At 41.0% G+C, this 70,314-nt stretch overlaps 5 protein-coding genes across 9 annotated transcripts; 3 read left to right on the plus strand and 2 right to left on the minus strand.

Moving 5' to 3' along the window:
- Nucleotides 1–15,314: 15,314 nt before the first annotated feature.
- LOC121996920 (tubby-like F-box protein 1) lies at nt 15,315–18,594 on the minus strand. The gene is made up of 5 exons (XM_042551080.1): nt 18,141–18,594; nt 17,791–17,878; nt 16,845–16,974; nt 15,747–16,285; nt 15,315–15,615 (listed from the first exon to the last, which is right to left on the minus strand). Exons 1-5 carry the CDS (start codon nt 18,480–18,482, stop codon nt 15,599–15,601), a joined length of 1,116 nt encoding a protein of 371 aa, XP_042407014.1. The 5' UTR covers nt 18,483–18,594; the 3' UTR covers nt 15,315–15,598.
- Nucleotides 18,595–42,965: 24,371 nt separating this feature from the next.
- Nucleotides 42,966–45,895, minus strand: LOC121996921 (alcohol acyltransferase 9-like). Of its 4 annotated transcripts, XM_042551085.1 has the most exons (5): nt 45,733–45,895; nt 45,455–45,506; nt 44,805–45,381; nt 44,101–44,721; nt 42,966–44,007 (listed from the first exon to the last, which is right to left on the minus strand). In XM_042551085.1, exons 4-5 carry the CDS (start codon nt 44,569–44,571, stop codon nt 43,093–43,095), a joined length of 1,386 nt encoding a protein of 461 aa, XP_042407019.1. In that variant the 5' UTR covers nt 44,572–44,721; nt 44,805–45,381; nt 45,455–45,506; nt 45,733–45,895; the 3' UTR covers nt 42,966–43,092. The 4 variants fall into 4 exon arrangements, with proteins under 4 accessions (XP_042407019.1, XP_042407015.1, XP_042407017.1 ...); XM_042551081.1 differs by lacking the exon at nt 45,455–45,506 and having other exon boundaries at nt 44,805–45,417; XM_042551083.1 differs by having other exon boundaries at nt 45,455–45,895.
- A 144-nt stretch (nt 45,896–46,039) lies between these two features.
- LOC121996922 (ornithine transcarbamylase, chloroplastic-like) lies at nt 46,040–49,967 on the plus strand. The gene is made up of 5 exons (XM_042551086.1): nt 46,040–46,332; nt 46,907–47,241; nt 48,706–48,837; nt 48,918–49,193; nt 49,419–49,967. The coding sequence occupies exons 1-5, from the start codon at nt 46,104–46,106 to the stop codon at nt 49,599–49,601; spliced, it is 1,155 nt and encodes a 384-aa protein (XP_042407020.1). The 5' UTR covers nt 46,040–46,103; the 3' UTR covers nt 49,602–49,967.
- A 285-nt stretch (nt 49,968–50,252) lies between these two features.
- LOC121996923 (proteasome subunit alpha type-1-like) lies at nt 50,253–55,598 on the plus strand. Its single transcript, XM_042551087.1, has 2 exons — nt 50,253–50,683; nt 54,929–55,598. The coding sequence occupies exons 1-2, from the start codon at nt 50,333–50,335 to the stop codon at nt 55,364–55,366; spliced, it is 789 nt and encodes a 262-aa protein (XP_042407021.1). The 5' UTR covers nt 50,253–50,332; the 3' UTR covers nt 55,367–55,598.
- An 8,986-nt stretch (nt 55,599–64,584) lies between these two features.
- Nucleotides 64,585–66,342, plus strand: LOC121996924 (transcription factor bHLH63-like). Of its 2 annotated transcripts, none has more exons than XM_042551089.1 (6): nt 64,585–65,019; nt 65,107–65,289; nt 65,371–65,505; nt 65,591–65,806; nt 65,902–65,968; nt 66,141–66,342. In XM_042551089.1, the coding sequence occupies exons 1-6, from the start codon at nt 64,684–64,686 to the stop codon at nt 66,176–66,178; spliced, it is 975 nt and encodes a 324-aa protein (XP_042407023.1). In that variant the 5' UTR covers nt 64,585–64,683; the 3' UTR covers nt 66,179–66,342. The 2 variants fall into 2 exon arrangements, with proteins under 2 accessions (XP_042407023.1, XP_042407022.1); XM_042551088.1 differs by having other exon boundaries at nt 64,586–65,019; nt 65,104–65,289.
- The last annotated feature ends 3,972 nt before the right edge of the window (nt 66,343–70,314 follow it).

The raw sequence follows: 70,314 nt of genomic DNA on the forward strand, positions 1-70,314 counted from the left end.
TAATGATATCCATTCCAAAGGCCTAAACTCCAGACTAAATTCTAGAGTGCAATACTATGCATGCACAAATCATATTTAGAAACCTCTGCCATGAACCATCTAATCTAATAAGGAATCTGATACATCTAAACATCTCCACATTGACAAACCATCATTTTCTATAAATGTTTACATCTGATGTTAAAACTTCATCATCCTCAAACCATAGGATTATTTAGGATAGTTCATAAGGATCACATCCCTACATTGGAATGCCAATTTTGATATTTACTTTTCATAAAATTAAATACATAATTAATATAAGACAGTTCTATAGTGTTGTAGTGCAAATGTACTATTATTAAAGGTTAAAACAAAATGATAATCTTAAAATTACCAACTTGTGTTGGAAAGCTTGCAATGCTCCCCTTTGATGGATCAAATCAAGCTCGATTATTATAACTTAAAGGTAATAATCTGCAGCCAAATGTGATGGATATAGTTTCCCATTAGATGTGTAATGGATATTTTTCTTACAGGGGAATGGTTGGCTGATCAAGAACCGGACAAGTAATATATATTATGTGACTTCCTTTTCTCCAGAATATAAATAAATAAAGGAAATAATGCCTTCTAGTTTTAAGTTTGAAATTTATTTCTTGTTTTTATTTTTGATTTCTCTTGCATGACATAATGTCTTTTGCTTGATTTTTCTGTTGGGGCATCTCATGCTATCCGATGGTTTTGGAAGAAGAGAAACAAAATACCAAAATGAACTCTTTCATTTTAAAACTTTATTCTTCTTGCAGTTATAGTCTCCCGCTTTTCTTGGTGTTTAGAACAAAAGTGAAAAACTAGTTCAACAAGCCTATCATTAGATTAAGGTATTATTAATTTCCCCACTGTTAAAAACTATTAAAAGACAACAGATTTTATCCTTTCACAATCAGGATTCGTTCTCTGGTTGATAATCAGAAACTGAGATTGAAGCGGCAGATATTGAATACTATTTTAGGTACCTTAATATCTGTAAGGTATTTTTTCAGAAAGTTAATAATTTAAATTGTTTCTGCTGCAGCGTGGATAATCTCTGTAAGGACATTTTTCTTCGTGGCAAGATGGATGATCAAGGTTGGGTTCCCATCTCATTGATTGCTACCTTTAACATGGTGAGTAATCCATGTGATTATGGATATGAGGAGTAATTCCATGTTCAAAAAATTTAACTGCCTCTACTTCCTAACACATCACAATGTATGCAGGTCAAAAGGGTAACCACGAGAACAGCGATGATATTGAATGCTCTAAGAGATTCGACAGAACTTGAAATATAGGTACTTCACCCCCATCTTTTCCCCTCTTGATTCTACTCTTATCAGCTATGTTTCTTAAATAATTTATCTTGGTATTTTACCTATTCCTGCAATCATCTACAAGCAGAGAAAATTAGAAGATGAGAGGATTGGATGAGATGGTTACTGCCCTCGATGGAAAATCCAAATGGTCATGGTTCCACGCCTCACTTGACATTGAACCATGATGATTCAGTCATCCACCCCATGTAGACTCTCGGATTAGAGGAATCTTCTAGCCAGGCCACCATGAGTCATACTCAAACTGAGGTAGCACTTGATAGGGGATCAACATCCTGTAGCTGCAACAGCCAGCAGGGTAGAGATCCAGCTCAACTAGAAGAACTTTGCCGCAGTGGTTCAGATCATGAAATAGGCAGTGACTGAATCAACATGAAATAGTCTTTTGGCTATTGTTCATTAGTTGTAAATAGAGTTTATTTGTTTATTTGTATTGGGATAAATTTTATTTGAATATGAGATATGTTTCTTCTTTTGTCATTGTAATTCTTGTATAACTAACATTTTGAATGATATTGATGTGGGGAATATTCTTTCCTGATTATGATTCTTTATTATATTTTAAATTGAAATATGATATATTGGTATTAAAAGATAATAATTTAAAAGACAACGGTTTAAAACCGTTATTGTTGTCTATCGCCCTCAAAGACAACGGTTAAAAACTGTTGTCGTAGCCCCAAAAACGATTGTAACTGGCAGAAAAATGCTCTAAATAACAACGGTTTTAAACCATTGTCTTTTCATTCAAAGACAACGGTTTAAAACCATTGCAAAATTGTTGTCTTTTTCATTCAAAGACAACGGTTTAAAACTGTTGTCGTAGCCCCCCACTTTTAACAACACTGCCAATTACAACGGTTTTAAAGGACCTATGACAACGATTTTTAACCGTTGTCTTTTAATATTTTTGTTGTAGTGAAAGGATGATTGTCCAAAGCTGAAGACAAAGGAGAGAAAGAAAGAGTCAACCAAATCAAGGCACAAAAACTTTAAAGTAACATGGGACAAGTCATCATCAGAGTAAGAAGTTGAAGAATACGCTAGACTAGCCCTATTGGCGGACCACCAAGGAGAAGATGAAAGCAACTCAGAGATGATCATCGATGAAGGGGGAGGATTCTTAGAAGAAAGCTATGATGAAGAGGGAGCATCAAAGCATGAGGTAAGTGATGTACGTGTACTATCTTTCAAGCAATCTTTTGAATTTATTAAGATGTTATCTAAGAATATATAGTACAACTAGAAAAAAATAATGTTAGGTTAAAATTAAACTTTAAAAAAAAAATTCATACCCATTAGATATGTTTGATACTTTAAAAATAAAAATCAAAAGTACAAATAGAAAAATTGAAAAATGACCATGCATATTCAAACTATTTTCAAAAATTAAAATTTAGAAATTATGGTAGAATCAACTGATACATAAGAAATCACCAAGGAAAAATTAAGAAAATCCCTAGAAATTATGTACCTCTAAAATTTTTATTAAATCCAGTAAGTAGGAACATATATTGGGTCCCAAAATATTTTCTAGATTAAATTCCCAACTTTTTTATTAGGGTATAAATTATTTTAATTACAACAAATCAAGTAAAATTTTCTATTCAAATTTATTAATCAAAATTTTTATACTTATAAAAGAACATTATTTCAGTTAAGGAATTTTTTTCCAAAATTTTTTATTAAGTTATTTTTTAAATTATTAATGAAAATTATATTTTAAAATTTAAAATTGTTTCACTAGCTTATTTTTTAAAAATTTTATTTTCCTATGATAATATATAATATTCTCGGCCAAAGGAAATATTTTTACAATTTTCTGACCTATAATTATTTTGTTTGAATTTATTAATAAAAATGTTATTTTAAAATTTTAAAATATTATGTAGAATTATTTTTGGAAATTTTTATTTTTTATTGATAAAACATGGTGTCTTCTATCATAATAAAAGTTTTAAACATTTTTTTAATTTTATCTGAATTATTATAAATTTTTTTCTAAAAAGTTAATTTTTAATATTAAAATTGATGAAAATATAAATTTGGGAACTTTGATTTTTTTTAATATTTAATAATCTGTTTTTCATATTCAGAAAATTTTAGAAGAATTTTCAAAGGTGAATTTTTTTTTAAAGATTTATCTTCGAAAATTCGATTGTTCTAATAAAATAAAGTAATTCTGTCCATTCAACTAATTATTTTTTCTATGAAAATTTTTTACATGAATAAATTATTCTATTTATATTTGAAAAAAAAACTACAGAATTTTTTGAAACTGAAAACTATTTTTTTAAAATTATTTTTGTCAAATAGTAGATTAATTAGTAAAAATAGAATATTTTTAAAAATTAATTCTTAAAAATATTAGCTTACTAATAATTCCTGTTATGTACTCCTAGAAAAATATTATAAAATTTTATAACATTTTATTTTATTTTTTTTTCAAATTTTTTTTGATGTGATTAAAGTGGGAAAAATAAGTACAAGTTAAAGGAGAATAAGGACATTCTGTTCTATGTATGAATTTTATAATTTTATTAACTTGCTTAATTCATTGCATTACAATATTGGCCTATATATCATGTATCCAGATCTTACGATTCAACTAATCCTAGGATAGATTATCTGGTCCCATATTTACCCGCCAAGTAAATCTAGGAAGTGTGGTGGCTGCTAACGTGTTGCTCCAACTTCACTAATAGTTCAATCAGCATAGGTGTGTCGTGCGTGAGAATTTAACCTTGATTATTTGGAAATACAGTATGTCTCTTACGACCACGCCAAATAGCACTTGAGGACTCATAATTTGTCGTAAAGATGACTCGCTCACCCAAGCGTGCCTCACCGTTGGCCTCACAACGAGATAAAGGGAGTAATCATGATGATCAAGCGGCCTCTCTAAGTGAGAGGAATATTATTTCTCAAGGGATTATTCCTCTCGGGATTCAATTCATGCTCAACTACTCTCCTGTGGTAATCTACCACCCAAGTATCAAATAGAGGACTTATAATTTTTTTAGTTGGCACTAGGTATCCAGCTTATACTGATTAATCCTGGGATGATAAGTCTGACCCTACGGAAGTTTTGCATTGGCTGCCAAGGTAAATCAGGAAGTACTCGCAGTGGGCGACCCATCAGCTCAGTCTTCTTAGGTAAACTGCTCCTTAAAGGAAGTCTATCCATTAATTCACCGATGTTGGGACTCGATATTTAAATACTTGGAAACATAATAAGGTGCCCTGCCATTGCACCATTGCCTCAGGACAACTGGAGGACCTATAATTGGAGCAAAAGGTAATATCATTCATTCCAAATGGCCCAGTATCGTCGACCTCACGATAAAATACAAATAGATAAATTACGAAGGACATTTTACCCTAGTACAACAACCCTTTACATGGGAGAGGTCTGTTGGTGCAATTTCTCTTGGGTCAAAGTTGATCAGTTTGAGTTAGCTCAAGCTTGAATCTTGATGTTTGATAATATATGGAGATTGTTGGTGCAATTATCCATTAGGGAGAATGTTGGTACAAGCCTCCTCTTGTTAAAGGTTGGTCATTTTTAAAGTGAGAGAGCAGTCAAGTAAGTCAAGGTTGACCGAATACTTTACTAGGAAAGTCCTAACTAGAGGTTAGGCAAGAGTAAAATCAACGGAATGGTTGGCAGAAGAAGAAAAATTAAGTCGGTCAATGTTGACTGGATACTTGGTGTGGAAAGTCCTTGTGAGTGAAGCCAGACAGTTGGTGTAAAATACGGTAACAAATAATAATTAAATAATAAGGTTTAATAGACAAATAACCTTATTAGGATTTTTAGAAATTTTTAGAAATTTTCTGGGATTTAATTGGAGCTCGTATGATGTATTTAGAGGGGATGCACTAATGGGGCCGATAAAAGCCTGTTTGGAATACCCATTAAGTTAGAAGTTGATTGAGAAATTAACCTAGGTCGTTTTAATTAAACCTTAGGTTATAAATATAAACCCTAAGTTTAACCCCTTTAATTGCCGAGTTATATTCTCTCCTCCCGATCTTAGCCGTCGCCCCCTTCCCTCTCGGCCAACTCGAGCTCCCTCTTCTCTCCCGAGCCCTCTCCCTCTCACGAACTCTTCTCCCCAAAACCCGCCAACCACAACCTCTGGCGAGTTCTCGTTCCCGTGCCCTAAGCCCGACGCTGCCGCCATCCCTCTCCCTCCCGTGACCTTGTTGTGCCACCCATCACCGCCGCGCGCGATCAATAGCCGCGGCCGCCTCTCGTGCCGATTCCTTCCTCGCCGAGCTCTCCCTCACCCAATCCAGACAGCCAGTCACAGCAACTGGCGTCTTCCTTCCCTCGCACGAGCACCACCACAGCAGCCGCCGACCTCCTCCCTTTGCACTGTGCCCTAATTGATCCGGCAAGTACATCTTTATGTTAGTATGATTTCTATGAGATAAGGGATAGATGTTTAGGAGAAGTGGAATATGCCGATTATGTTGATTGTTTTGATTGATTAAGATGCGATTGAGGTGTTTGGTGATGTTCTTGATTCGGTGATGAAGTTTTTGAATTGGATTCGTGATGGTTCCGGTTGTAAACAATGGTGTCTGCTCTTTTGGTTGTTCGGTTGGGTTCGATTGAGTTCTTGTATTATCGGAGTCTTGGGTTTTGACCGGCGAAGCTCTGATTTTCTTGTGGTATTGAAATCACTGATCGGTTGCGATTTGGAGCAAAGATGTTTCTCTCCTTGGTGTTTCCACTAATGCTTCCTAGGTGTGGAGATATTCCCAGTAGAATAAGCTACTCTGGAAATTGATTGTAGTTTCCTTAGTTTTCCAATTTTGCTATGGGCTGGATTTGTGTGGATTTAATTTCGTGGATGTTCTGTTTTTCTGGTTATGCTGAGGAATCTAGATCTAAAACCATGTCATATTGCCTCTTCGTATGACTAAAGTTTTATTGTTTGGTTTCTCATTTAGCTGGGGATTGTTTTGGGGAGTTTGAATTTAGGTAGTTTCTTATATGGAAGGTAGCTTAATCAGTAAGCAGGTCTATTTGTGAAGAATGATATGAATGAATTAGGTTAAGGATAATGAGGATACATTTGTGAATGGTTATGATGTTCTGTTTTTCCTTGATGTTCTTGGGTTCATGAATGGAGTCATGCCTACCCAATACGAATGACTAGTTAATGATGTGCACGTGTGGTGCTATTATTAGATTGGGTTTGAGTTTAATTAGTTGTGGTTTATGCTATTAGTTAAACTGTACATTATGTGATTTACAGGATTGTAATTCGAGACGAGCACTTCGACGTGGAGATTGTTTAGCTCGGTCTACATTTAAGGCGGGTATTTCTTGCTTTGTTCCTTTTAGTACTTTGACCTTGTGCATGAACTATTGTTGATAAGAAATTATTTTTACCTTGACTCCACTCTTATTTTCCTGCGCTTGATGCTTCCATACAATCTTTGAGAAATTCGTTTCCATATCTATACAGTCTCTTGTTGTTGTCCATGATCAGTAGCAGATACTAGATACCATGTCTGTATGCTTTGACTATTGTTTATTTATGTACGATATTGAGCATGCTGGCTTCATGTAGCATACCTGTTTCTGCTTATATATATACGATGACTGTTGCATTGTTCGCATCATGTCATTGCATGCATGTCGCATCCTCGGCCACTCGTAAGAGTGGTAGCTGGAGTTGATGTCGCTTGTCCTGTCGTGCCGCATTCGGCCACTCGCATGAGTGGTAGCTGGAGTACGAGCAGCAGGGACCCCGTCGCAGATGTAGCTAGTTAGCTACTATGCAACTGTCCCCTCGGCCACTCGTGTGAGTGGTAGCTGGAGTGGTGTACAGTCTGTCACTGACCCGGCCTCTCGACCATACAGGGCTCATGGTACAGAGAGGTGGGCGGGAGTGACCATCCGTGCATACGCTGTTGTTATTATATTTGTTATGATTGCTGCTGTTTATATATGCTGTTATTGCTTACTTACTGCTGTTGTTCACATATGCTGATGTGCTTGTGTTGAGATATATTCTCGTTGCCGATGTTTAGTCATTGAAAATTTGTATATACCTTGCTTATTACCTCTGTAGTTATGAGCAGTACTATAGCATATTAGTTTCAGTTCTAACCTACTATACCTAGCCTAGGATATGGTTTCAGGTATTAGTATTTGTTTTGATTCTATTTTAGTATCTGCTATTTCCTTTTATGAGACTGTATACTCTTGGCCCAATTTCTATTTGTACATTATGTTCATGCACTATCTTTCTTTACCCGCTGAGTTCCAATACTCACCACATCGCAAAATGATTTTCTTTCGCCAGGTAACAGGTAGATGAGTCATGGATGCTTGGAGAGATGTTGGCTGCCAGTCCCACGTCACACTCGAGGATAGTTTTCTTGTTTTGTTTTAGTATTGTTTGGATGGTATGTTGATTTTGTGTATTTTGCTTTTCAATGAGTCGATGTGAATTTTTGGAGTCTAGTCTGGTGGTTGCAGACATTTTTGTTAGTGTCGTTGTTGGTTTTACGTTCGTATTATTTTGTGTCTTCCGCTGTGTATGTTTCCAGTCATGTGGGTTGTTGTTAACTGTGTGGTTGTTTTTATTCATTTATGTCCAGCCAGGTTGGCTGTGTATATTAATTGCGTGGTTATATTATTTCTATTGTGTATATATTCCAGCCGAGTGTGGCTGATGTATATTTTGTATGTAGTAATGTTTCATATTGTCACCCGTACAGGGGAGGTGCTGTCGAAATTTCTTCGGACAGGGACCCCCCCCGGGGCGTGACAATTTAGTGGTATCAGAGCGGGTTTGCGATTCCTGTTTTCATATTTTGAATTTTCGAGTTAATCTGATACCAATTTAGTGGTATCAGAGCCAAGTTGCGAAGCCTATTTTTATGTTTCAGATTTTGCGATTTGTTTTTAGTGTTTTGGATTTTCGAGTTAATCTGATACCAATTTAGTGGTATCAGAGCAGTTTCGATCTTGTTTTGATTTATGATTTTTGAGTTAATTTGATACCAATTTAGTGGTATCAGAGCAGGTATACGATGTCCATTATTTTTCGTATGTTGGATTTTCGAGTTAATCTGATACCAATTTAGTGGTATCAGAGCCAAGTTTGCGAAGCCTATTTATGTATTTCGGATTGTGCGATTTGTTTTTCGTGTTCAGTATTTTCGAGTTAAGAGCATGGTTCGAGTCAAATGTTGTGTTTTGTGTTTTGAAATTTCGATCTTCTTTCAATTTATGATCTTCGGTGTTCCGATTGTTTTGTTTTCCCTGTGTAAGTTGATCCCTCGATGTGACTCTCGAGTTGTGGGACCAGGCAGCGGCAGATATCTCCGAGCTATAGGATGTAAGTGGTCTATTGCGAAAACATTTTCCTTACATACTTATTATTAATAGGAATGGCACGAAAAGGGTCGACTGCTATGCATCACCGTGGACAAGGTCGACCACGAAAACAACCCACGGTATCGATGGGTCCCAAACCTGCTGGCCAAGAGACGGAGGTTACAGGAAACCCGAATGAGGTTGATTCAGGTAGCAGTGATCGGAATCCTCCCACCTCTACTAGGGAGCATGAGTTACGGACGCCGGGAGCACCACCTTCTATACCTGCTCCAGACACTACTGGTTGGGTGATGGATAGAGCCCGAATACCCTTGTTGGCGAAGTCTGTGAAGGATCGAACTACGCTGTTCCATGGGGGTGCTGACCCTTGGGTGGCTCGTAGCTGGTTGAAGAACTTGGAGGGTACATTTTGGTACATGAAGTGTACAGATGAAGAGAAGGTAGAGTTGGCTGCATATCATCTTCAGGATCAAGCCGTCACTTGGTGGGACATGCAGAAGTCGATCTTTGGGGAACGACATATCACGTGGCAGATGTACCGAGAGGCATTTGAGAGACAGTATTTCTCGGTTACATTTTGTCTAGCCCGTCGTCAGGAGTTTCTGAACCTCAAGCAAGGCGATCGTTCTGTGATGGAGTATAATGCAGAATTCAATAGATTGGCCGAGTTTTGTCCTCATCTGGTGGCTCAGGATTATGATCGGATGCATCAATTTACTCAGGGACTGGCGGCATACATACGACTCAAGATGTCTGGATTTCCCGGTAGTTCCTATCGAGAGGTCTTAGATCGGGCGTTATTCATTGAGATGACTCAGCAACAGGTGAATTTGGAAAAAAGTAATAATAAACAAGTGACACAGAAGAAAGAGAAAAGAGGGCAAAGCTCACAGGTTACTTTAGGAGGGTCCTCTCCACCTCAGAAGACAAGGCGAACCTCGGATGGGGGTTCTCGTTCCTCTCAACGAGACCGGAAGAACAACTTTGGAGGGATCATGTGTTTTCAGTGTGGCTCCAAAAGTCATACCAAAAACGATTGCCCGTTGGATCACGCTATATGCTTCTATTGTAAGCTTCCAGGGTATGAGAGTCGAAATTGCACTCTGAAGGCTCAATTAGAGACGACTAAAGATACCACTCAGGGAGGGCGACCCACCCAACCCCGACAGCAGAAAGGACCTCAGAGGACTCCGAACGCTTCATATCAGCCGCAACTGTCGGGGCCCCAGGGAAAGGTTTACCATATCCAGAGTCAGGAGTATCCAGTGATGCCAGCAACCACGCAGTACTCTACTGCGGCGTCCCCTTATCAGACATATCCGGTACAGCAAGACCTTGCACTTCCATCTCAGCCTTATTCAGCATTCCAGCCACAGACTCAGCCTTAGTACCCGCAGCAGCAGCAGGGTGACACTCCTCCGATTCCACGTCAGCCTACTTTAAGGATGCCACCATCGAGTGCAGAGGTGGGACAGGGTTATGCTATCACACGGGAGGAGGCACAACGGGCAGAGGGATTGGACTTCCGAGGTATTAGCCACTTTATACCTTTAGTGTAGATCTATTGATAGATACTGGTAGTTCTCATTCGTTCATCTCTCGGGTATAAAATATGTCATTTGTGGTTCAACGTACTTAGGTCGTAAATTTGGGGACCAAATTTTTATTAGTGGGGGAGAATGTAAAATACGGCAACAAATAATAATTAAATAATAAGGTTTAATAGACAAATAACCTTATTAGAATTTTTAGAAATTTTTAGAAATTTTCTGGGATTTAATTGGAGCTTCTATGATGTATTTAGATGGGATGCACTAATGGGGCCGATAAAAGCCTGTTTGGAATACCCATTAAGTTAGAAGTTGATTGAGAAATTAACCTAGGTCGTTTTAATTAAACCTTAGGTTATAAATATAAACCCTAAGTTTAACCCCTTTAATTGCCGAGTTATATTCTCTCCTCCCGATCTTAGTCATTGCCCCCTTCCCTCTCGGCCAACTCGAGCTCCCTCTTCTCTCCCGAGCCCTCTCCCTCTCACGAACTCTTCTCCCCAAAACCCGCCGACCACAACCTCTGGCGAGTTCTCGTTCCCGTGCCCTAAGCCCGACGCTGCCGCCATCCCTCTCCCTCCCGTGACCTTGTTGTGCCACCCATCGCCGCCGCGCGCGATCAACAGCCGCGGCCGCCTCTCGTGCCGATTCCTTCCTCGCCGAGCTCTCCCTCACCCGATCCAGACAGCCAGCGATCACAGCAACTGGCGCCTTCCTTCCCTCGCACGAGCACCACCATAGCAGCCGCCGGCCTCCTCCCTTCGCATTGTGCCCTAATTGATCCGGCAAGTACATCTTTATGTTAGTATGATTTCCATGAGATAAGGGATAGATGTTTAGGAGAAGTGGAATATGCCGATTATGTTGATTGTTTTGATTGATTAAGATGCGATTGAGGTGTTTGGTGATGTTCTTGATTCGGTGATGAAGTTTTTGAATTGGATTCGTGATGGTTCCGGTTGTAAGCAATGGTGTCTGCTCTTTTGGTTGTTCGGTTGGGTTCGATTGAGTTCTTATATTATCGGAGTCTTGGGTTTTGACCGGCGAAGCTTTGATTTTCTTGTGGTATTGAAATCACTAATCGGTTGCGATTTGGAGCAAAGATGTTTCTCTCCTTGGTGTTTCCACTAATGCTTCCTAGGTGTGGAGATATTCCCAGTAGAATAAGCTACTCTGGAAATTGGTTGTAGTTTCCTTAGTTTTTCCAATTTTGCTATGGGCTGGATTTGTGTGGATTTAATTTCGTGGATGTTCTGTTTTTCTGGTTATGCTGAGGAATCTAGATCTAAAACCATGCCATATTGCCTCTTTGTATGACTAAAGTTTTATTGTTTGGTTTCTCATTTAGCTGGGGATTGTTTTGGGGAGTTTGAATTTAGGTAGTTTCTTATATGGAAGTTAGCTTAATCAGTAAGCAGGTCTATTTGTGAAGAATGATATGAATGAATTAGGTTAAGGATAATGAGGATACATTTGTGAATGGTTATGATGTTCTGTTTTTCCTTGATGTTCTCAGGTTCATGAATGGAGTCATGCCTACCCAATACGAATGACTAGTTAATGATGTGCACGTGTGGTGCTATTATTAGATTGGGTTTGGGTTTAATTAGTTGTGGTTTATGCAATTAGTTAAACTGTACATTATGTGATTTACAGGATTGTAATTCGAGATAAGCACTTCGACGTGGAGATTGTTTAGCTCGGTCCACATTTAAGGCGGGTATTTCTTGCTTTGTTCCTTTTAGTACTTTGACCTTGTGCATGAACTATTGTTGATAAGAAATTATTTTTACCTTGACTCCACCCTTATTTTCCTGCGCTTGATGCTTCCACACAATCTTTGAGAAATTCGTTTCCATATCTATACAGTCTCTTGTTGTTGTCCATGATCAGTAGCAGATACTAGATACCATGTTTGTATACTTTGACTATTGTTTATTTATGTACGATATTGAGTATGCTGGCTTCATGTAGCATACTTGTTTCTGCTTATATATATACGATGACTGTTGCATTGTTCGCATCATGTCATTGCATGCATGTCGCATCCTCGGCCACTCGTAAGAGTGGTAGCTGGAGTTGATGTCGCTTGTCCTGTCGTGCCGCACTCGGCCACTCGCGTGAGTGGTAGCTGGAGTACGAGCAGCAGGGACCCCGTCGCAGATGTAGCTAGTTAGCTACTATGCAACTGTCCCCTCGGCCACTCGTGTGAGTGGTAGCTGGAGTGGTGTACAGTCTGTCATTGACCCGGCTTCTCGACCATACAGGGGTCATGGTGCAGAGAGGTGGGCGGGAGTGACCATCCATGCATACGCTGTTGTTATTATATTTGTTATGGTTGCTGCTGTTTATATATGCTGTTATTGCTTACTTACTGCTTTTGTTCGCATATGCTGATGTGCTTGTGTTGAGATATATTCTCGTTGCCGATGTTTAGTCATTGGAAATTTGTATATACCTTGCTTATTACCTCTGTAGTTATGAGCAGTACTGTAGCAGATTAGTACCAGTTCTAACCTACTATACCTAGCCTAGGATATGGTTTCAGGTATTAGTATTTGTTTTGATTCTATTTTAGTATCTGCTATTTCCTTTTATGAGACTGTATACTCTTGGCCCAATTTCTATTTGTACATTATGTTCATGCACTATCTTTCTTTACCCGCTGAGTTCCAATACTCACCACCTTGCAAAATGGTTTTCTTTCGCCAGGTAACAGGTAGATGAGTCATGGATGCTTGGAGAGATGTCGGCTGCCAGTCCCACGTCACACTCGAGGATAGTTTTCTTGTTTTGTTTTAGTATTGTTTGGATGGTATGTTGATTTTGTGTATTTTGCTTTTCAATGAGTCGATGTGAATTTTTGGAGTCTAGTCTAGTGGTTGCAGACATTTTTGTTAGTGCCGTTGTTGGTTTTACGTTCGTATTATTTTGTGTCTTCCGCTGTGCATGTTTCCAGTCATGTGGGTTGTTGTTAACTGTGTGGTTGTTTTTATTCATTTATGTCCAGTCAGGTTGGCTGTGTATATTAATTGCGTGGTTATATTATTTCTATTGTGTATATATTCCAGCCGAGTATGGTTGATGTATATTTTGTATGTAGTAATGTTTCATATTATCACCCGTACAGGGGAGGTGCTGTCGAAATTTCTTCGGACAGGGACCCCCCTTGGGGCGTGACAGTTGGAAAGTCTTAGTGAGTGAACTCAGATAGATGGAAAGTCTTGGTGAGTGAAGCTAGGCAATTAAGAAGTCCTAGTGAGTAAAGTTAGGTAGTGAGTAAATCCCAGTGAGTGAAGCCAGGTGGAAAAATATAGGTGGTGAAAAGTCCTGGTGAGTGAAGTCAAGCATTGAAAAATCAAGGTGGATCAAAGGTTGACCAAACACCTACTGTTTAGAAGTCCAAGTGAGTTATGGAGGATCGCACGTTGGTAAGGTAAGTCCTAACTACAATTAGACAAGTGGAATATCCAAGTGGGTCAAGAAGAACCACACTTGGTGCTCGAAAGTCCAACGGGAAGTTTGCAAAGAGAAAGTCCAAATGGGTCAAAGGTTGACCGGACATTTGACAACGTAAGTTCAACAAGGAGTTGGCATAAAATAAGAAAGTTCTGACATAGCAAAATTTCAAAGGTCATAACTTTTGATTCGAATATCAGAATAAGATGATCTCGGATGCGAAACAAAGCTCGTTTAGAGCTCTACACATTTTAGTAGTTACCAATCGATTAGGTAATCGATTGGGGGGCACAATCGATCAGGTAATTAATTGGCTGACAAATAATAGTGCAAAAAGTGTCTTGATCGATTGGGTAATTGATCAAGATCTTCCCCGATCGATTGGATAATCGATTAGGAGAGTGTGTGAGCGAACAGTGAGCTTCTAAATTGATCAGGTGATTGATTGAAATTGCCAATCGATCAATTGATCGATTGAGAACGTTTCTTCGCGACGAACAGTTAGTTTTCTAATTGATTATGTAATCAATTGGGAGGACAAACTCACGACAAACAGTGGATTTCTTAATCGATTAGGTGATCGATTGAAGTCATGTAATTGTTTGACTAATCGATTAAGAGAAGAAGAAAAGAGTCATTGCGAGATTTAGACGGCTGGATTTGCTCGGATATGACATGACAATTGATTGGGGTAAGACTAATCAATTGGAAACCCTAGATCGCAAGGTATAAAGGGTTTTGTCGAGTTCAAATCAAAGTTCTTCTTTTCCGACTCTTTCCGCCAGTTCTTGAAGGTTCTTAGAGTAAAGTGTTGTTGCATTTCCAAGCATCAAGAAACAATCCACAGCAACAATTGATCAAGAGCAAATGTTCCTTATTATAGTATTCATTTCCTTGTTCTTGTTGTATTTTTTGTTGTACTTAACGTATATTCTCATGTTGGAGTTTGTACGAGGCTTCTCCGCCTCCTAAAAGAAGGATTTCATAGTGTACTGTGAGTGAGGAGTATGAATTCTTGGATTAGTCTCCTCATTGAGGTGGATACCAAATAAATCTTTATATTAGCATTAGAGAGTTGTTCGCTTCAATTATCTACTACAAATCATCATTAACGAAGCGAACGAGCTATTGACCCCTCCCTCCTAATAACATCAGTCACCCGATAAAATATTTTATATCCATTAAAAATTAACCCTAAAAATTATTATAGGCGGGAGGACTTATATTTAGAGAAAGAACCTATTGGATTGCTAATTAATGGATATCCACTTGATAATAAAGTATTGCAACTTGAAATAGTTTATCTGGCTGTAGCAATTAGGCAACGATTTAAATAAAAAGCTTTTTTAATGAGAAAAAAATAGCAGGACACTATTTAAGATATTGGCATACAACAAGATATTATCTGCTATTAAAAATCGTTTTGAGATAAAAGTTTAATATGCAACATAGCATACAGAAAAGTAATTAAATCCACTATTTGATATTTTATTTTGCAATAATCCAACTAAGAAGTGCATTTGTCTTTCATATTAGGGTTATGGTTAACATGAAATTGATCTCCTCTAACAAAATATACAAAAGAAAGAAAGAAAAAATCAACATAAAATTATTCAAGAACAAGTCCATCACAAACTAGAATTCATTGTGCATTATTCGTTACATTGCTAATTGCATAGAGACTTCTGTTGATGAGCCAATACATATTTAAACTCCACTGAAGCTTCAAAGTGTCCAACCACTGACTGATTTCTTCGATGTGGTTCAACCAATAAAAAGGGAGATAAAAATCATATGGTATAATGTACAAGTTGAACATTTGATTATCGACACAGTCGAAAACTAGTTGCACACATCAGACACCAGCACAGCTAACAAACACCGTTCCCTGCATGAAGAAAAATGCAAACAGTTTCTCATTCGAACAGGATGATGAACAAGAAAAAAAGTGACATGGAGTAGTAGATACAAATACAAGGTTTTTTAGGAAGGTTATTATTCATTAGCAAAGTTTTGTACCAAAGCTGGTGAGGCAGATTGCAAATGCCTGGAAGGCTGAGAGCGGTCGACGGTAGTCCATGGTGAACATGTCATCGTCAACCTTGCCGAACTGCAACAGCACTGTCTCATCCTCTCTAGCTCCCTGTGGTTGGGCAGCATCAGCAGTTGTCACCAGCTGGAAGTTCTTCACTGAGGCCACTGTGACACGGCCATGAAAGTTCAAGCACCAGCATTGCAGATGCTCATGCCACCGAGGAGATTTGTTCCTGAGAACTACAGGTGCACCGGGGCTATGTTGTGCCTTCTTTAGAAAACCTTCTTCTAAGCGATCTGGTGCCATGGGACACTGAAGAGTGCAGTGCATCCTTCTTGGCCCTCTTGACTTGAGAAGGTTGAACTTATAGGATACCTGTCCAATCTCAAAGTTACCAGAAGAGATCTGAGGGCTAATTCGTTTGCTAGCGAAACGGCGCATAATTCTGCTGCTTGATGTTTTGGCATCATTAGATGGTGGTTGGCTGTCGTATACAGTGAAATTTGTACCCAAGAAGTCGGATCTGCAAATATATTTGAGACGTGTTCAGATATAAACAAAGCATACATAGGAGCTATAAGTGTCTGTGCACTTGCTTGCAGTGAAAAATGAAGTTGCTATAAATTCGGTTTAAGCTAAGAAGAAGAAACTTTGGAATAATAAACCTTGTTCCACTGTCGTCTACATAAAAGTTTCACTTTTAATTTTGTTCTAACAATAAAACAAGTACACTATTTTTCCAGATAAGTTCTTGAAGCATCATCAAAAAGGAAGAAATATGTTTGTTCGTCCACAACTTTTAACTAGTTTCAAAATACACAGACAAGCAAGAACCATAATAATAGTCTGTATTCAATTGCAAAATGAAATTCCACATCCTGTTTGAGCATTTTAATAGTTAATTGATGTTCATGTTTTATTGTGGCATGACCTTCATATCACACGTGCCTGTAGATTGCAGGTTAAGAAGTTATGAATGCAAACAGAGAATTTGGTTCAAATTTAAAACTTCATAACAATAATAACAGATGGTAAGTGATGCAAGTGAAAGAAGCACAAAACACATCAGAAAAGAAACACACCTCAATTTTCCCAGGTATGCATTACATCCTACGGACAGGTTATCAGCATCAAGAGAGAGAATATATTCAGTGTGAGAACCATGCCTAAATCTGCGTGCTGCCATAAGGAACTTTCCTTCATCCATAAATGCTGCAACAATAACAAAAAGATCATAATAGATGAAAGAGAGGGAAAGAAAACAAGCAAACAAATATCTTGAGATAAAGTAACAAAAGATGCCTTCATATTGTTACTAGTAAAATTATTATTATTATTTTTAAAAAAACTCACTATTTGAACAATTAAGTGTGGCCTTGTTAAATTTCAAGGTGGATGTGTGTTCAAAGACTGACCAATAGATTTCATGGTAGATGTATGTTCAAAGACGTTATTAGATGGGGGGAAATAACAAAATAAAAGTTGGTCAAAAAGGTAGGTGTATATTCAAATATTAACCAAGAAATTTCATGGTTAGAAATAATTGATTAAAGCAGGATATGTCAGACACACAGGAAAACTAAACTCCATTACACATAATAAGCTACGTGTAATAATCATATATATAGCTCAAACATAAAATATAACATAGCTAGCTGATCTCAAATTATTAAGATAACTTCTTGTTGTTATCTCAGATTTTATGACAGCTAGTTGGAAAGCATCAATAAACATACATTGAACAGTATGTTGATAAAATTCATAGCGTATACTGCCACAACCCCTTCAAATGGTGATGCAGGATCCAAAGGCTGTCAACCCCATTGCTCCCAACTACCAAATAAAATGATGATTCACAAGATGATAGGTGCTGGTACACCTTGTAGAGAAGACTTATGAATCACATTTTAAACCAGTTGGAGCGTACTAATACCAATCAAGTAAATCAAGAATCATACATGCAAGCAACACAATCCTAAAAGAGCATCATCAAGCAGAGTGGCCTTATTCTTCCTATTATTAACTTACTTTGCGTCAGACCCAAATACAGATAGAAGGTTGAGTTCTTCTTGTGTCTTTTAATAAAGCACTGAATCGGAGCATCTGCCGGCCCTGGCTGTAATTCCAGACACTAAATTAGCCGGATATTCACATTGCATACACAGTTGACCAGAAAAACTAAGACATATAGCAGAGGAAAAAGAAGAAAGCCAATTGACAAACTACATTCTCTACCGCATAAAATTAATCAAAATATCAGTCTCATAGGCGAAAAAACAAATTTTTATGAGCCTCTCGCAAGAGATCCATCTCCATCAGTAGATTTGGGTCCAAGGGGTTGAACGAAATCCGAAATCCATCGCAGCGAAGATAGTTACCTCCTTGAGGGAAGAGGGAAAGGTGATCTTTCCGGACTCAGGTAGAGGGCGAACGGTCCCGATCGTCACTTCCCTCCACCTCCGGCAGAGACAAGCACACGAAACCACATCCTTCCTGAACGGCCACCGGTCCCCGGTGGCCTCAACCCGCCGCACAATCTCTCCTATCAGCTCCGGAAGCATCCGCGCCCATCTATCCCCGTCTTCCTCCCCAGGCGACGCAGCCACCCCATCTACATCTCCCCCTTCGATCTCATTCGCCGCCGCCGTCCCCGCTGCCTCATCGCCGTTGAACTTGGACAACGATGCGACCCTCGATAGTAACGCCTTCCGCAGAGACATCGAACTCACCGCTCTATGCTACCTCGATCTCAGCGCCGCCTCCTCCTCCTCCCCCTTCCCTTCCTCGAAGGACAGACAGTTGGGCTTCGATTTTGCCCCAAACTTCGGTCTCGTGCATTTATGTAGTGGAGGGTGTGAATCTAATTATTTCTAATTTTAAGAGCATAATGAATACATTTTGAAAATGAAAGGGGAAGTGGCATATTTGGTACTCGAGGGCAGAGAGGTCCATTTCGTAAACCAACTTCCCATACCCAACAACCAGCCGCGGCCCACCGTTCGCCCGAGAAAGAGTTAGGTGCATGGTAGACGACTGAGTTAAATCGAACCTAAGACAATTTATATATTTATTCTACTCCGGGCCGGCCTTTGGGATCTTATCCAACAGTCATTTGGGAATCCCTCCTTAAATAATGTGAACACGAATCTTATTAGATAAGCAGACCATTGGATTGATGACACGTGCAAAGTAGCAAAGAAGTTAGCAAAATGCTAGTCCTTTTTAGGGATTCTGTTATTTAAAATTGCTCTCATTTAATTAATATTATTATATAAAGTATTGTCGTATTAAAATATTTTTTATAAATTTAATTACTTTAATATTATTATAGTACTTTTAACCAAAATTATAATAATTGTATCTAAAAAATTTATAAGTAATTTTGATCAAATAATTTTATATTATAAAAATTTTATCAACATCAATTTTATTAAAATTATTTTATATGAAAATAATTTTATTCAAAACTACTATCAATAAAAAGTACTTTTAAATAAACATATAATAAAATATTTTTTAGTTTTGACTATTTTTTTTAATTTATTAAATATCAGAATTACTAAATATTATTAACTGTAAAAATATCAGAAACTTAGCTAGATAAAAATATATACATTAGTACAATGAATGAGAAGGGATAAGGATTGGGCATTTCAATTTAAAGGAAATAAAAATGGAGAATTACGGAAATAATAAAAATACATTTTCAGCATTTATATAAAATACAATGTTTATTCTTTTGATTGATTGTTGATGGGATGTGATGCGATCCCTCTTTATTTGAAACGTCAAATCACGTCGCTATTAGATGGACACATCCAACCTCGTATTACATACAACCACATACAAAATCCATTTATCGGAAAATTAATTAATTAATTAATGACTTTGTTTCGGTGGGAAAAACTATTATTTTCTTTATTTATTTTGAATAAAAAAAAATTATATTTTATTTATCGCATCTCAGTAGTGAAATCATTTATAGCATATTGGGCTGAGACCTGACTGGCCAAAATCTTTATAGAAAAATAATTACACTCCTCCGTATTTCTCGTAGTGTTTTGATTTAAATTATTATATATAATCTTGACTATGTGATTATTTAATAATCACATAATTAAAATTATGAGGAATAATATATAATTAAGTATTTCGTTCAACTTAGATAATGTAACAAAATTTATTTGTTTGAATATTTTAATGAATAACCTAAGTTAATATTTTGCTATATTATCCTTAGTTAAAAAAGTAACCATATATATCTTTTAAATTTTATGTTTTTTTTATTTCTTTTTTTTTTCATATTTTTATGTGTTTTTTTTATATTTTCAGTTTTTTTATTTTTTTTAAGTTTTTTTATTTTTAAATTTTTTTAAAAAAAATTTAATGCTTTTTTATTTTTAAATTTTTTACATTTTTCCTATTTTTTCTATTTTTATCTTTGTTTTTTTAAGTTTTTTTATTTTTTAAAATTTTTTTTAAAAAAATTAATGCTTTTTTATTTTTTTTTATTTTTTTTATTTTTAAATTTTTTACATTTTTTCTATTTTTATTTTTTAAAATTTTTTAAATTATTTTATTTTATATATTTTTTTTTACATTTTAATTTTTTTTACGGTTTTACTATTTTTCTATTTTTATGTTTTTTTTATTTTTTTCCCTCGTTTTTTTTAAAATTTGTTTACGATTTTTTTAAAAAAATTTTACATTTTTTTTTTTTAATTTTAAAGTTTTTATTTTGTTTTTTATATTTTTTTTTCTTTACATTTTCCTTTTATTAGAGGGTATTTTGAGTAAAAAAAATTGTTAATCCCGGAATAAAAAAAATCTCAGTTTTTCAAGATTTTCTGATTCCACATGTCACTTTTATTGACATGTCAAACATGGAACAATACTTAAAAATTATCGATTACTTAAATCAAACAGGTTTTCGTTGATAACCTTATATGGATAACCAAGGTTATCAAGTATAACCCTCAACCAAACGCACCCTCATAGTTAACGGCGGAGCCCATCTGAGTGATCTGGCCATGAGTATCAACACCAATGTCAACACCGACATTCAAGCTAGTTTCTCTTTCTCTTTTATTTTTCTTTTTTTTTTATAGTAAATCCAAACGAAAGCGTTTAAACACATAAACTATTATATAGTATTGGTGGGTGAGAGCAGCTACGCGACGATATGATAATTGTAGTACTGGACGATGGCTATCAGTGTGGACGAAGAGTTTGAGGGTGAGCAAAAGTAAATTTCGAAAGATTACGATTTAAATAAATAGATATAAGAAAAGATTCGTGATCATGGATATTTTTCTCTTTTTTGATAGATATTTTTATAAACAAAATAAATATTATAATATTTTAGAATTTATAATTAGATTTTTTATTTTTCATATTCCTTTACTTAAAAAATATATATACAAAAAATTATTTTTTAGAAAAAAGGGCCTCATTGGATGTGGGTCCTTTCAACCCCATCTTGACAACCCCAGGTTGACTTTATTCTCTTGTTGAGAATTCGGACTCTAATTTGGATAGGATTGTATCTGGTTCTGCCTTACTCGTAGTCCATGTAAAGATTATATGAAATAGAATAAATTATGAAGTAAATTTATAGTTGGTTGTCAAAATAATTAGGAATGGAAAAGATTTTTTCATAAAAGAAAATATACCCGTCGGAAATTGATATTTTATCCCATTATAATAACTCTATCGTACTCTAATTAATATGTCATCTATCCACGCCGGTCACACTCGGCCCAAAGCTAATGCTTCAGTGTCATAATCGATCTTCCTTGATTTTTCAAAAAATTATCTCTATTATTTTTTTATTGTAGTATTTTATTACTATATAAAAGCTGTTTATAAAAATTTAAATTTATATCAGCATGATTATTTTTTATTCTGTAAAATTACAAAATTTATTTACTAATCGTAAAATTCTGTGGTTGCAAATATTTTTCTATTATTTGTACGGAATTTATTTATATTTTATGGGCATGATTAGTTTTCTAGAAATTTAAAATTAAATATATCAGTATAAAAGTGATTATGCTTTATTCTATAAAATTAAGATTTATTCTACTAATTTATTTTTAGACAAATTACCGTACCACATAGTCTTAAATCATATGCCTAAATTTTAAAACTCTCAAATCAAGTATCTCATATCTATTTTACCCATTTTACTGTCCCAATCAAATTAATTCGTAAATCTATCAATAATGCTTTTGTGCCCCTAAACTTTAATTCTTAAAATCTAATTTGTATATAAAAAATTATTGCTCTTAATATAATATGTTAAATTTATATTTGAGTACATTAATATAATCAAAAGAATTAGACAAACTCATATCACCATATTCCATCCAAAATCAATTGATGGACCTAAAAAATCTTGAAATGACATAGAATCGGATCATATGTGTTCATCTAGTTTTCCTAATTATATACATGTTCTAAAACATCAATTTGACATACTATGTAACTATGCTGAGAGTAATGTTTTTTTTATATGAGTGTGTCTGAAAATTTTAGTTCGTCATAAAAAAAAACTGCTAAATCTCAATATATTGGATCAAATTATTATTTAAGAACATTACATAATAACTAGATGAACAAATAGAACTTGACTTTATGTCATTTCGAGACCTCTAGGTTCATCATTAGATTTTGATCGATTTTAAGACCTAGAGAGATCAGAATATCATAAAATTAAATCTATGTGTTCATCTAGTTCTCTGTATTATATTCATACCTTTAGATATTAATTTGTCTCAAATATTAAAAGTAATGATTTTTAACATAAATCAGAAGTTTGAAGCACATTTGTGTTAAAAAAAAATATTGTTCTCAATATAGTTTGTCAAATTAATGTTTGAGAATATAAATATATAAGTACCCCGGATTGATTTTAGTATCATCAACCAAGTTAAGTTAGGCTCTGCGTATTTGATATCTTACGTTTAAGTATGCAGGGACTTAGAAACACATGAAGTCGAGCGAAAGACGCAGCGAGCGAGAAGGATAACACGAGAAGTGAGTCGACCGACTCGGTGCATCCAAGGGACGAAGAGGTGCGAAAGAGTACACAAGCAAACGAGAAGGACGTGCATGGCGCTTCTAAGGGACGAAAAGCCGGGAAGGATGTCTACTAGAGGAGAAGGTTGGAGTTGGATTCGGGTAAGCTCATCTCTAGATGACCGACCCAAGTGACTGGGGTAGCAGTCGGACAAGTCAACACAAAGTTGACTTGTCCAGGCGCCTGGACCAGCTTGGGCCAACAGAGACACCCTTTCGGAGACGTTGCAATGGGAATAGAATTTGGATCCACGTCAGCAACATTCCTAGCACCCGAACGTGGATAAGAGACTTATCATGAAACCGTTATGGAGCCATTACGAAGCGAATAAGGCGCCATAGTGGAGGCGTCCGGACATGGTCCAGGTGCACGGAACCCGCCACATCGTCAAAGACTATATTTCGACCAGTGAGCTATAAATATAACACTACTCCTCTTCATTCAACAAAACACTGGTTTACAAACAAGGTACTTTCATTTCCAAATTCGTTCTTTGTTTTTGTTCAAACGTTAACGTCTATAAGAGGCAACTCCACCTTTATCGAAGGAGATCTTCAAGTTGAGCTTCCACTACCTTGAATTAGCAACCTCTCCTGTCACAAATCAAGTAAATTCTTTAGTCCCTCTACTTTTTAATTAATGTTTATGTTTTAGTGTTAAACTAACGTGTGCTCCTTGTTAAGTTTCAAAAGCGAGAGAAGTGCTAACTTTTTTTTAAAGTTATTCACCCCTCTAGCTGGCCTCACCGGGACTTACAATTGATATAAGAGTGAGGACCCTTCAGAAGAACTAACCATCGTCTAAAGCATAAATGATCGGAGTGAGCATTCATCCACCAAAGTTCAAGGGAGACATCGTGATCTAGAAAAAGAAAATAGATATATTTTTTAAAACAGAATTTAATATATTACTTACAATTAAATATGATTTTGTAGCACCTAGAGATAAGCAAAAAGTCAAAAAAGAGGAACAATTTTAGAGTAAGAATGAGCAAGCCGACTCTATGGGAAATCGTAAAGCAGAGTTTCATCTATTAAATATTCTATCACCACAAGAAGTCAACCGGATCGGCACCTATAACTCCGCTAAGGAACTCTAGGAGAAATTTCTGGAGCTATACAAAGGGGCATCGGAAGCTAAGCTAGCAAGATGAGACTCGCTCAGAAATTAGTTGACAAGCCTCCAGATGCAAGAAGAAGAAACGGTAGCTCAATTGCACGGAAAGATCAAGAAGCTTATCACCGGATTGACAAACCTTGAAGGATATCATAAGGTAAGCTAGCAAGACGGGACTTGCTCAAAAATCAGCTAACAAACCTCCGGATGCAAGAAGAAGAAACTGTAGGATCGAAAAGAATTTAGATATCTCCACAATAGCATGATATTGTCCACTTTGGGCCTAAGCCCTCATGATTTTTGCTCTTGGGCTCTCCCCAAAAGGCCTCATGCCAATGGAGATATCTTTTCTCTTATAAACTCATGATCTTTCCCATGTATTTCCAATATGGGACTATTTTTGCAACCTTGCAACCCCAACAATCCCCCCCTCAAACAAAGGACCATAGGCTTCCCACGTCTGATCCTCGACCCACCAGGTCTTCCTGCCCCTCGGTCCACCCGACCTACTAGGACTTCCTTGCCTAGCCGCAACTAGGACTTCCTGCCTGGTGTCTGGTCCTCTTGATCCGAACATAGGAGCCCCCACTTTCTTTGTTTGAGGTTAATATTGTACCCACATGGTTCAATCAGACCATAGCTCTTGTGCACAGTCGGCGGTTAAACCTTCTGGCAGTCAGGGCTCTGATACCAATTGTAGGATCGAAAAGAATATAGATATCTCCACAATAGCATGATATTGTCCACTTTGGGCCTAAGCCCTCATGGTTTTTGCTCTTGGGCTCTCCCCAAAAGGCCTCATGCCAATGGAGATATCTTTTCTCTTATAAACCCATGATCTTTCCCATGTATTTCCAATATGGGACTATGTTTGCAACCTTGCAACCCCAACAGAAACTATAGCTCAATAGCACGGAAAGATCAAGGAGCTTATCACCGGACTGACAAACCTCGAAAAACAAGTAATGAATCGGGACTCAATCCAATATGCTCTCAATGTCTTCCTTAGAATTCAACAGTAGACATCAATAGTAGATACCTACTATATACCAAAGAATTTAAAGGTAAGTAATATAGAAAAGTTATTTTCAACTTTAGAATTACATTAACCTAAATGTACATGTGTGAGGAAAGAAAAGGAGTCAAGTCAGAATCTAGCGCTGAAAGCTAGAAATAATGAACCGGAGCCTGACACATCGTTAGATAAAGACGAAGCAGCTTTCATGGTAAGAAAATAATCAAAGTATTTTAAAGATAAATAAATTTAACAAGTCACATGCTAAGAAGTTGCTGGGACCTTGGCGTCTGCTAGGGGGGTTGAATAGCATCTCACCCAAATTGTTCACTTCCTATTGTTAGAGTGTATACTAAAAGACCTAGCTTTTGTAAATATTTATTTTGAAATAAAGAATCACATTGGTAAAAAATGTCTACATGCTAAGTGTAGTTGTTCAATTAATTTATATTGTAGATAACATGGTGTGTGGTGTCACGCACAGAAGATCATGTTATCAATTCTTTATAAATTATAAACAGTAGCTCACGACTAAGATGGATAGGAACAAACCATTGGAATAGTCGTAGTGTAATTTGATATTAGTTTATCTTAACTATAAAATTACACTAGTACACTCTGAGTGTATTGAGCAGAACCATTTAAGGTAAATTCTTTTTGTGCTGACTTAATAAAAGAACAAGACCTTAGTTATTATGGAAGTGTGTGCTCTTAATCCTAATATAATAACAAGCACATATATTTAGTATTTATTTCTTTAACTTATCAAAGGGTGAGATTTAGCTCGATAAATCAAAAGACCCGATAAGTTGGGAAATGATATTACTTATAGTGTGTGGTGATGATTATAGAAGGAAATTGTGTCCTAGTAATCTAGGTTGATAATGTCCTCAAGAGGAGCTCATAAGGTTTGTCATGTTAAACCCTGCAGGTGGACTTAGTCCGACATGACAATAAGGTCGAGTGGTACTACTATTGGACTAAAATATTAATTAAAGAGAGTTGTCAGTAACTCATTTAATTAGTGGGCATTCGACATCTTAAACACAGGAAGACTAACACATTCATAATAAGAATGAGCCCAAAATGTAATTTGAGATTGGTACGGTAGTTCAATAATAATTTTTTAGTGGTATGAATTATTATTGATGAAATTAAGTTGGGTGTTCGGGGCGAACCCGGGAAGCTTAATTTCATCGGGAGACCAAAACCAATTCCTCCTCTCGGTCTCTATCGTAGCCTCTTGTATATAGAGAATTATACCTACCGCATACCCACCTCCTACCCACCCTTAGGTGGCCAGCCAAGCAAGATTGGAGTCCAAGCTTGGGCCGGCCAAGCCAAGGGTTCAGTCAAGATGAGGGGGCCGACCAAAGCTTAAGAGTCCAAGCTTGTTATGGCCGACCCTAATAAATATAAAAGGATTTTATTTTAAATCTTTTCTTATGTGGATATCATGGTTTTAAAAGAGAGAGTTTAAAATTTAAATCTTTCCTTTTATAGCTTTCTACAAAAGATTAAGTGAAAGATTTGATATCTTTCCTTATTTGTAGTTGATCCGGCGGTTAGAACAGGGGACCCCCATTCTGAGGGGTCAATGCCACGCTGGAGTCAAAAGGCCAAGTGGCCGACCGGAGAGGGAGGGGCCGAACGCCCGACCAGCACCGACAGACCGACCGGTGAATAGACAAGGCAATAGGGGCCCCCACTGAAGTCGTAGTTCCGACGCTCAATGGAACAGTAGCAGGGAGCCGAGCGGAAGCCCTAAGAGAAGGTGACATACTGCTAACAGGCCCTGCATAGTACCCTACCGAAAATATCCCTAGCATATCGATGCATACGGCAGGCCGGCGAGAGGGGAATTCCGTCCGGCTGGCGCATAAAATGAGGGTCGTCCGGACGTCACTCCCCGTCCGGACGGATGTACCGGCCTGTGGGGTAGGGAAGGACAAGGACATCTTCTGACAGCTGTCAAGTCCCAAGGCTAGGTCATACTCTTAGTCTGACAGTTAAGTATTCTCTTGTCACATCGAAGACGTGCTCGGACTGTAGCAGTATGGCGTCAGGTAAGCTTTCTGACAGACACATACCGAGGTATGGGCTGCGGACACGAAGGCGCCTCGGTGGACGTGTAGGAGCTCTTTCACCGCTCTATATAAAGAGCCACATACTTCGCCGGAGGTACGCGTTCAAGACCTTTGGAGCTACTTTTTCCACCACCTGCTTACCTGACTTGAGCGTCGGAGGGTCGCCGCCGGGAACCCCTTCCCGGCCCGACTTCTGTGCAGCATCGTGCCACTAGTCGAAGATCCACGTCAGCGGTCGGAGGCGCCCGTGCCCGTCCGTGATTCGGGATCAAATGGCGCCGCGCTCTGCATGAGCGGAAACAATGGGCGGTGGACAACAACACGGTGGCGCTTTCCACGGAGGAACTCGGCCTACGATCGGTGGAGGCCACCATGGAGCAAAAAGCAACGGTAGGCGGGAGAAGCAAGCAACGTCGGTGTCTAGTGGTCGGCGGAAACACCACCGCTGATTCTATTCCGTCGGGCCCTATTCGCCTCGATCTTTATGCATGAAGCGATCGGGATCTTCGTCGAGATGAAATACTGGGACAGGAAAAGGCAAGGCCCTCAGCGGACGCTTCTCCGGCGGAAGCACCGATTGCCACATTTAAAAGCAGATACTTCATCTCCCGAATTCAACTTATAGCAAGCCCCTCCTTCTGGAACCTCAAGAGCGGGAGTTTGATGCCAGGCGATGAATCGACCGCATACGAGGGAGTTGGATGGACGAGCTGCCGAGCGGATGAAGATGGATTGGCACTTGGATCCACCATGAAGCGCAAATTATCTCCAGCCTGTCCGGGGCAGGGTGAAAGGTGCACTAATAGAATATGTGCTGTATATTTTTCGTTTGGTTGTATATTTGAAATGCAGAAGGCAAAATGTTATAATGTGCGCAATTGGCATTATTGGCCGAGACGCCTATCGTCATGGTGTATAAGATCCGAGCCAAGCGCTCGACGAAGAAGGCCTCGAGCCGTGCGGCTGGAGGTATAATAACCGAGCTAAGCGCTCGACGAAGAAGGCCCTGAGCCGTTCGGCCGGAGGTATAATAACCGAGCTAAGCTCTCGACGAAAAAGGCCCCGAGTCGTTCGGCCGGAGGTATAATATTCAAGCCAAACGCTTTAAGAGGAGACCCCGCGTCATTCGGCCGGAGGTATAATATCTGAGCCAAGCGCTCGATGAAGAAGGCCTCGAGCCGTTCGGCTGGAGGTATAGTATCCGAGCCAAGCGCTCGATGACGAAGGCTCGTGGAGCAACGGGAGCAGAATGCTCAAGTAAAAGGATAACGCAGCAGGCCGCCTCCACCTCTGGTGGGCCGAGCGGCCATGGAGGACCGACCGGGGAGTTTCGCCATCCTCCTGGCCTTGATAAATTTCGACGAGTACATTGTATCCACCTCACTCCACGGGTATTCGGGAGTTGAGAAATTGAGTCAGATCTTATGTTGATCGGCAGGTTAGTCTTGCAGATATAGTTTCGTTCGGGCATAGAATTCATCGTAATTTTCGGAACGAAGGCCCGTGCCGTTCGGCTGGGCGTATATCATCGGAGCCAAGCGCTCGATTATGAAGGCCCCGAGCCGTTCGACCGGAGGTACAGTATCCAAGCCAAGCGCTCGATGCCGAAGGCCCCGAGTCGTTCGGCCGGAGGTATAATATTCGAGCCAAACGCTTGACGAGGAAGACCCCGTGCCGTTCGGCCTGGAGTACGTTATCCGAGCTGGGTGAAAGGTGCGCTAAATGTAAATTTATATACATTTCGGTCACATATGTCCTTGTAATGCAGGAAGCAAAATTAATTCAAAGGACGGCTAATGGGTTGACCGAGCGGCTATGCTCAAGTTTGCCTTTAAGGCCGTCGAGCTCCGACGTTAAATATCGAGAGACGAGCCGGCGTCTATAAACGTCCTAGCGGAAGACCGTCGAGCTCCGACGTTAAATATCGAGAGACAAGCCGGCGTCTATAAACGTCCGAGCGGAAGACCGTCGAGCTCCGACGTTAAATATCGAGAGATGAGCCGGCGTCTATAAACGTCCGAGCGGAAGACCGTCGAGCTCCGACATTAAATATCGAGAGGCGGGCCTATAAACGTCCGAGCGGAAAACCGTCGAGCTCGGCGTTAAATATCGAGAGGCGAGCCGGTGTCTATAAACGCGGGCGGAGGACCGTCGAGCTCCGACGATAAATATCGAGAGACGAGCCGGACGTCCGAGCGGAAAACCGTCGAGCTCCGGCGTTAAATATCGAGAGACGGCGTCTATAAGCGTCCGAGCGGAAGACCGTCGAGCTCCGGCGTTAAATATCGAGGGAGAGCGTCTATAAACGTCCGAGCGGAAGGCCGTCGAGCTCCGACGTTAAATATCGAGAGACGAGCCGGCGTCTATAAACGTCCGAGCGGAAGACCGTCGAGCTCCGACGTTAAATATCGAGAGACGAGCCGGCGTCTATAAACGTCCGAGCGGAAGACCGTCGAGCTCCGACGTTAAATATCGAGAGACGAGCCGGCGTCTATAAACGTCCGAGCGGAAGACCGTCGAGCTCCGACGTTAAATATCGAGAGACGAGCCGGCGTCTATAAACGTCCGAGCAGAAGACCGTCGAGCTCCGACGTTAAAAATCGAGAGACGAGCCGGCGTCTATAAACCCTCCGAGCGGATAGCCATCCACGTGATACATTCCGGCGGTAAGAGCCGACCGACGACAGCGCCTATTCTTTAAGGCCAACATACGGCCGACCGGCTCGCTTAGCAAAATCCCGTTGAGGTAAGGTGCAAATCGAAGGATGGTTAATAAGAATTAAAGAGGTGAGCACGTGAACGAGTGACGTTCCCGTGCCAAGCGGCTACGCAGTCGCATAACGAAAGGACGTTTTTTTTAAGACAATCGGCTTGAATCCATGTTAAAGTATGACGCCGAGCGGAGGAGTTTTAAAGAACACTTAATGTGACAAAAGAAAATTTTCTTGTCAAAATAAAAGTTGCAAGAACGGGAAGACGATCCATTTACACTAAACGCTGGGCAAGCAAGAGTTACAGCGAAAATAAGTTTCGCCGAACGGCGAGGATACAAAAAAAGTTGATAAAAAAACACTCCTCACGCATCAAAGTCAAAAAGAGCATCGGGAATGGCGCCCATCACGGTAGACAGATCCTCTGGGGGGATGGTCAGCTCGGCGGGAAGGTGGCCTTTAGTCTTCAAGTAATCTACCGCCGCCTTAATCGCTTCTTCAAAAGTGATGGAAATCTTGTCGGTGAATTTCTCTCCGAAATCGTCCGAGCGGACAAACGCCTTCCTCACTTCGTCAGAACGAGCCGACTCCCCATCCTGATACTCTTTGAGCGCGGCTTGGGAAGCATCGTTGGCAGCCTGGAGATCCTTTAAATCCCCTTCAAATTTGAGTAGATCGGCCGAGCGACCCTCCTTCTCGGTGGCCAGAAGGGCATCCAGATCCTTGATGCGTTGCTCTAGCCCTCTGATCTCCACCTTCATTCGGTCCATGTCGTCGATGGCCTTGCGCTTCCGAGTGGTCGCCGTCTGGACCTCTTTATCCCGTTTTTTGACCACAGCTTCAAGCCGAGCAACCTCGGCCGCCAGATCAGAAGCGCGTTTCCGTTCGGCTTCTAAGAGCTTTTTGCTCTTCTCTAGAGCAGCCATTGATTGCCCTTGGTTCGCCTCCGAGAGCTTGAGTTTTTTCATTTCTTCCTCCAACTCGGCCAGTCGATTGCTGACCGCAATCTGCTCTACCCAACTCTGCGAACGAAGGCAGATAAGCTAAAAGCTAAAACAAAAAATATCAGTAAAGCAGAAAGGCATACCCCGATCGCCTGCTGCAGGTTACTGTCCCCTAGCTTTGGCGAGCGGACCGGTGAGGGTGATCTGCTGTTCGGGAGCCGATGGCCGATCGGCGGCCAGTAGATATTCCTCCGATGGAAATCTTAGTACGGTTTTAATCACCCTCGGGCCGCTCGAATCATCTTGAGATGCAGCAGCCGGGCCAGAAGACTCGCCGATCGGACCCGGGTGGTCGCCCAGTCGCCTAAGTCGACGTAAAGTTCGAGAGGTGGAAGGTTGAGCCTCAACGATGGTTGGCGGCAAGTCAAGTTGAGTTGGAGTATGCTCTGAGGAGACCGCCTCAAAAAACGCAGGAGCATCAGCGCTCCGTTCGGAAAGCTGCTCCCTTTGTAAAGGCTGTGGAGCAGCTTGCTCTAGCCGACGGCGCTTTCGAGTCACCAAAGGTGTCTCGTCGGCCGAACGGCCTTCCTCCTCGCCCTGGGCGGATGTTGTGATATTGATCGCGGCCTCGTCAGTGAAGGCACGGGCAGCCGATGCCTCGGGAGCAACTTGAGTTCCCTCGCTCCCTTCAGTTGCAGAGCCGGTCGGAACCAAACCCCGTTCGGCAACCTCTTTGTCCTTTACCGCCTCAATATTGGCGGCTTTCAACTTAAGCTTTTCGGTTGCCTTAGCGCGCCACATAACTTCAGCTGCAGAAACAAACAATAAATCATTTAGCACAAAAGAAAAAGGGGGATAAGAATCGCTTACTCATGCTACAAGGCAGATCGGCTTGGATGGGAGACAAGCCAAAAATGTACATTACTCCAGGAAGGAGCAACTTGTCGATGTCGTATCGTTGGCCGACCAGCTGGTTGGCCGCATGAAGATACGCCGGATGGCTCTTGAATTTGCCAAGACCCGGTTGATTTGGCACCGCCGTCTGCCACTTCGTTCGGAAGGTCGGCCTCTCGGGTAGACGCATAAAAAAGAAATGCTCCTTCCACTGCTTATTGGAGCTCGGCATGTTGGTAAATAGGACGAAACCCGACCTAGATTGAAATATGAAGGTCCCCCACTCGGATTGTTTTGGGTAGAAGAAGTAGTGGAAGATTTGGGGGTCCAAGGGGATATCATTCAACTTGAAAAGGACTATCACCCCGCTCAACAACCTAATCGAGTTCGGGACTAATTGGCCGAGCGGGACGCGAAAGTAGTTGCATATTTTGATGATGAACGGATGTGGAGGAAAGCGCAGCCCGGCCAAAAATTGATCACGGAAGAAGCAAATGGTGCCGGGCGGCGGATCATTGGGCCGATCGGAAGGAGTGGCTACAACTATTTCGTGGTCGGCCGGAATTTCGTATGTTCGAATGAGACGTAGTGCGTCTTCTTCATCGAATCGGCTCTCCATAGTCGTGTACCAGAAACCAGGAGCGCCGACAGTAGGCGTAGAAGTACTCGCCATGGTCGAAACAGAAATGATAATCGACAGAAAAACTAAAAGAAAATACCGACAGAATGCAAAAGGAAGCAATACAGGAGGCGGGTAGCTGGAAAGGAAGGCTTACGGGTACGAGGAAGATCGAGAAAAGGAAGAAGATGACGAGCGCACCAAACAGGCGGTGAATAAGGATCGTCGGAGCAGAAAGAGCAGCGTGAAGACGAAGGAGGATGAAGCAACAGTGCGACGGAAAATGATTCGGGGGCTTTATATTGCCGCCCGGGAGCAACCTCCGCCGTCCGATCCAGGTCGTAAAAAACGAGGCCATCATCCAGTTGTCCATTTCAAACGGCGGCTGCCCCATCGGAAGTGACGCCACCGCCATACGCACGGGTCACATTTAATGAGCGCCACTTACCGCGCGCAGCGCACGTGATTGGCAGTAGGGGAGGGGATTCGGCATGGATTCCAAGGGAATACAAGGCACGGGCAAGACACCGCCGAGCGGATGAGCATCCCTAAGCCTGGTCGGGCGGACTAATGCAGCGGCCGTTACTCAGTCAGATCGGCAGTCCAGTCAGTCGGACTTCGCCTCCTTCGACTAGACTTGAGGGGGAGGCAAGTGATCCGGGTCAATGTCATGCTGGAGTCAAAAGGCCAAGTGGCCGACCGGAGAGGGAGGGGCCGACCGCCCGATTGGCACCGGCAGACCGACCGGTGAATAGCCAAGGCAATAGGGGCCCCCACTGAAGTCGTAGTTCCGACGCTCAATGGAACAGTAGCAGGGAGCCGAGCGGAAGCCCTAAGGGAAGGTGACATACTGCTAACAGGCCCTGCACCGTCCGGCTGGCGCATAAAATGAGGGCCGTCCGGACGTCACTCCCCGTCCGGACGGATGTACCGGCCTGTGGGGTAGGGAAGGACAAGGACATCTTCTGACAGTTGTCAAGTCCCAGGGCTAGGCCATACTCTTAGTCTGACAGTTAAGTGTTCTCTTGTCACATCGAAGACGTGCTCGGACTGTAGCAGTATGGGGTCAGGTAAGCTTTCTGACAGACACATACCGAGGTATGGGCTGCGGACACGAAGGCGCCTCGGTGGACGTGCAGGAGCTCTTTCACCGCTCTATATAAAGAGGCGCATACTTCGCCCGAGGTACGCGTTCAAGACCTTTGGAGCTACTTTTTCCACCACCTGCTTACCTGACTTGAGCGTCGGAGGGTCGCCGCCGGGAACCCCTTCCCGGCCCGACTTCTGTGCAGGTTCGCCGGAGCTTCATGCCACCAGTCGAAGATCCACGTCAGCAGTCGGAGAGCGCCTCGTGCCCAGCGTCCGTGATTCAGCGTTCGGACAGGATCAGTAGTTACAAGGAAGATTTTAATTTTGGATAAATTTTCCTTTTTTGTAACCATGTAAAGAGAGTTTTAAAATTAAATATTTCCTTTTATAAATCTCTACAAAAGATTAAGAAAAAATTTGATATCTTTCCTTATTTGTAGATTGAAAGAGAGATTTTAATTTTAGAGAAAATTTTCTTTTTTGGAAATCATCCACATGTTTTAAAAGAGAGATTTTAATTTATAAAATTATCTTTTATAACCAACCATGAAGGGATTCAAAAAAAGAATTTTTAGTTTAAAAATTCTTCCGAAAGCAAATAAGGAAGTTTTAATTTTGTGTTCAAAATTTTCCTTGCTTGGAGCTATGAGGTGGCCGACCATGTTGATTTAAGAAAAGAAAATTATTTTTAATCAATTAAATTTTCCTTTTCATGGCAAAGAAAATAAGGAGGGGGTGCCTTCATGAGATACAACTCTATTCTATTTTCCTCTCCTCTCTTCCTTGGCGGTGGTCGGCCATAAGCTCCTTGCTCTTCTCCTTTTCTCTTCCTCCTTGGTGGTCGGCGACATCAACACAAGAGGAGTCCTTGGTGGCCGGTTCTAGCTAGGAGAAGAAGGAGAGAAAGGAGGCTTTGCTCTTGCGCCCCTTTGGAGCTTGAAAGTTGGTGGCCAAATCTTGCAAGAAGGAAGGCGTTGGTGGTTCTCATCTCGGGAGATCGTTGTCCACACAACGCCCGAGATAAGAAGAGGAATACGGTAGAAGATCAAGAGGTTGTTGCTTACAAAGAAAGGTTTAACTAGTAATTATTTTCCGCATCATACTAGTTTTTCTTTGTATGAATTCCAAACACAAGAGGCTAGTGATTCTAGATTTTCGGATTATATATTCGAAGTTGTGTTTCTTTTGTTTTATTTTTTTAAATTTGTGATTCGATTGTTCCTTTTGATTAAACCTAGAGTTATATAAGGAAATTAAATATTAGGTTTCTTTAAAAGGCTTTATCTAGGCGGTGGTGAATGATCTCATACCCAAGAAGGCCTAGTGCCTCACCATGCAGTCCTGGAAGTCAATTATAGAAATTAATATTTAATTGAATTTATAACATAGGTGGATTTGAATCAATAATGTTAAGCATCGTTTGCGATCCAAGTCTAAACCATTAAGAACAGATAAGTTAAATTTGGAATCAATAATGTTGAGTTCCGTTTGTGATTCCGAATTTAATTTCTAAAGAACACAATAGGTTGTTAGGAAAGGTTCAGGACTTGTATAAAATTTATGTACAGTGGAACCGGTACGATCTTCCTAGAACCAACCAACACCTATAATGTTAGTGCACAGCAGAATACAAAACAAACTAATAAATAGAAAACTAAAATAAAACAAGAAGAATGAAGACAAGCAAACCACAATGACACACTCATTTACATGGTTCGGAGATAAAACTCCTATTCCACGATTGTCCGTAAGGTAGATGATCCCAATCCGTCGATAAATGATTCCTCGGAGAACATCCGGCTAGCTCGCGTAGCTGCTTGTAGGTGGAGAAACCTCATCACAACTCGTACAAGATCACACTAAATCACTTGAGCACTTGGAGACTTTAATTAAGGTTAACCGCCACTAATTTCATCAACCATGCCCAAGTACCCCGAGCTCTATTAAATAGAGCTCGGGAGGAAAATACAAAGATGTTTTCCCACCACCAGTCGACTGGTCCTATGTGGAATTTGACCGTTACAGGTCAACAGCTCGATACCAGTCGACTGATGAAAACACTAGTCGGTTGTTACAGTGACTACTATAGTAATTGCTATAGTAAAATCCTAAACCTTAGATTTTACCCTGAGTACAATCTCTCATGCACTCGTCCTTATCTGCACAACCTAAACCTAGCCTTCTAATCTCCTCCATCAACCTTGCGTCCCTCGGATGTCTCCTCATCCTTCACATCTTGTCTTTTAGAGCTTCCATCAGTCTTGTCATTATTGTCGGGGTTTCCTTTGCCAAGAGGTCGTACCTCTAGGATTTCATCCATTGCCAAGTCACACATGGATTTACGTTGCCAAGACTACATGGTTGGACTTACACCGTCAAGATTCACCCTTGGGCTTTTCTCCTTTTCCAAGATCATACTTGGACTTTCCTTGTTGTACCTGTATCCTGCACACTCATAATGCATATCAAATGTAACAATAAATCTAACTTAAACCTTTGCCCAAATATCAAAACCTAGGATACTCAAATTGCTCCAACAAAAGTTTCATTCAGGAAAAAGAAAAGTTAGATGCTACAGCTGCTAAGAAAAAGGGTGCATCAAGAATGACTGCTCGAAGCTGAAAATAAAAGAGAAAAAAAAAGTGTCAAGCAAATCGAAACACAAGAATCTGAAGGTAACGTGGGATTAGTCATCATCAGAGTTCGAACTAGAGGAGTATATCAGACTAGCACTAATGGCGAGTCGGCAAAAGAAGAGTATCGATGAAGGAAGAGCTACATTTGAAGAAAACAATAATGAAGAAAGAGAATCCAGCTTCAGATCAGATCAGATAAGTGAGATTTGTATTTTCCTCCTGATCAACTATATTCAGGTATAACATTAATGCCTAAATCATTATATAAGCTTAAAACTAAGAATATCAAATTGAAAAAAAGAAAAATTTAAATTTAAATCCTATCTTAGCTAAAGAATGTCCACTAAAAGAATTTGATAAAATAAAAATAGAAATATAAAATTAAAAGAATAAATAGAATGTATTAAAAAAAATTATATTCAAAATTTTCTATTTTAAATTTTAGAAATTATAAAGAGCTTGATTGGTATTTACAAAACTATAGAGCTCGAATTGTAAAAGCAAAAAAAATATATCCCACGAAATTTTTTGATAAATCCAGTAGATTGTTTCGCATACCTTCAATTAATTTTTTTTGTCTATGCAAATAAAGACAATATTTACTTATATAAATATTTTTAAAATTTCCTGTAAGTTATTTATTTTTAATATTCTTATTTCAAAAGAATGAGTTTTAACTATTAAAAATGTTTAGAAAATTAATTTTTCAAAAAAATAATATTTTTGTGAACATAAGTTATGTTTTATGTTAGAATAAATTTTTTTAGAATTATTCAATAATTATCTGATTTCTTATGAAATTTTTATTAAAAATGTAATTTAAATTTTAAATTTTTTTGAAAATAAATTTTAAAAATTTTTGATTTTTCAAAAAGTAACTGTTGTATTTTTGGATGGTGAGAAAAATCAACATTATTGTTAGGATTTGGAAACTATTTTTAATAATTGATTTAAAAAATAATGCTATTGGACTAAAAATATTTATTGTCGTTACACTACAAATATTTTTTAGGTGAAAGTTTTTTTCCTAATCTAATTAATTCGGTTTGACTTTGACAAAAATCTTTAGGATTTTTTAAAATATAAAAATATTTTTTTTCAAAATAGAGAATTAATTGATAAAATTAGTTTTTCTTTAATTAGGTAAAAAGATAGATTAGTAAAAAAAATTCAATATTTTTCTAGCTATTTTTGATTTTTCCCTAACATTCAAATGTTATAAGGGGAGAAAATTAGTATTAAATTTAGGGGAGGTATTGATATTGATTTAATTATTTACTTGTTATAATTGCAAACTAATTGAAGTTAATTGTAACATTACCAATTTTATCAAGAAGTCGAGCGGAAAATGCAACGAGGAAGAAGGTTGACACGAGAAGTGAATCGACAGACTCGGTGCATCTTAGGGACAAAAAGCTGCGGTAGAATACACTGACGGACGAGAACGAAACATGCGATGCTTCTAAGGGATCAAAAGCTGGTAAGAAAGTTTGCTCAAGGAAAAGACCGGAGTTGGATTTGAATGAGCTCAACTCTGGATAGCTGAAAAATCACCCAAGGGACTAGAGCAGCAGTTACAAAGTTGACTTATCTAAGCACCTGGACTAAATCCAGATGCCCATACTAGCTTGGGCCATCAGAGGTGCCCTTTCAAAGACATTACAACGAGGATAAAATTTGGGTTTACGTTAACAACAATCCAAACGTCCAAACCGGTCCAGATGCCTAAGCATGGATAGCCTTAATCCTCTTCATTCAACAGAATACTAGTTTATTAATACTGTACTTTCATTTTCAAATTCGTTCTTTGTTTTTATTCGAGCATTAATATTTTGTAAGAAACTACTTCGCCTTCATCGAAAAAGATCTTCTAGTTGAGCTTCCACCATCTTAGATTAGCAACTGATCCGGATACAGGGAATGGCATGGGGGTAATTAAGGAGGAGGAGGAGGGCTTTTTTGTAATTGGAGGTTTAAGTTTTTTTTTGGTGATTAAGGCAAGCACGAGAAAAAAAAAGAAGGGGGCGGCTGCTCGTGTTGGAAAAAAAGGGGGAGGCGGCGGCTCGTGTTGGAAAAAAAGGGGGAGGCGGCGGCTCATGTTGGAGGAGAAAGGGGAAAAAGGGGTTTTTTCCGCCGCCAGCCGCATACCGCCGGTCTCCGTCTCTGCTCCCCTCCATAGAGGGGTGGTTTTTGGTGGAGCATCGCCGTCAAGCACAGGAGGCACTTGGTGTTCTTCGTGCTGCGACCGCCGCGAAACAGCACCGACGTCTTCTCTGTCGCGCTCCGCAGTGCCGGCGACTCCTTCCTAGCGCTGAGTCCAGCGATCACCGCCGCCTATAGCGGCAGCCACTGCCCCTTACAGCATCTCCGGCATCCAGCGTCTCAAGGGGTCTAGCACTGTCCCCTCCAGTGGTCGGCCCATCTGCAGGCCGCTGCCTTAGCCTCCCATAGCCACCGTCGTTACCGCCATTTCCGGCGATCCTACAGCAGACTCCGGCCCTCCAACAGTGGACTCTATTGGCTGTATAGTAGTTGTCTCCACTGCTGTTGGCATGGATCCTGCCCTTCGCGGTGTCTTTGGGTTTCCGTCGTGTTTTCCGGCCATCGAGCCGTGATGCTCTGCTATTTGTATTGCTGCTATGATGGCCTCTGTGTGGATACAAGGCATACCGGATTCCGCGTCGCTGCTCCTAGATCCGGCTCCGTTGCTGACTCATATCCATCCATCCGACAAGACCGCTACGACTTGATCGACACCACGACTAGCTCACTCATCCATCCGAGGGCGCCCCCCTGGGCCAGGGTAAGTTCTCGTACTCAGTATCTGTTCATTTTACTGCTATACTATTATGCGGTTACTTATATGTCTGTGGGATTAGCCTCGAGCACCGAGGTACCAGAGACCGGGGGAACCCGGTCGCTGGATACAGATACAGTTGACCGGAGGAGGACTTCTGACGATCTGATCAACGTAGAGGACAGATCATCAACCGGGTCATGGGGATGAGGTCAACCTTCCAGACACGTCACACCGACAGGTTCGTTTTCTCAGCTTCCAGACAGGATCAAAATGACGCCGTCTGTGGGAACGCGCCTGATCTGGAACGTGAAGATGGGCGACGCCGGAGAGTTCTGCTATCCTCATGACCTAGGTCAGTCTTTCCGTTATCTGTTCTCGGTTAGTTATGTGATCTGTAGTAGTTCTTTGAGCCAAGGCCCCCGAGCCGATCGGCCGGGAGGTTTATATCCGAGCCACAGGCTCGAAGACGAAGGCCCCCGAGCCGTTCGGCCGGGAGGTTGATATACGAGCCAGAGGCTCGAAGACGAGTCGTTCGGTAGGAGGTTGATATCGAGCCAAAGGCTCGAGGTTCGGTAGGAGGTTGATATCTGACAGGCTCGAAGACAAACCCCGAGCCGATCGGTAGGAGGTTTATATCGAGCCACGGCTCGAGGCGCCCCGAGCCGTTCGGTAGGAGGTTGATATCTGAGCGGAGGCTCGACGGCGCCCTCGGCCGTTCGGTAGGAAGTTGATATCTGAGCGCAGGCTCGAAGATGAAAACCCCGAGCCGTTCGGGGAGGTTTATATCCGAGCCACGTGCTCGAGGCGAAAACCCCGAGCCGTTCGGCCGGGAGGTTTATATCCGAGCCACGGACTCGAACACGAAGGCCCCGAGCCGTTCGGCCGGAGGTTTATATCCGAGCGGCCGTTCGGTAGGAAGGTTGATATCTGAGCAGGCTCGAGCAACCCGTTCGGTAGGAGGTTTATATCCGAGCCACGGCTCAAGCGAGCCCTCGAGCCGTTCGGTAGGAGGTTGATATCGAGCGAGGCTCGAGGCGAAACCCAGTCGTTCGGCCGGAGGTTTATATCCGAGCCACGGGCTCGAACGAAGGCCCCGTGCGCTAGGAGGTTTATATCCGAGCCACGGACTCGAAGGCGAAGGCCCCCGAGCCGTTCGGTAGGGAGTTGATATACGAGCCGAGGCTCGAAGAAGAAGGCCCCGAGCCGTTCGGTCGGGTTTATATCCAAGCGCTCGACGACGAAGGCCCCGAGCCGTTCGGAGGATATACGAGCCGGGCTCGAGGCGAAGGCCCCGAGCCATTCGGTAGGGAGTATATTAGCCGAGGCTCGAGGCCCCCGAGCCGTTCGGGAGGTTGATATCTGAGCAGGCTCGGCGAAACCGAGGTTCGGGAGGTTTATATCGAGCCACGTGCTCGAAGATGAAAACCCCGAGCCGAGGTTGATATCTGAGCCGAGCGGGAGGATTATATCTGAGTCGGGCTCGATGTAACCGAGGATTATATCTGAGCCGGGCTCGATGGCGAACCCGAGCGGTAGGAGGATTATATCTGAGCCGCTGCGGGCTCGATGGCGAACCCCGAGCGGCGGCGGGAGGACAAGGCTCGATGGCAAAGACCCCGAGCCGTGAGGATATACGAGCCAGGGGCTCGATGGAGAAGACCCCGCGTGGCCGGGAGGATTATATTCAAGCGATCATCACCGGTTTCGGACCAGTTCAGCGGACCAGCACATCATATGTCTATATCCCCCGTTCGGGGTTGAGCGGCCTTCACTGGTCACGGACCAGATTCATGATCATCTATCTCCCCCGTTCGGGGTCGAGCGGTCGTCACGGCCAGGTATCTATTCTTCCGATTGACGTCGTTCAGGTCGCACGCGCGGCATCATCCGCCTGGCATTTATCCGATCGACCGACATCATTCCGATCGCACGCACGGTATCGTCCGCCTGGCATTTATCCGACCGATCGACATCATTCCGGTCGCACGCGCGGTATCGTCCGCCTGGCATTTATCCGACCGATCGACATCATTTCGGTCGCACGCGCGGTATCGTCCGCCCAGCATTTATCCGACCGATCGACATCATTCCGGTCGCACTCGCGGTATCGTCCGCCCGACATTTATCCATCCGATCGGCATCATTTCGATCGCTCGCACGACAGCGTTCGCCTAGCATCTATCCATCCAATCGATAGCACTTCGATCGTCCGGTCGGTATCTTCGCGGCTGCGCACTTGGCATTGGTCCGATTACAGACTTGGTCCGCTCGGTATCGTTACCATCTCCTACGACACCACTATTATAGCGACCGCTTGAGCGACATTATATTATTGGTTCAGCAAATTGGCTTTGACATCGAGAGTAGTTCAATTCTTTGCAATAGACTGTTCAGTCAGTCGGACTCACGCCTCCTTCGACTAGACTTGAAGGGGAGGCTTGTGATCCGGATACAGGGAATGGCATAGGGGTAATTAAGGAGGAGGAGGAGGGCTTTTTGTAATTGGAGGTTTAGGGTTTTTTGGTGATTAAGGCAAGCACGAGAAAAAAAAAGAAGGGGGCGGCGGCTCGTGTTGGAAAAAAAGGGGGAGACGGCGGCTCGTGTTGGAAAAAAAAGGGGGAGGCGGCGGCTCATGTTGGAGGAGAAAGGGGAAAAAGGGGTTTTTTCCGCCGCCAGCCAAGGAGGGAGCTGCTCCTTGCGTACTTCGCCGACGCCTGACGCAGACCGCCGCATACCGCCGGTCTCCGTCTCTGCTCCCCTCCATAGAGGGGTGGTTTTTGGTGGAGCATCGCCGTCAAGCACAGGAGGCACTTGGTGTTCTTCGTGCTGCGACCGCCGCGAAACAGCACCGACGTCTTCTCTGCCGCGCTCCGCAGTGCCGGCGACTCCTTCCTAGCGCTGAGTCCAGCGATCACCGCCGCCTATAGCGGCAGCCACTACCCCTTACAGCATCTCCGGCATCCAGCGTCTCAAGGGGTCTAGCACTGTCCCCTCCAGTGGCCAGCCCATCTGCAGGCCGCTGCCTTAGCCTCCCATAGCCACCGTCGTTACCGCCATTTCCGGCGATCCTATAGCAGACTCCGACCCTCCAACAGTGGACTCTATTGGCTTATAGTAGTTGTCTCCACTGCTGTTGGCATGGATCCTGCCCTTCGCGGTGTCTTTGGGTTTCCGTCGTGTTTTCCGGCCATCGAGCCGTGATGCTCTGCTATTTGTATTGCTGCTATGATGGCCTCTGTGTGGATACAAGGCATTCCGGATTCCGCGTCGCTGCTCCTAGATCCGGCTCCGTTGCTGACTCATATCCATCCATCCGACAGGACCGCTACGACTTGATCGGCACCACGACTAGCTCACTCATCCATCCGAGGGCGCCCCCCTGGGCCAGGGTAAGTTCTCGTACTCGGTATCTGTTCATTTTACTGCTATACTATTATGCGGTTACTTATATGTCTGTGGGATTCGCCTCGAGCACCGAGGTACCAGAGACCGGGGGAATCCGGTCGCTGGATACAGGTACAGTTGACCGGATGAGGACTTCTGACGATCTGGTCAACGTAGAGGACAGATCATCAATCGGGTCATGGGGATGAGGTCAACCTTCCAGACACGTCACACCGACAGGTTCGTTTTCTTAGCTTCCAGACAGGATCAGCAACTTTTCCGGTTACAAGTCAAGTGAATTCTTTTGTGCATCTACTTTTAATTAATGTTTATGTTTTATTGTTAAACTAATGTGTGTTCCTTGCTAAGTTCCAAAAGCGAGAAAAGTGCTAACTCTAACTGGCTTCATCGAGACCTACAAGATATAATCAAGAGAAATAGACAACCATATAAGACATGATTTCATGTTATTTTGAGTTCTATAAATTAATAAATTTAGAGTTCAAAATAATATGAAATTAGATTATATGTGTTCATCTAATTTTTCTTGATTATATTTATGTCCTGAACATAAATTTAACATAATATATTGAGAATGATAATTTTTTAGATATAAATTGATTATTAAAAAAAACTAATTATTTACTACATTATAACAATCGATTCAGATCGTGTTGGTGAACAATATCTCAAATTAATTACTACATTATAACAATCGGTCGGATAAATATAAAGGGCCAAAATGAGTGTGAGATATATAATTTGATAATTTTAAAATTTATGTATGTGATTTAAGTATTTCAAAACTTATCTCCATGGTAAGGCTATTTAATCACATTAGCTAACTGATTTATTTGAGGACAGGAATGACTTTTTAACAATTTTGAAAATTAAAAGGACCTTTTTTATTTTCTATTAGATTTGTTTGCAATCATTTATTCTTTTTAGCACAATTTAATTCACCCAATTCTTCGCCTCGCGATCGCCATCGCCGTCATCGTCATCTTCTAAATTCTCCTTGCAATGTTCCCGAAAGCGATCGGCCAACCCATGCGGCATCGACAGCAGCACCGTGAACGCATGCAGATCTCCGATCACCGGCAAAAAGAGACAATAAATCTCGCTCGTCACCGGACCCACGTGCAACGGTCGGCCCTCCCCGAAGTCGACGTCCTCAAGACCGAGCTTCGTCCACGGCGAGATCACCAAGCTCGATGCCAAGTCCGGCTTTGCTCTCCTCTCCTCCAGCAGATCCACCATCGACCGTACGTACTCGTTGCTCACGCGCGCCTTCGCCTCCTGCACCAACTCCACGCCGTAGCAAGCGCTCGACGCGAGCAAGTCCCTCGCCGTCGTTTCCGCGCAGGCCAGGACAAAGCCGTTGCCGTAGTATCCGTCGGGAAGCTCCGGGATCAGCCGCCGGCGTGCGTCGGCGGAGAAAAGGAGCTTAATTGGAATCTGGGAGGAGGGCGGGGGGTGGAGGGACTTGACCCAGGCGCGCCAGATGTGGACTGCGAGGACTTCGAAGGAGGTGCACTTGAGCGAGGGGGCGCTCCGCCGCTTGAGGCGGAGGATGTGAGCGGAGGTGAACGTGAGGGAGACGGGGAGCAGAGGCTCAGAGAAGAGGAATTGAGATGGAACCGGTGGCGCCTCAGGCGCAGTGAATTCGGGATGGGGGAAGGCGATTCGAGGCGGGCGTCTCGGCTCTAAGATTCGACGGTCGTGGAACGGAGCGACGGGGAGAGCTGAGTCTGGGTTGACGGTGAGCAGAGCCCATGCACGGAGGAACTGCGACGAGCCGATGCCGTCGCAGAGGCAGTGATTAATGGCGGCGCAGAGGATCATGCCGCCGCAACTGAGACGGGTTACCTGATCAGTCATCACGAGACACGAGTCGATAAAATTCCTCTGCTTTCCTCCCAAATCAATCGAAAAATCAAAGAAAAGTTTGGGACGACTGACTTGAACGACGAGCGGTGGAACGCCGATGAAGCTCTGCGAATCCACTCTGCAGAGGAGCTTCCTCCACGATTTGTTGGGAGTTGAACTTCCAGCGATAAACTTGTCCGCCGTGAGGCCGTCAGCAAACGCCTCGGCTAGCAGAGCGCCCTCCCCATTGCAGTCCAGCTCGAACTTGTCGCCGTTCCCGCTCGCGGGCCGCAGGCGGCCCGCGAGGGGGTAGTAGTGGACGAGAACCTCTGCGAGAGAGGCGACGAGGGTGTCTGTCGGCACCTCTCGTCGGAAGGCGTAGAGGTACTTGATGGTGAAGCGGAGGAAGTGCTGGTCGTCGAGGTTGGAGAGGTAGAGGGTATGGTGCGGCGTGTCGTGGCGGGGGCGCACCAGGATGGGGTCTCTGGGGCGGTAGCAGTCAGGAATTTCGACGGCGGATGAGGAGGAGGAGGAGGAGGAGGAGGAGGCGGCGGGCATTGGCATGACATCCACCACTTGGAAACGCACTAGCAGAAGACAAAAGATAGAGAGGGAGCGGCAGAGGAGAGGAAATGAGGTGGCACATTGTACCAGACCGATAGATGAAGGAGAAGAAAAAAAAGGACATGGAAATGGAATCGCAAGTTGGACGGCCTACGCAAGAGAGGAAAGGGAATTACAATTGGACGGCGTGCGCGCGGGGCTAAAATTTGGTAGGCAGTCGACAGGGGACGTACCTGCAGCACTCGGAAGCGAACGTATCTCCAGCGTGTGAAATGGGCACAGCCGCAGTTCGAACCCCGCTCGGACGGCGGTCTCAACGTTGACCGGTTATGGGAGGAAAGCTTTTTAATTCGGTGTATATTCCTTATATATATATAATCTTTACTAAATCTGTTCCTAATCTTTAGGATTTATTACGTAAAATAAGAAAATAAGACCTAATTTGATATCATTTAATTATATAAAATATATTCAGAAAATCATTATGAACTATCTTCCAAAACAAACTAGTAATGCATGAGCTATAGCTTTAGTAGTAAAAGTATCATTTGGCTCAAGTAAGAGGGCAAAAAAGAGAAAATGAGAAGAAAGAAATGCAAGGAGAAGACGACAGGAGCTACCAGTATAGTTAAGGGTGTACGATAGACCATTGCAGCCACGTGCCTTGACACCAAGCCGGAGATAAGGCCGCAGCCGGAGGTCTAGCAAGTGGCGTATCCTCGCAGCGGCTACATCTGTCAATGTTAGAGCCTGCTTACGAGCTGCAGGACCGACCCTCTCCGCCACCGCCTTCAGAGCAGAAGACGCCATCTGTTACCCCAGTTCGGTTAATTGGACACCGAAAACCTACAAAAAAAAAAAAAAAACTCATTTTATTCTGTACCATTCTCATCATTAGGGTGGGGCAATTCATCAAACACCATGAGTTCATATATCTGGCAAAAAAACTAACCAATTGCTAAGTAGAACAAATTCCGGCCTTACAAAGAAAAATCAATATTTATCTCCAATTTGGCAATCAAGCTCGAAGGTGGATAGAAAAAAAAGACAAAGGTTCTACAAATCGATGTACTTTTAACCTTACTGAGAAATCAGAAAACAATCGTGTCGATGCGAGCGAGAAAACAGAAGATCCAGTAAAAGAAGCGGAAAATTCTTAACTGATCCAGGCGGAGATGAGCTTGAGGAGAAATCAAGAGCAAAGGAGGAACGGATTGTCCTGCGGCGATCTCATTCAAAGCTTGCCCCTTTCTCTCCCACCATTTTTTCGAGTATCCTTTGTTCAGGAACGCGAACGAGAGGGGAGTAGCTTGATCGTGTGCGGTTGGCGAGATGATAAATAGGTATTCCTATTACAGTTTTTAAAGCGCAGCCCCTCCGATCATTTGCTGATTCCGGTCCGGTCCGGTTCGGTCCGAAGGAACAGAGAATTAAAGGCCAATAATTTGACGGACGCTGGTTTACTTATTTCCAGCTTTACGCACGAGACAAACATGTGCAAGAAAGAATCGCACTGACGAAACCAATCCCAAATGGCGGCGATAGCAGCAGCGGCCATCTCCGGCGGTGCGTCTCTTCTGCCCAATGGAGCCGCCCTCTCCTCCTACTCCTCTGAGTACACGGGGGGAATTCTCAGGCGCACGTTGGCACCACGGCTCCTTCCCTCGCCTGTGCCTGTTGCCCGCCTTCGCGGAGGCCGCATCTCATGCCGGACGTCCGCGCCCTCGCATTCCGCCATTTCTGGTACCAAATCAGACGAGAGTAAGTTTTCTATCTCGTCTCTAGGTTTATCATTTTAGTTGACGGGTGATCGAGCGTCCTCGCTTTCGTGTGCGATGTGATCTAGCATGGAATTTGGGATTTTGGGTTTATTTGAGATGAACAATACTAGATATTTTTCAGGGCAATTCTGACGCAGACTGAGGTGTATGTGCGCTTTGTATTATGTTTCCCGAGTCATTGTGTTGACCATGGTCCATGGTATTCGCCAGGATATTTTCCCCGCTTATTTATTCGATCTTTCTTCATTTTTTGCAGCATTAGATAATCGTAGGATTTCAATTAGAAAACATTCACGATTTTTTCCTGCTTTTGTATTTCTAATAATTCTTGATTGTATTCACCATAAACCAATCCTGTGAGTAACATTGGAATCTTTGATTGAACCATTTATCTACTCAGTTCATGGAAATTAGTCAGCAGGATTAACTAATTCTGAAATGGAAATCAGATAAAATAATTTCTAGTGTCGTTTGTTGCTATTTAGGCATAGATATAAAATACATGTAGAAAGACTTTAGGTTCGATAATTTCTCAAATTGTGGTTTGTATGCAGTGAAATCTGGACCTAAGGACTTTCTCCACATCAATGACTTTGATAAGGAAACAATCCTCAAGATCATAAATCGAGCATCTGAGGTCAAAGCACTGTTAAAATCAGGAGATAGGTCTTTCCTTCCTTTCAAAGGAAAGACTATGGCCATGATTTTTGCTAAACCATCCATGAGGACCCGTGTTTCATTTGAGACTGGATTCTTCTTGCTTGGTGGCCATGCCATTTACCTAGGTCCTGATGTTATCCAAATGGGCAAACGTGAGGAGACTCGAGATGTTGCTAGAGTACTTTCACGCTACAATGACATCCTTATGGCACGCGTATTTTCTCATCAGGTAAGATGGTTAGTTGCATTTTTCGACATCCCCATGGCACATGTAATTTCTCACGCACAGCCACTGATGAGATCACATGAAATCACATGGATGTTCTGCAGTGCTTGAATCCTTTGGTTTCTTCACTATGTTATTGCTGTTCTTATGTCTTCTACACTTTCAAGTGGTCCATAATTTTAAAGGTTGAAATTTAGAATTCTTATCAGGATTTTACAATAATGTGCGTCTTTAATTGCACATTCCAATGCACCATGCTATGCAATAGCAGAGAGGTGGTGAAACTTTTATATACTCAATTTTATTGTATGTTTTACTTTGTATCCCCTTTGATCAAGCATTATATTTCATGTTAATATCTTAAGATGCTCGAATCACATTTATAAATCTGCAACTTACTGAATTCTTGCTGATTTGCTCTAAAGCTCATTTATCTGATAAATTAAGGCCTCATGGAATATACGATCAGGTTGTCATGATTTAATACCTTTATCTCCCTGCTGGATGCCCAAGGCATAATGTTAATCAGATACGTTCACTAGTCTAAGCTGCAATTCACTAGTTTCACATTCGTGATTTACAAGCCAAGTTATAAAGAACTTTTTATTATTGTTCTTCAATATTGTCATGGGTGTCTTATTGTTTACATTTTATGAAAATGTGCTGTTAGCAATGTTAAAACTCAAACCCTTTTTGTGCTTTTATGGCATAGGGATCAGAATGTGCATATACGTATCGAAAATAAAACGTATCTATGCTTCTTTTGAACATATAAAGTAGACTTTATTAGAAACTGCTATGCAACAATTTGTTTGGATTTAGCCTACGCAAACTGGAAATGCTTCATGCGATGACCATCCTTCTTTTGCTGAGGTGTTATAGCTGCTTCCAACCTTGTTTGATGCTGATGCCTAAACTATCTGAGACTTCGAGTTCCTGTGAATCTGATTTCCGTTAGCTTTCCAACATGCTAGGGAAGGGGAAACTTTGAGTTGGATTTTAGCAGTGAAGCTCCACTGATACTTCACATAGCCGAAGTAGGCCATATGTAGTGAGTTTAATAGGAGAAAAAAAGTGAGTCTTGAGTGAGCATAGGCTCTTAGCCAAGGTAGGTTTAAGCTAAAGTTGGAAGAACATGGCCGGAAGCCTTTGATACACACCTTTCATCATGTAAAAGCATGGGAACATTCCATGTTGTATTAACTAGTTAATTTATCGACACAGGATCATGTCAGTTGGATGATCACCTGTCTCTATTGATCTTGTCTCATATTGCTATAATGCTATTGATTAAATTTTGTTCTTGGCATTGTCATTTTTTACAAGTGTGGCTGCTAAAGGAGATGCTTGTTATAGAAGAGAGGTTCCAAAAGTACAAGATTTTTGCAATGGGCTTCTTGTGCAAATTTATACATCATATAATCCTTTATAATTGTTGCATCTTATAATCCTTCATAATCGTTGCAGGATATTTTGGACCTTGCTGCATATTCTTCTGTACCTGTTATAAATGGTCTGACTGACTATAACCATCCATGCCAAATAATGGCTGATGCACTTACAATTATCGAACACATCGGTCAATTGGAGGGAGCCAAGGTATCCATTACTTAAAGTGGACTTTGATTGGAGACATGCAGAATTGAGCTGTTGAAACATATTTTTGTGATTCTCCATAGGTTGTGTATGTCGGAGACGGGAACAATATTGTACACTCTTGGCTTTTGTTGGCATCTGTGGTTCCTTTCCATTTTGTATGTGCTTGCCCAAAAGGATTTGAACCAGATGAGAAGACTGTCGAAAAGGCAAGGAGTGCTGGAGTTAGTAAGATTGAAATTACTGATGACCCAAAGGAAGCAGTCAAGGGTGCAGATGTTGTGTACTCAGATGTTTGGGCTAGCATGGGGCAAAAAGAGGAGGCTTCATACAGAAAGCAGAAGTTCCAAGGATTTCAGGTACATCAGTAGTCGCCCTTCCTTTTTTTTTCCGAAAACTTTGAGCTTAAAACAGATTTATAGACATCAAGCTTAAATAAAAATTTTCTCCATGTGAATATTTAAACAAGCTTATACTTATTTGATAATAGGGATCCGTTTGAGATGGTTACAATAACCTACTGGAAGCTTTGTCGTAATGTATTTACCTAATATTAGAGGCATACTAAACGAATGTACTTGCAGATTGATGAAGCCCTGATGGAGATTGCTGGTCCAAAGGCTTACTTCATGCATTGCTTACCCGCAGAGAGAGGCGTAGAGGTTACCAACGGTGTCATCGAAGCTCCCAACTCAATTGTTTTTCCCCAGGCCGAAAATCGGATGCATGCACAAAATGCCATCATGCTCCACCTCTTGGGTCTCTAGGATCATCATATCACTAACTATGTGATGAAAGGCTAATCAAGGTCTCTTCCTGTTTTTCCAATAGGATTATCAAATTGGATTTTGGAAGACAGTTAATGAGGTTTCAGTACGTCATCTACTGATAAAATAAGGATATCTTTACAGTAAATTTGGATTAATTCGCCTGTACGGACAATATTCTCACCTCTCATATTTGAATGGTGGGACCCACTCAGGGTTAGTAGGGCTCATTATCTGAATGTGAGAGGTGAGGACACTGCTTATATACAAGTATTGAAATTTTCCGTCAATTGAGGTGAGGGAAGGATAATAAAAGAGAATGTAATTTTTAATCTTATTTTATCCTCCGGTATCTTTCAAATGGCCTATCGAGGTGTAAGGAAGCTCATCCATCCAAAGGGTTAATATGAAAAATAAGATGGATATTATTTTGATATTTTAAAAAAATGTGATCGGGGTGTTCTTATTTTTTTTATTTTCCCAATTTATTTATTTTTGTTAATATTATTATTATTATTATTTATCTTATAAAAATATCAAATTTCGCACTGGCTCAATGCAACTTTTGATGAATTTGGGTGCATCTCTAGTGGCCTGGCCCAGTTTAGACATGGGCCTTCTCTGCCTTGGGAAAGAAGCTAGTGGAACCCGGAACTAATACCTAATTGCGACGGTCACGGAGGAAGAGGAAGAAGGAGAAGGAGAAGGAAGAAGAAGAGAAAAGTGCAGCGATGTTTAGGAACCAGTACGACACTGATGTCACTACCTGGAGCCCGGCGGGGAGGCTGTTCCAGGTTGAGTACGCCATGGAGGCTGTCAAGCAGGGCGCAGCAGCGGTCGGCCTCCGCTCCGCCTCGCACGTCGTCCTCGCCACCGTCAACAAGGCCGCCTCCGATCTCTCCTCCTACCAGAAAAAGGTATTCAAGATCGACGATCACATCGGTGTTGCCATAGCCGGTCTCACTGCCGACGGCCGCGTTCTCTCTCGCTACCTCCGCAACGAATGCATCAACCACGCCTTTGTCTACGAGTCTCCTCTACCTGTCTCCCGCCTCGTCGTACGACTCGCCGATAAGGCCCAGGTGCCCGCTCCATTTTTGTTTTTTGCCCTTTTCTTTTCTCTTAACTAGTTGTTTGGATTCCCAAAGACTGAATCATATAGTTATTCTAATATGTATATGTGAATCTACAATTAGGATCTAGCTAAGTCATTTGGAATTTTTTGTTGGCATTTTCGACTTAAATTGCTATTTTTAATTTAAAAAACACACTTAACTTTGTTATATTTTTCGCCCTGTTTGCCTTCAATTCCTAGTTAGTTAGTCTCTTTCAGTTGTGACTACCCAACATTTGAAAGAATGTTCAACTGTTTTAAGTCTTTATAATTTGTCTCGGATAGAACTAAAGTTCCCCTAACGTTTCCAGTACATGTAGTCTTCTTGCATAGACATTGGAAGGGTGAGGAAGTGAGGAGATTTGGTGGTGGCCTCTTGCGTGGGAAGATTAGTTAGAGTAGGAAAAAAAATGCACGGGAGAACAATTTTTTTTTTTGTGCTTTGTGCTGTACATAAGGTGCATCTAAGCTTTGATGAGCTGCAAAACATTATAAGGCTAGGTGTTTGTCTTAAGTTTCTATTTGCATGATTTTCAAGTAAACCTTAAGTTTCTTAGTTCTCCCCTATTTGCTTTTCCCTCTTTTTCCTTAACTCTTAACTCTCTATTTGTTATGAAGTAAAAGAGCAAGTAAAATTAACAAAAATCTTCTATGTCATCAAGCAAAAATTTTATTGAATAGCTAATATGTCTAATCTACATAACTTTTGTTGCATCACTTTGCAAGTTCTTATCTTTTTTTTACTCTCATGTTTGACTTAATTAGATGATTTATGTATAATAATGATTCAGTATATGAATATTCTAGGTATCTAGTTTTGTAAAAATGCTATTTATCTCTAGGTTTGTCCATGCTGGATGACTGGATCTTGTTTAGACTTGACTGATTCAGCTTTGCCTTTTAAAAAAATTGGAACTGGTCATAATTGATCAAAAAATTAAACTAGTCATAACTGCTCTAAAAATTGAAACTGCTTATAAGTGTTCAAGAGTCCAGTCAAGATTATTTCCACTTAATTTAAAAAAGCCTCAATAGTTAATGGGCTTATCTTGTTAAAATGGTGATGTCATTAGCTGATTTGAAGCCATTCATTTTCAATCCATCCCATCTGATATTTATTCAAGTAAGCAAGCATTGGGGAACAAGAATACTAACAATGGTGACAAAAGAGGAATGATATACTGCAAGAAAGTATTGAATGAATATTCATATAGCTTATTGTCATTTCTCAATGTTGTTTCTCTCCATGTCCTGCATTGTTGCTGTTATGCTTCTTCTATGCGTCATTTTTCATTTGACTAATAGGAACCCTAGTGCTTTCTCATTCTTTCCCTATTTTTTTTTTATTTAGGTAATATCTCAGGTTTCAGTTTGAGTTCAATTTTGGATATTTTCTTCTTACCTAAGTCCCATACTAGTGAACGGTTTTGATACATGACAATGACTAATATTTTTGGATAAAATTTATCTAGTTAAAGACCTTAATTTACTATGTATTCTTTCCATGGTATGGTTGATTCATGAAATAGAATAGAGAAAGAATAACATATTATTTCTAGGGAATAGAATAGGTAAAGAATAAACAAAGAACAAGATTTCCTTAGTCATGTTCATGGATTAGAATAGACAAAGAATATATGAAATAGATTTCACAATTGAAAAAGGAATACATTATGTAAATAATTTGTCTTACATGATCTTCCTGATTAGTTTGTATAAGCCTTGGCCAGGCCGAGCGGACTACCGATTCCGATCAATCTGTGTTGCACGATCTGACAGATTGAACTGATTGACTGGCAAACAGCCCAGTTACCCATATTGTCTGGCTTGATTTGGCCACCTGGAGTATGCGAGCTGCACAACCGATTTGTATAGCTCGTCTGACTCGACTGATCTGTTTGGCCCATCATGCTTACCAACCTGTTCGATTTGAATCTGAGCCATCCAGCTCGACCAACCCAACCGAACCAACTAGCTTATCTGACCCAACCAACTCAACTTTTCCACTTGGTCTGTCTGTCATGTGTTGCTCATCCAGAATGACTGACCCAATTGGCTCATTTGGGTTGTTTAGCTTGTATAACTTGGTTAGTCCAGTTGGAATATCTGGATATATTGTTTGAAAGATGAAGTAAATAAGGGATAGGTATTCCTAGAAAGGCTTTGTTGCCTTTGACAAGTAACAAAATACTTTGGTTTATTAGACAAACTATTCTGTCAATTCATCAAGTCATTTTCAACGCACTTTTTATGGATGTGATGCTTACCATTGGATAATAGTTTGATATATCATGATAACTCATTCTTATTAATAAAACATATAAACGATTGTAATGATTTCTTTTTAATCAATTCTAAATCAAGCTAACTTTCTGGATCATCATGGTATACATTGGCATGTTTTGCCTTTAGTGAACATCATTCTTCATGGATTTTGAATTCATGTTTTTCAGTTAAAACAATAAGGACTGATCTGCGTGTAAAGGAAGTTGAGAGAATATGGAAACAACATAGGATGTAACTATGAAGAAGACAGAGCATCTGGTGTTATTTCTTTAATTACATATTTCCCTTGACAAGTACAATAAGCCATTAAGCCTAATGTATATGCTGAGTGCATCTGTGAGAAGAAATAAATAATCTGTAGCTTGATTAGTTGTCCTCATATGAGAAATGAGGTTACCTGTAATTTTGTTTGTCCCTTAGGAAACAGGAAATCAGTAACTTTGGTCTATTAGGCTCAAATTATTCTATCAGACAATTAAGTCAACTTTCAGCTCATTTTTCTACTGATGCAGTGCTCCCCATTGGAAAATAGTTTTATCTATCATGAAAATTATATGGCATAGCTGTCGGTCATGGTTCCCTTTCAACTTTTTTTTTTTTATGGACTAAAGTTTTTCTGGATCATGTACATAGGCATGTCTCTGCTTTTAGGAAAAGCAATTCATCTAGGAGTTAGTGAAAAGTTTATGTTTTTTCTGGAAGAAGTATAGTGACAGATTTGATCCACATAAAATGTATGTTGAGAACTCAAAGATCACTTCGGGAAACAACACAGTAGACTGAAGAACAGAGAGCATCTTGTGATTTCTCAGATAGAAAAACACTACTGAGAAATAAACATAGTTGCTTGATAATTCTCAATACATATGATTGTTACTACTCTGTTACCTAGACTCTTTGCCAACCCTTGTACTTGTGTTGGTAAGACACAACCTCAGTACGAGGATAACCTATTTGTACATATTTGACTTCATGCTCTTCCTTGCATAGATTCATTTTACTTGTGTTGGTATATCACAACCTCAGTGAGTATATAATATTTGTATAGATCCCTTTGACTTCTTGCTCTTCTTTGATGATATTATGTATTGATAACTAGATTCGTGTTCTTATTGGATACTGTTTGAAGGTCTGAGTAATATATGCTTACTGTATCAAGTTACCTTGTCTATTTTTCTGAAATAAGCCATATATATCCCTTACCTCATAATTTTTTCAGTCCATTTTCTACTGGTATGGTGCTTGACCATTGTTAATGATTTGATCTCATGAAATTCATTCTCTATTTAGACATGGATGGATACGAAATTTATTCTCATTTAATTATTATGAAAACTACATGTATCTTAGAATTGTTAATGAAGAGGAGAACCTAAGCCTTGCATACAAGTTTTTTTTCATTATTTACAGATTCCTCACAAGAAAACTCTTCTTTTTCTTTGTTCTCTTATAAATCTAGTTCAAGATTCAGCTTAGCGTCTCTCATTTGAAAATTGTCTTTGGAATGAGGTGCATGGTTTTGTAAAGCTCAGATAATTCACATGGGACAAGAATGCTTCACAACGGTTAAGTTTTATAATGGATAATATTAACATGGTATGATAGTGTATAATGTAACTTCCACCTACAAAACAAAACCGGTGACGGAATTTGAAATTTGGGGCAGACCAGGTTGCTTAATGATTTTAACATTTTTTTGTAGGTTGGAGTAGGAGATGGTATATCATTTGTAGTTGGAATTTTTTAACTCTGGACTTGAGCTTGTAAATGTTAAGTTTAGATCAGTTTTAGATGAAGTAACTTATTTAGTCATGTGGGCATGGTTCTCTAGGGATTTTATAATTGGTGCCTATAGACACTAATTGTTTTGTTAAAGTTGAAACGACAGCACATATCTGGCCTCACTCTAATTATTCTTCAAGAACAGGTGTGCACGCAGCGATCATGGAAAAGACCATACGGAGTTGGCCTGCTTGTTGCTGGATTAGATGAAACTGGAGCTCACCTCTACTACAACTGCCCCAGTGGAAACTACTTTGAGTACCAGGCATTCGCAATTGGATCCCGCTCACAAGCTGCAAAAACTTTCTTGGAACGCAGATTCGAGTCTTTCAACAACTATTCTCGTGATGAACTTATCAAAGATGCAATTTTTGCCATCAAGGAGACTTTACAAGGAGAGAAGCTGACTAGTGCCATCTGCACGTTAGCTGTTGTTGGAAAAGACGAGGCCTTTCATTTGATTGACCAGAAGATAATTGAGGAACTGATTGATTCAATGGAGATCAAAGAAGATGCTCCTGCTGACCAGGCTCCTGTAACAGATGAGGACGGAAGCACTGGAGCTGCTCCGATGGATATCTGATGAGAGAGAGACTTAAATTCAAAATTCAATGACATGCCTGCAGTTAGTTGATAGTCATGCTTGCACCAACTCTCTAGTGAAATGTTATTCCTAATTTTAAACACATCTGCACCTCGAGAATTTGTTGTGGGTTATATTAAAACTGGTTTGTTTCCCAGCGATGCTCTGGACGATGTTATGCATTAGCCGTAAAATGTCATGTCAGTCGTGTTGATGACTTGATGCTGCATTATTGAGTTTGCGCAAGTAGTGTTGCTTAGAATGAGCTTTTATAGAACATCCGGTAGAAAAGTGGGACAAACGGTCTTTTCTGGGCAAAATTTTCCCAACCCGAGGACTTCCGTTCGGGTCATTTCCGAACTGTTGCAGCAATACTTGTGCATCAATTTGAACCCTTAATTTCTTACTCCGACCAAACTATTTATTTCAAAAGCTTGAGGAAATAGATGATAAATCAATGTATATTATGTGCGAGCAATGTTCAACTAAAAGAAAAACAATAAAAACACGTCTTGTCACTTTATTGGCATCTTGACTCGATCAAAAGGCTAAAAAATAGGCCGATCTTACTGAATCCATTGTACTCACTACAGGGAGACTCCACCTAAAGGCAAAGGAAAAAAAAACAAATCCTACTGGTATCCATTAAACTCACTACGACCTTTACAGTTGTACATTCATTCATTCATCTTCAAGTGGCAAAGGCAAGAGAGAAGCACCCTTCCTTATGGCTGGATTTTAAGTTCAACCAATAACCACTAATAATATGATATATCCTACTAATTTATTTGCGATCAACGTTCCAAAAGTATAACTCATAGCAAAATTATATGGGCAGACCTCCCATTTAAAATTTGGTTCCCAATCCAAACCATCACTGTTTCAAAAAGACATTGATGTGGACAAGGGTACTTTGAAGCTAGCAAAGGCATTAACAATTTCAATCATTCATATTTCTTCCTATCCCCATGCATTGTATCTAAGCTCCACTTTGAGTTTTATATATAGAATTAACTAGATGTGCAATGCTGATCCCTGATCACATTTTGTTCTTTTGCAAATCATCTACAGTTTTTATTTATTGCTGAGGGAAAATATGACCCACAAGAATGAGAATAAAGATGGAAAAACGGATCGAAAACAATAGATTAAAGGTTAAAATAAGTGAGAGTGGATGGAAGCTGGTGGTGTGGTGGGTTACAGGGTGGCCTCAATGTCCACAGCAGTCGGAGACAAAACCACATGAAGAAGAGGGGGAAAGATCTACCAACAATCTCACATCTCCATACTGCCTTTGGTCTCCATTACTTCCCTCTTTATCATGCCCAATGCTCCTACTCTCTAGCCATTTCAGACTAAAGAATAACACTTCGAGCATTACATATTCCTGTGGAGTGGCCTCTTACTGCCACTTGACGAAATTTTTAATATTTTTTGGGGAATACATTTTTCCAGGGGAATCCATTTCTGTATAGCTCAAGTCTCTCTCGCATTAATGAATCCCATGTTCTGTATATATCAAATGTTTCTACGTTTCTATCCTTCCTTATCTCTGAAATAAAATAATCAGTGATTTGATGGAGAAATTAATTAATGAAGATTTTACATGGGCAAAACTCAAAAGCGTCCATAAATAGTGACATGAGCGCTTCTTTTTAAGGTCTCCTCGGGGCGATGCGATGATTAAGATATGGAGAATTGTCACATGAAGTCTTGGGATTGAAACTCGGTGTGACCGAGCATAACCTCCATCATGTCTTAGCCATTTGCACTAATGGCTAGTAGTCACCCGTGATTTACCTCCTCCGTATTGACCTAGGGACGGGTTGACGGAAGGCGTTGGGGGCGAGCGAATCGCCTTTTGCCACATGAGCGCTTCTTTTAAATTATAATCAAATAAATGAAGTAAACTTTTTAAAATATTCACTTATCAATTTAAGATTTAAGTTATAGTAATTATTTGATCACAATCAGAGTGTAAAAGCTAATAGTTAACTGTTATAACATGTAATAATTCATTGCTAATTTTTATAACAGTATCAATATAAATTCATGATCTTCCTTATATGTTTTTAATATGAGATTTTAATTTTAATTCGAAAAATCCTTAGCATACGTCTTATGTGAAATGCCTAGAGCACCATCTATCTCGAAAATTTATCATGGATTTTTACTGGGAACCCTCTTATCATTATTCTCATTAAGGACGGAGCCAAGTTATAATTTACCCGGATGGTAGCCCGGAGGCCGACGACACCAAATTCCGAATTTACAGTGAAAAACAAATGGAAAACACGAGAAAAAAAGGAATCAGCCCGGGGCGACGACGTCAAAGTTGACGGCCATTGCTCACAACCTGGAATCAGTCTGAATCACCCAGACTGACTCCGCCATTGATTCTCATAGTCCGGATCTCCCCCATCTCCTTTGTTAAGGTTATACATATGATTCTATTTTGCTCATGACTTTAATACTACTTACTAAGACTAATGGAACTCATATATCTCCATAATAATACTATCAGATTGTCCACTTTGAATCTCATATTAATGAAGATATTTTACGTCTTATAAATTCATGATTGCCTAATTTTAATTGTAATCTCAACACGTTGTTTATTTGATCCCTTCCACACCAAATTGAATGCTCTGAACATTCACTTTTCGCAGACCTGATTTAATTTCGTATGAGGTCCCTGCAGCAGGTAAAAACACCAAGCCAGTCGATCAATATTACCTGAACCCATAATGCTCCTTTCCCCTCGAGCATTTATTCTTCGTTGGATTCCCCTTTCCCTTGGATCAGCTGCAGTGTCTCTATCACCCTGTATATCATTTATATTCTATTGAAAAAGGTTTTTTTCTTTTGCTTTATCTTTCCACTGAAATCACAGAGGGAATCTCTCAGTAACAGTAAAATTGAGTTTTGTTCAAGATTAATCTCTCAGTAACAGTAAATTGAGTTTTATTCGAGATTAGAGGATGCAGCTTTAATCTCTGGGCCTCATGCATGCATGCATGCGCATGCCAATCACAGTCAGCTTTCTCTATCACCAATGGTCAAACCTAGAAAGGCTAGAACAGAGAGAGGGGGCGATCAAAACTAGTGGTTTTGTGGGATAAGGAAGGAGAAGGGTTGCAAGTAGGGCTCATTTAGGAGGTGTTTGTTCTAGGAAAGATATGAGAATAGAAATAAGGATGATAAAAGGATAATGATAAATGATTAAATCAGTTAAATATATTTTATAAATCATTATTAAAGATATTTTAGTAATATCATCTCTATATATTAATTATATATATATATATTATAATTTAATTCTGATCCAATAAATTTAAATGGAAATAGGAGGATTTTCATTCTCCTATTTTATTTTATTAAGTAATAGTCCATTCCTAAGGAATTGAATCCCTAGAACCTCCAACTAATTTCCTAAACGGTTTGACTGTTTCAATGGTTAAATTCTCGTCCGTATTTTCTTGTTTCGATGATTTGAGTTCTTTAGACTTCTCAGTTGGTTTTCGTTAAGAATTCTAAATCACTTGAAAAAATCAAATATATTTCAATAAATCTCTAAACCACTTTGGACAATGATTTACATTAACACCATGATTTCTTAGAACTCTAGTTTAAAAAAAAATAGACTTTTAAAATTTTAAATAGTATAAATCAATCCATAAATTTTGTTCACTGATTAATATCTGAAAGTCCTATTATCGTATCTAAATTCAACTAGTATATTCTTGAAAATATCTTTAATAAATTTACATATTGTAATGAATTTTTAAATAAATAGAGTAAAAATTTAAAGAAAGAGGGAAGTGTTATAATAGATGATCCTATCCGAAAGTTAAAGGTGGAGCGCTAGGTAGGTGGTTATGACGTTGAGTAGACGAAGACCTCTGGATTGAATCGAGGACCCTCGGATGGTGTGCTAAGCTCCCTGCATACACTCAAAAAAAGCTAACAGAATGTCAGTGCCAAAAATCAAGGAAAAGATTCTTAGAGAAAATCATTTAACGCTCAAGTTAGTGTATATCTCGAGAAGGAAGTAGAGCAGTAGAAATGAATAGTAGGATGCGTGCGTAGTACAATGTATAAAGTGTGTGTATCTTGTCATCGAAGAAGACCCCGTTTATATATTACCTCTATAATCTTCGCTGATCCTATCCGAATGCTGAATCAATGGACGCTGGGCACGTGGCGCTCCCCAGCTGCTGACGTGGATCTTCGACTGGTTGCATGAACCTCCGTCGAACCTGCACAGAAGTCGGGCCGGGAAGGGGTTCCCGACGGCGACCCTCCGACGCTCAAGTCAGGCAAGCAAGTAATGAAAAAAGTGGCTCCAAAGATGTCCAACGCGTACCTCCGGCGAAGTATAAGGCTCTTTATAAAGAGTGGTGAAAGAGCTCCTGCACGTCCACCGAGGCGCATACGTATCCGCAGCCCATACCTCGGTATGTGTCTGTCAGAAAGCTTACCTGACGTCATACTGCTATAGTCCAAGTACGTCTTCGATGGGACAACAGAACACCTCGTTGTCAGACTTGGAATATGGCCTAGCCATAGGACTTGACAGTTGTCATAAGATGTTCTCGTCCTCCTCTACCGACCACAGGCCGGGGCGTCCGTCCGGCCGGCGGGACGGGGCGTCCGTCCGGACGACATTCTTCTTACGCCTGGCCGGACGGCACTTACTTCACGCCCGGCCATCTCTCTCCATCGGCATGCTGGGAGATCTTCGGTAAGATGTTGTGTAGGGACTACTAGCAGTATGTTACATTGCCTTTGGACGATCATGACGTCCGCTCGGCCCTTCGTTACTGTTCAATCGAGTGCTGGAACCCCGATCCCTGTCAGGGTGCCTTTTTATTATCGGATATTCATCGGTCGGCCGGTCGGGCGGCCGACTCATCCTTCTCCGGTCGGCCGGTCAGTCTGCCCTTTTCTCATGAGTCCGGTCGGCTCACCCTTCCCCGATGGACCACCTGGCACTTTGACTTCCACTTGGCGTTGACCCCTCGCTATGGGGTCCCGTGTTCTAACCGCCGGATCACTTGCCTTCCCCTCAAGTCTAGTCGAAGGAGGCGAAGTCCGACTAACTAGACTGTCGATCGCCGGAATGTATCACGTGGATGGCTATCCGCTCGGAGGGTTTAAGGGCCCGATGAAATGCAACGGTGGCAGGTGGTGCTTCCGCTCGGACGTTTGTAGACGCCGGCTCGTCTCTCGATATTTAACGTTGGAGCTCGACGGTCTTCCGCTCGGACGTTTATAGACGCCGGCTCGTCTCTCGATATTTAACGTCGGAGCTCGACAGTCTTCCGCTCGGACGTTTATAGACGTCGGCTCGTCTCTCAATATTTAACGTCGGAGCTCGGCGAGCGTCCGAAGTTTATAGGCCGGCTCGTCTCGATATTTAACGTCGAGCTCGGCGGTCTTCCGCTTGGAAGTTTATAGACGCCGGCTCGTCTCGATATTTAACGTCGAGCTCGGCTCTTCTCTCGAAGTTTATAGACGTCGGCTCGTCTCGATATTTAACGTCGGCTCTCGTCTTCCGTTCGGATGATTTATAGTCGCCGCTCGACTCTCGATTTTAACATCGGAGCTCGGCGGTCTTCCGCTCGGAGGGTTTATAGACGCTCGTCTCTATTTTAACGTCGAGCTCGGCGGTCTACCGCTTCGGAGGGTTTATAGGCGCTCGTCTCGATTTTTAACGCCGGAGCTCGACGGTCTTCCGGATGATTTATAGACGCCGTCACTCTCGATTTTAACGTCGCAGCTCGGCGGTCTTCCGCCGACGTTTATAGACACCGGCTCGTCTCGATATTTAACGTCGGAGCGCGACGGTCTTCCGCTCGGAAGTTTATAGCCCGCTCGTTTCTCGATATTTAACGTCGAGCTCGGCTCTTCTCTCGAAGTTTATAGATCGGCGTCTCTCGAGTTTTAACGTCGGAGCTCGGCGGTCTTCCGGCTCGTCTCTCGATTTTTAATGTCGGAGCTCGACGGTTTATTAAGGCTAATTTTTATTATATACTCCCGAACGGCATGGGGTCTTCGTCATCGAGCCTCCGACTCGGCTAACATACTCCCGGTCGAACGGCGCGGGATCTTTGACCACGATCTTGCTTCGAATAATATACAGCCCGCCCGAACGGTACGGGGTCTTTACCATCGAGCCTTCGACTCGTGTTATTTATATGCCCGGCCGAACGGCACGGGGTCTTTGCCTTCGAGCATTTGGCTCGTATAATTATACACCCGGCCGAACGGCACGGGGTCTTCACGCAATAGGTCGTTCGGCGGATAATGCTCAATGCGTTTTTATCTTTTTGCTTCCTGCATTACAAGGATATAGGTGACCGAAATGTATATAAATTTATATTTAGCGCACCTTTCACCCAGCTCGGATAACGTACTCCCGGCCGAACGACTCGTGGTCTTCTTTGTCGAGCGCTTGGCTCGGATAACATACCTTCGCCCGAGCGGCTCGGGGCCTTCGTTCGTCGAGCGCTTGGCTCGGATATTATACCTCCGGCCGAATGGCTCGGGGCCTTCGTTATCAAGCCTTTGGCTTCGATGATATACGCCCGGCCGAACAGCACGGGCTTTCTTTCGGAAAATTACGATGAATTCTATGCCCGAAAGAAACTATATCTTAAAAACTGACCTGCGATCAGCATAAGATCTGACTCAATTTCTCAACTCCCGAATACTCGTGGAGTGAGGTGGATACAATGTACTCGTCGAAATTTATCAAGGCAAGGAGGATGGCGAAACTTCCCGGTCGGTCCTCCATGGCCGCTCGACCCCTCCAGAGGTGGAGGCGGCCTGCTGCGTTATCCTTTTGCTTGTGCCTTCTGCTCCTGTTGCTCCACGAGCCTAGCTACTCTTGCCTCTATCAGAGCGTTGAGTTTCTCCATGGAGAGCATCACCATGTGTGGTCGTCCAGCTTCATCCATCTCTTCCGATCGGATGCAGGAGCGTTCACACAGACGGCGCCAATTTGATCTTGTCCGAATGCTGAATCAATGGACGATGGGCACGTGGCGCTCCCCAGCTGCTGACGTGGATCTTCGACTGGTTGCACGAACCTCTGGCGAACCTGCACAGAAGTCGGGCCGGGAAGGGGTTCCCGGCAGCGACCCTCTGACGCTCAAGTCAGGCAAGCAAGTAATGAAAAAAGTGGCTCCAAAGGTGTCCAACGCGTACCTCCGGCGAAGTATAAGGCTCTTTATATAGAGTGGTGAAAGAGCTTCTGCACGTCCACCAAGGCGCATACGTGTCCGCAGCCCATACCTCGGTATGTGTCTGTCAGAAAGCTTACCTGACGCCATACTGCTACAGTCCATAGGACTTGACAGCTGTCATAAGATGTTCTCGTCCTCCTCTACCGACCACAGGCCGAGGCGTCCGTCCGGCCGGCGGGACGGGGAGTCCGTCCGGCCGGCATTGTTCTTACGCCTGGCCGGATGACACTTACTTCACGTCCGACCATCTCTCTCCATCGGCATGCTGGGGAGATCTTCGGTAAGATGTTGTGTAGGGACTACTAGCAGTATGTTACATTGCCTTTGGACGATCATGACGTTCGCTCGGTCCTTCGTTACTGTTCAATCGAGCGCCGGAACCCCGATCCCTGTCAGGGTGCCTTTTTATTATCGGATATTCATCGGTCGGCCGGTCGGGCGGCCGACTCATCCTTCTCCGGTCGGCCGGTCGGTCTGCCCTTTTCTCATGAGTCCGGTCGGCTTACCCTTCCCCGATGGACTACCTAACCCTTTGACTTCCACATGGCGTTGACCCCTCGCTATGGGGTCCCGTGTTCTAACCGCCGGATCATTCGCAATCATGAGATGATAGGGAATATCGGGTGACATAAGTTATTGAGCAACAGAGTATATGCATTCAGGGAGAAGTATAACCCCAGTCCAGGGGATCTTCCGTTACATGTGTGCACCTTTTTTGTTATTGACGTTATCAATGAGACGATTGAAGAAATATGCTATCATAATAGGTCGGTTGAGGGAAAGCATAAATAAATATTCTATGATAAATAGTTATTATTCTCTGACAGGTTGTTAGGATTCTCTAATCATGTTGCTCCTTGAATATATTTCGGTCGGGGGTTGACCCGACCAAGTGCCCATTGTAGCGAAGGATGAATGGAATCTTGATTCTGGTACTCTGAGTGAAATCTCGTCTTATCTTTAGGACCGCTCGAATATATGTTGACTTTGGAGATCTGTACGCTCGAATATATGTTGTGATTCAGGAGATCTTAGTGAAATATCGACTTATCGTTAGGGACACTCAAACATTTGTTATGATTCTAGATGAAACCATAAAAATGGGTCTCTTGAGCCTGAATGATTTTATGGTATACAAGACTATTTATCTTTTGGGGAAAGGGAAACTAAGTCCCAAGGGACTAAATTAACCTTTTGGTTGGACGTCTTTCCAATTGGGGGCTGGTTCCCATTCACTACATTAATATCTCAAGCTTTTCATATTCAATCGGATTATTGAGACCTATCCAATTACACTTAGGATTGAATGTTTATTGCTCATGTAAGATCGACCCTTAAGCTATCCGTCCTTAAATTGAGGGCTTTAGTATTAGGTAAAAGATTAAACTCTGTCTAAAAATGATTCTTTAACCATCATTTTCTTACATACATTTTTATCTTATCTTAACATTTTTACTTACATTAAATTCTGTCTAAAAATGATTCTCATTTAACCTCCTACATCAATAAAAATACGGTACTATTTCTGAAATTATAAAAAATAATATGAAATGGATAATACTTAAATTTCCGTCTACGAACTCACACGACAGCCGACATGCCCTGGCATGCATGTCAAATCCTGAAACCGGCACAGACTTTTTTTATATTTGCAAGTTCTGCTGCTACTCTGACCACGTGCAGTGAGAGAGCTAGATGCCGCTCGCAGCCATGCTTCAAATCAACTCTACCTCTAGATCGTTCGACTTCTTAAAGATTTTCTTTATGTTAGATCCACGTCGACCCGCTGAGGCGGCAGAACAGTTGGTCGCGGAGCTGCCACGGCGGCACGCGGCCATGTGGACATGGGGTCCTTTCTCTCCTCTATCCGGCTTGGATCTACGAGACACGCCCACGTGTCGGTCATGTCGGGGCAGGCCCCTACCTTATCGAGGGTGGAACAGAGCCTCGCTCGCTCGCTCGCTTTCTTTCCTTCTTATCCTCTCTCTCTCACTGGCAACAACTGGATCGATCTTTCACCTTCATCTCCTCTCGTTCGATCCGTTTTTCTTCTTCCGTCGGCTATATATGCCCGCACAAGGCCGTGACGGACAGAATCGTTTCATAGAATTCGCAATCATCGTCGTCGTCGTCGTCATGCAACAAGCTCCGGTCTCCGATCTCTCTGTTTTGGAGAGGCAAAGATTGCACTTCGATTGGCAGCAGCAGGAACAGCCAAGCCGCCATTCTTATGATGCCGATCTCTGCGTGCGGAGTCTGAACTCCTTCACCTGCTTCAGCAATGGCCTGCCCGATCTCGCTCAGTACTCGATGCCTGTCGCTTCGAATTTTGAGGAAGCAGGCGTCGCGGCAAGCAATTGCAACCCCAAAAGGAGGAAGGCGGAGAGCTCTCCCAAGTCAAAGGTAATTATTAATAACTCCCCCAAAACAGAGACCGCACGCATTCTACTCCACGATCAAGAACATCTTTGCTCTGTGATCTATCAGCAGGACGAAAGTAACTGCAAGAGAGGGAAACAAGAAAGAAGATCAGAGTCCAGACAGCAAAACAATAGAAAAGAGGCGTCAGGAGACACCTCGAGTTATAAGAACGAGGAGCATCCGAAGGCCGATTACATTCATGTTCGAGCTCGCCGTGGCCAGGCCACCGACAGCCATAGCTTAGCCGAGAGAGTACGTGAATTAAACTCCAATTCAGCGCCCGGCGCCCTTCAATTCTCATGTGCCTTCTCTTCATCTCTTAATTTTTATCAGGTGAGGAGGGAAAGGATCAGCCAAAGGATGAAGTACCTCCAGGAATTGGTGCCGGGATGCAGTAAGATCACCGGAAAAGCCGGCATGCTCGACGAGATCATCAACTACGTGCAGTCTCTCCAAAGACAAGTCGAGGTACTCGTTCATCTACATATATATATTTATTCTTCTTGCACATCGATCGACAAATCCTCAAATAGGCAGCCTTAATTTTGAGCAGTTCCTGTCAATGAAACTCGCCGCCGTGAATCCACTGGCGGCGGACAACAACTTCTCAAATTGCAGCATGGGCATCTCATCCGAGCCAATGGAGCAGCCATTCCTTCACTTCAACTCCTTACAAGCCCATCCCTGCTCGGGCCTGGACATGTACATGGATTCTTCTTCGGATCTAGTGCCCGATGGATCCTCCTTCGTCTCATGCAGCGCTCTCAATGTAATTAATTAAGCACCTCGTCCATCAATTCCAAGCACTAACTAAGTTAATTAGGAATTAGCTTTCAGCTGGCTAATGAGTGAAGTATGTTGCAGAGCTTGTACGGGGTAGAATTCCAGCTGGGGAGAGGGACAGCAGCCTTTCCATTTCAATCATTTCAAGGTAAAGAAAGATTCTATGGATCGTGATGCATGGTTTTACGTATCCAACACAAAAAAGAACAAGAAGAAAACAATTGCTGTCGCATGGATCATAATAATATGATCTCTGGTCCCCCGAAGGAGTGTGAAGTTTTAACTCATGTCATTGAACTTACGCCTGCAATTTCTCGCAGGGAATCTCTTGCCTAACAATCTCAAGATGGAGATATGATTATATCGGTTGAGAAGTGAATCATTGGAGGGAGTCGAGTATTGTTCCTCATGCTGATCGGCTAGCACATTTGCTGGGGATGTATTCATTATTAGTTGCTCGTGTGTATCATATATTGACTGGCATCTCGTTACCTCTAAATAGAATTAGTTTTTTTTCATTGATGATTATGTCTTTTTGCTCCATAATTTCCCCTCATTAATTTCTCGCCATTTAAAGTAAGTAAATAATGTGGTACCTCGTCAATGTCCCACGTTAAGAGGGAGTTCAAATAGGAATTTAAATAGGCAAACCCATAGTTGGATTCCAGAAAGGATAAATCTTGTTGGTTAGAATTTGATCAGTTAGAAATTTTTATCTTCCAATTATAATGTATATAAATTATAATGTATATAATTAATATCTACATACACATGCATGTATATATTTTAGATGGTCAGATTTAACCATTTAACATTACCCTTCCATAAAAATGAGAATTTGTAAATGCATAGTTGGGATTTCACAAAACATGAAATCCTCTGGCGAGTTTCGACCCCTCCACCATTACGATCACATACACTTACACACTGAGCCAGACCCCGGAATAAATTCCACAGTCTTGTCTACCATGAAGATTTTTATAATCTGGGCAAATTAATAAACCAGGTAGTTAAAATTATTGAATACCCAAATATAAGTTTAAAATTATTAAATCATGTACCCAATTGTATTTTTATCCCTCCGCATTAATTCACTCTCACCTACCCCAATTAAGTGTAGTAGTAGATTTGGGATACTATTGTGTTGATGAACAGTTCAAATTGATTACTACATTTTAGCCATCGATTAAAAAATTTGATTTGTTTTCGAAAAATTATTTCTTTTAATATGACATATGAAAATAATATTAGAGGATGAATGTAAAAGTGTTCAGAATAACATGAAATCAAGTCATATCTGCTCGTATAGTTCTCATGATTATATTTATGCTCTCAAATATCATTTCCATATGTCATATTGAGTACGACAACATTAATTATATTTTTTTAATCAATTGCTAGATTTTTTTAATCGATTACTACTGTGTATCAATCGATTCGGGATATTACTGTGTTGATGAATAGTATCCGAATCGGTTGTTATATTGTAGCAATAGATTTGGGTAGACACGAGCAAATGTGAAGAGGTAAAAGCGGAATTAGAGTACATGATTTAATAATATTAAAATTTACCTATGTGATTTGGATATTCGACAACTTTAACTATGTGGTTCACTAATTTGTTATAATTTTTATGATAATTCATCCAAGGGCTCACTTAAATTGAAGATTTCTTAAAACAATGTACTTAATTTTAAAATTTCTCAAAAAAACATAGTTATTTCTCATTTTATCCTTCCTGTCCACCACTTAAAGAACAAGTAATATTGTATTTCAAAAATTAAAATAATTGTGGTGCTAATTTTTATTGATTTTAGAATTTATACGGTATGAAAGTGATGTTGATTTTTAAAATACAATACCGTTATATTCATTCAATATTACAGTAATATTTTTTTTTAAATAAAGCATGTTATCGGAAATTAAAACATAAAATGAAAAATAAATACATTAAAAATTGAAAAGTTTGGTGCAATTTTTAAGAATTTCATAACTTTATAAACTTTAAATGCGCTCATATATTAAATCAATTGCCGATTTCAAAGATCCCTATCAAATCGTACAAAAATCGAAATCGAGTCGTGTTCAGTCCAGTAATTAACAAAGGGGCATGCCTGTGTTTAATATACAACCTCTTTTAGCTACTTAATTAATCACTATCAATGCGTGTCCTTCTCCCTTACTCGGTCCCCGTGCATGGAACGATCAGTAGCTTTCCATGCAGATGCCCACAGCCTTTTCTTTCTTTCTTTCTTTCTCCTCAGGCCTCTCCTCTGCTGCTGTGTCATCTGTCTTCTGTATCTTATTAATTAGCGTAGAGACGCTGAGAGGAGCCTGCAAACTACTAATTGAATTATTGTATGATCAATCGCCACTTTTTAATGTTTTTTTTTTTCCATATTTTGGGAATTTTAGTATGGTCCTGCACTTAAAAGTTAGGCCTGTTGGGTCTTTACAAATAATTGAGATTTTGGAGCCTGCGCCAATTGGTGGGATTAGTTAATAGCTATCTAAATAGGTCAGATCAACTCAATTATGGAGACAGTGCTTGTGACATTAGAAAGGGACTTTGCGAGAGAAAAGGGTGACGACGTTGAAAGATGTGCATGCACGTTGGGGATCCTCGACTCCCCAAATGCCTTTTTTTAAAAAAAAATGTTTATCGAGATTGGAAGTATTTGATCGAAAAAAAAAAATGCGATGAAGCCTTGGGCTTCACTGGCACAAAAATTCTGTGAGAAAAAAAAAAGTTTGTTGGGCTCCAAATGCAAAGTAAGTTCCTTGGAAGTTGCACACGACGACTGAGTCCAAAATTTGGTCTGCAAATCCAGGAGGCCTCGAAGAGGCGCTGTGAAGAACTTTAGCATGCAAACATCTTGCCCAACAACATTTAGCACATTACCTCCGGGACTATCGAACACTGAAAGGGCGTTCCATTTTTCTTCCAAATTGAATGTATAACTAGGTAATGATGAACTTTTAAGTTATTTATCATGAGCACTTCTCGATTTATTCTGACGATTAGTAGAAAATTTATGTAAGACATTTAATCATGTTAAGTAGTGGAGTGCTTTATTGGAATGATAAATTTAAGATATTGAATTGTTGGTTGTCCGAAGGATTAGTAATCCTGAAAGGCCAGATAACGATAACGTATGCTAGTTAAAAATAAATATAAAAAACATTCGGTATGACGTTTTTTTTAGACTAGTGATGAATTTTTTAAATAATGAGAATTTAATTTTCACATAGCATAAATAAATATCTGCAATACTTTAATCATCTGTGGTACTTAGACCGTGTGCTTCTCAAATTTATCCGATACAGTCAATACAAAATTTCTACGGAGCCGAATTGATGGATAGAAATACCCCGATCGACATTCATCGTTTCTTTTTTATTCAGCATTTTGTTAAACAGGTTGTGAAGATTTATTTTATCATTTTTGTAGCTTCGAAGAATTCTATGATTCTTTATATTTTCAGAAAATTTTTAATTCCAAACTGCATTTGGGGATTTTAAATATTCAATGGTTAATTGGTTATATAAAAAAAAAGGCAAACATCAAAAGACAGCTTTTTTTTGTTTTTATTGAAATCAGTTTTAAAAAAAGCAATTTTTTTCTTTTATTGCCCAAGAGCGTGCATATTATATTTTAAAAACTATCTATATATATGATATTTTTATAATAGCTATAACATCATATCCATACGATTATAACAATTGCAATCCTATAATATTATGATTCTATAGTTATTGCAACTATGATTGAATAGCTATTATAATATAATATTATAATATCGGTTAGAATTAATTAGAAATATGCTATATATGTTGTAGCATAATATGATTATTAGTATTAGGGCCATAGCCAAGTAGGGATAAGGGACTGCGACTGTCCCCTAAGAAATAATACCATATCTTATTGTCATTTTAATCGGTTGATGCACTACCGTTTGTCATTATAAAATTGAATTTACTACATATTTAGAAAGCCCTCTATCGAAACTATCCATTGGGTTTAATTTTATAATAAAATATCATTATTTGAAATGTTAAATATTATAAAAAAGGGTAGCCCGGTGAAACTCTCGCCATACGAGGTCCCGGGAAAATATCTATTATATGCAATCTTACTTTATTTTTTTGCAAAACATTGTTTCTAGGATTTGAATCCGTGACCTTTTTTATCACATAGCAACAACTTTATCATTGCCCCAAGTCTCCCATCATTTGAAATATTAAGTATTGAATTTTAAAAATAAAATATATAATAACAAATAGATGAATTAATCGTAGAACATGGAGTGAAGACGCTAAATTAAAATTGGATCAGATTCAAACTAAATTCAATGAGTAGGTGCGATTATAAAGATTATGTTGGTTCAAACTAACACAAGTAATTTGTTACTTGGTTCGGACCCTTCGATGACTCCTACTCTAAGATCAACACACGTTGAGTGCTTTCGTTAGACAATCATTATCAATTCGAAA

Source organism: Zingiber officinale, chromosome 6A, assembly GCF_018446385.1.
Source record: "Zingiber officinale cultivar Zhangliang chromosome 6A, Zo_v1.1, whole genome shotgun sequence".
NCBI lineage: Eukaryota > Viridiplantae > Streptophyta > Magnoliopsida > Zingiberales > Zingiberaceae > Zingiber > Zingiber officinale.

What these genes read in the sequence shown, in the direction of transcription:
- LOC121996924 (XM_042551088.1), top strand. Translation starts at nt 64,684, where the DNA reads ATGCCCGCACAAGGCCGTGACGGACAGAATCGTTTCATAGAATTCGCA. An exon ending in TCTCATGCAGCGCTCTCAAT is followed by an intron (nt 65,807 to 65,901) that starts GTAATTAATTAA and finishes AGTATGTTGCAG; the next exon opens with AGCTTGTACGGGGTAGAATT. An exon ending in TCCATTTCAATCATTTCAAG is followed by an intron (nt 65,969 to 66,140) that starts GTAAAGAAAGAT and finishes AATTTCTCGCAG; the next exon opens with GGAATCTCTTGCCTAACAAT.
- LOC121996921 (XM_042551081.1), bottom strand. Translation starts at nt 44,571, where the DNA reads ATGCCAATGCCCGCCGCCTCCTCCTCCTCCTCCTCCTCCTCCTCATCC. An exon ending in TTCCACCGCTCGTCGTTCAA is followed by an intron (nt 44,008 to 44,100) that starts GTCAGTCGTCCC and finishes ATGACTGATCAG; the next exon opens with GTAACCCGTCTCAGTTGCGG.
- LOC121996923 (XM_042551087.1), top strand. Translation starts at nt 50,333, where the DNA reads ATGTTTAGGAACCAGTACGACACTGATGTCACTACCTGGAGCCCGGCG. An exon ending in GACTCGCCGATAAGGCCCAG is followed by an intron (nt 50,684 to 54,928) that starts GTGCCCGCTCCA and finishes CTTCAAGAACAG; the next exon opens with GTGTGCACGCAGCGATCATG.
- LOC121996920 (XM_042551080.1), bottom strand. Translation starts at nt 18,482, where the DNA reads ATGTCTCTGCGGAAGGCGTTACTATCGAGGGTCGCATCGTTGTCCAAG. An exon ending in TTCCCTCTTCCCTCAAGGAG is followed by an intron (nt 17,879 to 18,140) that starts GTAACTATCTTC and finishes CTGGAATTACAG; the next exon opens with CCAGGGCCGGCAGATGCTCC. An exon ending in GCATACCTGGGAAAATTGAG is followed by an intron (nt 16,286 to 16,844) that starts GTGTGTTTCTTT and finishes ATATATTTGCAG; the next exon opens with ATCCGACTTCTTGGGTACAA.
- LOC121996922 (XM_042551086.1), top strand. Translation starts at nt 46,104, where the DNA reads ATGGCGGCGATAGCAGCAGCGGCCATCTCCGGCGGTGCGTCTCTTCTG. An exon ending in TGGTACCAAATCAGACGAGA is followed by an intron (nt 46,333 to 46,906) that starts GTAAGTTTTCTA and finishes GTTTGTATGCAG; the next exon opens with TGAAATCTGGACCTAAGGAC. An exon ending in GTCAATTGGAGGGAGCCAAG is followed by an intron (nt 48,838 to 48,917) that starts GTATCCATTACT and finishes GATTCTCCATAG; the next exon opens with GTTGTGTATGTCGGAGACGG.